Raw genomic sequence first — 71,826 nt, forward strand, 5'->3', positions numbered from 1 at the left:
CAGCTGGCTTTTGAGAATAGGACGATTGTGTGTACACATGGCAACAGAGGAAGACAAGAGAGTTAGAAAAGTCAACACTACAAACTAAAAGAGGGCAGATTTAGATTAGACATTAGGAAGAAATTCTTCACCATGAGGGTGGTGAGGCCCTGGCACAGGTTCCCAGAGAAGCTGTGGCTGCCCTCTCCCTGGCAGTGTTCAAGGCCAGGTTGGATGGAACTCTGAGCAACCTGCACTGGTGGAAGGTGTCTCTGCCCACGGCAGGCGGGTTGGAACCAGATGATCTTTAAGGTCCCTTGCAAATCAAACCATTCTATGATTCCATGATTCTAAATACATTTGGTGAGTTGGGTTTTTTCATCTCCAGTTTGGGGTGAGGTTCCTGTGTTTTGGCCCCCTTGAATACAGTTGGTTCCTTTCTTCTGGTGCTAACAACACCGTGAAAACAGTCCTCTTTTTTTTTTTTTTTTGAAATCCTAATGCTATACATTGTTCTGTGTTTAGATGGCTTGTGGGAATATGGATCTCCAGAGGACAGGGTAAACTAAACAAGCTTTTATATAAGGATAAATACGGATTTTCAAGCACATATTAGTCTCTGAAGAGCTCATGTTAGCATTTACAAAAGAAAGCAGGGGGAGAATAAGAAAAGGAGAATAGTGGGAATGAGACTTTAGGAAAAAGTCTTCCAAGAGATGCATTCCTCAAATCCCTGAGAGGGACACTTAACTAATACTGCGTTAATGAACTCCAGTTGTGCACAGCGGTTGTGTCAACCTCGTGACAGGTCCTTTCAGTAACCCTGCTGGGGGTGCTGGCCACGCACTCGGAGCCCTTGAGGGGGGCAAGCGGTGCCACTCCCTCCACAGACAGAGGGCCAGGGGTCTGCCTCGCCTTTCTCAGAAAGCTGAGTGATGAGGGCAGAATCTGTCATCACGTGGCTTTGATCTGGCCTTCAGTGCGACACGCCTACCCGTGCCACGCAGCCCAGAGCACACGCATCATCCAAGCCCATCTACTTGACCCTGACTTCTGCACCCATTTTTGCCAGTTGCTGCTCCCACTGGGTCCCCGTTGCCCTGGGACAGACGCAGCTGCACCCACTGGCCACCTACTCCCCATGAAGCTTCTGTCAGCCTCTGCAGGACTGTCAAGTCTCTGGTCTTGTTAGAAACCCTCACTTTGGTGTACTGTTGCAACAGCAGATTCCCAGAAATGCTCCGCTGAAAAATGAAGATGTTTAGCTAATTAGTTTTTCCCTGGAATGCAAGGTCTGTGGTGGCATGAAGAATAATTGCCCGTCTGTGCATGAGGCATCACCTTGAATTGAAAGTTCCCTGCCTAGAGTGGTTCAGTTTCAGACTTCTTTGAAGTTACTGAGCTCTCTGGGTATTTTTCTCTCCAGGCAGGCAGAATTACTGTTTTATAAGGTTTGGAAAATACATCATATTCTGTGGGAAAGCAGCAGGTTTGTAAAACACAGATGCTGTCATGAACTTCATCAGAATGAAGGATAGCTTTGGCTGGAGGGCGAGCATTTCGTGAGGAGACCTGTTTATCTCGCCGACATTTCTTTTGTGCAGAGCCATTTGACAGCTGAGCAGAAGAGCTGCCATCCTGCATCAGCGCCAGCGTCTGTCCAGGCTGGTATCCTCTCCCTGGCAGGGGCCAGCTCTAAACGCTTCAGAGAAAAATGCATTTCCATCATGATGGGAAATAACTTCCCCACGCAACGAGTTTAATGCCAATCCCAGATGCTTGCTGGTTGATTTGGGGCAGAAGGACAAGACTAATTGTTTCCTTGCATTTTTTTTTTTAATCTCAGGCAATTTAATGGTAAATATTCTGAGCAAAATTCAGCTCTGGACATATCTTGAATTGTTAATGAACTCTTTATCGTGGAACTGCATGGTGGCAGCAGATTTCTTGGGTTGTTAAACAGTCGTAGCCCTCATAGCTTTTTGCAGGCTAATTAGTTAGTCTTGATAAAGGAAAATATAATCAAAGGCAAATGAGTGTCTGGTACAAAGTCTGAGCTGTAGTTTTAAACTGTTTTGTACTATGGGCCATTAACATTTCTATTTTCTTTCTCTTTTCAGGGATCTTGCCTGGTTACTCCTCATTACACTAGATTTGACTGTTGTGTATTTACTCAGTATTTATCTTTTCAAGAAATGCTGCTATCTACAGATTATTATTTTCCATTTGGTTCTTCATGCACTTAATAAATGGATTGGTGGTAAACTCTGACCGTAGACACTACAGCTTTGAGAGCGTGACCAGCACTTGCAAACCGTGACTGCTAACGCTGAACATCAGAGACTGCACTGCAGTGTAGGATGTGCTCATACTCACTAGATACAGCACTTCTGCCATACGCAGGTCTCTTTTGTTAGATAAAATTAACTGGCATGTGTTTCTGGCACCGTGCTGCTGCTGTTTCCAAAGTGACAGCCTCTTCTTTCGCATCCCCAGGAGAACACCTGAGAAATGGTACATCTTTTTCTAAACGCTGCATGCTCGTCTTCCTCAGCCCGCGGAGGGCTCTTGCTGTGTCCGGTGCTGCCGTGCACCCCCTGAAATGACAAACTCCCAATCCCAGGGGTGGGAAGTAAAGAGTTCTTCCTCTCCAGAGCCCACCTGCTCATTACCAAGAGGCAGGACACCAGCCTCTCTCTTGCTGGGTGGGAGAGACCTGCCGGTGCTCACAGAGCTGGGAAAAGCCATGTCCTTCTGAGCATCTCCCTGCATCACCCCGGATCCAGTCACCAAAGCCTCTTTTCTCTAATGATACAATGACGTGTGGACATCACACAGTCATAACCCTGCCTTTGAACCTCACACGGTTATAACCATGCCTTCATATCTCTTGATCAGTCCTTAATGGTGTAACTGCAGACAAACTGCTTTCTCTTCTCCAGCATGATTGTTATTTTCTGTAAAAGTGCCACGAATTTTCAAAATACCTTAGTACTTTTTCTGGCCAATTCTGCCTCCAAAAGGCAGAGTGGGGTGAGTGTGGCAGGAACCTCTTCCTGCAGACTTCTGTCCAGGAGAATAGGAAAACTCCGGAGTGCTGTTTTCAACATACATTTTGTAAGTTGCAATCAGAAGATTCACGAAAGCACATCAGTGTTTTTCAGATACTTCAGTTATTACTGGGATACTCAGAGGGCCCACCAGACCCTGCAGATGGTTTGGTATCACAGATGTGCCCACCGGACCCTGCAGATGGTTTGGTATCCCAGATTTTAATAATATATTTTCAAGACTGCTTTACACAAACTGCATTAGAAAGTCATCAGCACAGAGTTTGTAATTTACATAATCCTTGGGACTACTCAAGCGGATTTGCAGAACACTGCTAGTAGACAGTGAAAAAGATTTATAATGAAAAATACCCTAAAAGAGTTCTAATTTCCATTGATATTTTTCTCAAGTCAGTTGTTCATATCTGTATTTCTGTATCATTGGTCACATTTTAGAGGAAATTCTGCTAAATACTTGTTAAATAAGGCTAAATATTCTGCTAATGATAGATTAAATACCGCTAACAAGTACAACCAGTGTATTTGACGAAGGTCTAAATATAGTCACGCTGTACACCTTAGCTCCCTTTCAACTTCTCTTCCTGTCCTGGAGTATAATTAGGCTGGAGCCCTGGGGACATGCTCATCACTAACCAACAGCTCGATGATCTTGCTGGAGCCAAAGTGTATGTCAAGCCACAACCGAGTCTGAGGCACTGACTCTAAGAATAGCTTCAAATTTCCACTGTTAGGTGCAGTAGTAATGCGAATTTAGACTACCAAGAAAATATAATACATCTTAAAGGAAAAGTAGCCCTTGAAAGTAATTTCAAAAAATAATCATGACGCTAACAGGAGACAAGGATGACAACTGAGAAATACTCAGAAAATATAGTAATTTTCTATCTCTGCATGCTGTGTTAGAGCCTGTGAAAAATGTGGTTAGCGACTACTGCAGCTTTTCTGGTTTATAGCCCTTATAAACCAGGTATTTTGAAGGGTTAGTGTGTTTATGCACTGGAAGACACCAGGCCCAAACGCATGGCATTGTGGTTCAGCTCCCTGCTCTGGCACTGGCGGCTGTGCTAAAGCTCCGGCTTCCAAGGCCTTGGGTGCGCAGCCGCCCCTGCAGAAAGCAACGGCCGCATTCTGCACGGGGACGGGCAGGTGCGTACTCGTGCCCACCTCCTCACCCGAAAAGCGATTCCACCCCACCTCGAAGCTGCGCTGCCTGAAACCACACCTCCGCGTCGTTCTTCCTTCTGTCAGGGCTTGCCAGGAAACGGAGTCAGTTGTGGGTGGAGGTGTCCCGAGGCACACGAAAGCCAACAGATAATCAGCTGTATGAATGCACTGCTGTTTATAAATGAAGTGCCAGTATGCTGCCTCACAGCTTGCTCTGCAGGTAAAAAGGAGATTTGGCAGCTACTTCCGACCTCGCAGAAGTCAGGCTGGCAAAAGCCCAACATCCAGCGCAGAGGGGTGTTCAAAAGAAGACGCAAGATAGCTTAGCCCTGCCCAGGCAGCCCAGCCGTAGGCTCCACGGGCAAGGAAAGCAATCAAAGAGTCTGCTAATTAGCTCAGCACAGAGGCGTTTCAGCTGTCTGTAACAAACATCGTCTACAGTTCAGTACGGCACACTGTGACCAGTCGAAGTTTAGTGCAGGACCAAAAGCTTTCCCCTGGGCGCAGATCTCTCACAGACCTTTTCCTGCGAAGGGAGGCTGCTTGAGGAGTGCCATCTCCCTTAAAGCTGCGAATAGCATTTATTTCCCCATGCTGGAGTTGAAGTTAGCAGTAGATTTACTTATTTTTTAAAACTAGGAACTTTTTAAAATCTCCAGATTTTTCTTTATAGAACAAGCCAGGGATGAATAAAGTGCTCAGAAAGTGGTAATATTCTATTCACATTTTACAATTATAATGATTGTAATTCTAATACTGTAGACTATTAAAATTTAAGATATCTGACATCGTACAGAGTTATTAATATGGAAGTAAAACAATTCCTCTGAGTGGGACTTTGAATATGACTTCTTACTGAAATTACACAGTCTTTAAGTAACTGGATAAAAAATATTTACGTATATTTTGGGCTAAGCTGCTTATGCGTGAATGACATTCAAATGCATAGAGTATGTCAATTTATTTCAGATCTATAAAATACAAATCTAAAAATATAATTCTACAGACAATACTCACCATTTGGTTTTATATTTTAGTATGGTCTCAAGCCTATCTTGCACAGAAAAATAATGTAACAGAACAACAAAATATTTTAACTTTTTAGATTTCCTTAAGTCTACCGTATACAGCAAAAATACTGTTGTGCACAGTAACCAATTAAACATCTACATTTCAAAGTAGGTTGGCTACATCTCAAAACTGAGACACCAATTACAGTACATTTATTAAAAATCCTTCAAGAATACACTCAGTAGTAACAGTGGTAGCAGTAGTTAAAATCTTAGCAGTTCTGTGAAATGATCAAAGCAAATGATAACAGAATGAAAAAATTCAGTTAATCATTTACACGTCATGTAAAACCCATGTAACACTACATTGAAAGAAGAAATTACACAGGCACAAGTGCAAAAAAGCAGTATCGTAAGCCATCTTCTCTCTTTGGTAAAAATCAATTAGCAGGAAGTATACCATAATAATTCAAGTCAAAGACTAATTCATGCTATGTATTTTCTTCCTTTCCTATCACAGGCAGACTTGATGATTTGCAGGCGTCCTACAGTACAGAAGTTAAAATACTACTTAACACTGCCCATTTTCTCCTCTTTTAAGTTTAAATATTGAAATTAAAGATAAGGATTTTTTTCTTTCATAAATAGCTTCTCAGTAGTATAGTCTCTTAAGGAATTTAAAAATAAATAGAAAATATACACAATTTCAAAGATTACATTTAATTCCTTCTAGGTATATCCTGAAAATATATCACCAAAGAATAAATAGCTTTGGGTTTCTCAAATATTTGGTAAAATGTTAATTACTCTTACATAAGGAGTTCTCTCTGAGGAATAAGGAAGTACCATTGCTTTTTCTACAAAGCTTTTACTGTACAGGTGGAATTTTAGTAACTTTACAGTAAGAATATAATCTGTAATATAATATGGACGTTCCCCATTAAAAAGCACAGTAAAAAACCTTTCAAAATTAAACCTTCAGAGTTTCAGGTTCAGACCTGAGGAACTCCAGGTAACTCTGAAGTTCTGCAGGCGGGACAGTCGAGCCCAGCTGTGTATGTCAGGAGGCTGCAATAACCATAAGGTAATTTCCTCTAGTGACAGAGTCAAAGCTGTTTTCTACTGATAATATCCTAAAAATCCAAAAATGACAAAGTGTTAAGAAAGGGACAAAAGAGAAGGACGTGGGTGAAGAACACTTGAGAGTAAGCCGTCCTGAGAAAGACATGAATTGCCTACTGGGATTTCAGTAGAACCATAGATCTGAAATAGATCCTTCTGCTTTTGAAGGCCTTGACCCTCATGAACAATGAAGGTAATGTCATAGAGGATTTCTATTTGAATTTGCAGGTTATCATCTTACTCAAGCTCCTCCTTCATATTTATCTGAAATTATTACTAAAGAAAAAAAGAAAACTGCAGGCCACATCAGCAAAGCAACTAGTTAAAAGAATCCAGCAACCTGAAGTGTCATTAGATATTACAAAAAAAAAAAAAATCTTAACTGCAGGAAGATCTTCTGGAAGGGCAGAGCCAAAGTCCTTGCCTTTTTTGAAGATCCATTTAAGCCGCTAGCAGAGTAAAGGCAATTTTGACTGCTTATTTATTCGGAATGCATAAATCACATGTAGATTCACTAACCTCCTATTCACACCCACAGTTAATTTACATAAAACATTAAGCAGAATGCTTTTCTACTCCTTGTTTGATTCCAAGCACAAGATGTAAAAACCAATTAAATTGCACAGTCCAGCCCTTATCTCTGCAAACCTCGATCTGATCAAGAAAATGCTTTTTGGCATCTTCTTCGCTCTTCCCTACTGTCAGTGCATCCCGGATATATTCAATATCCTCTTTGCTGGTTAATTGGGGCATTCCAGTCATTAGCATCATGGAGAACAGGATGATCAGCAGGTTTGTGTGGTGTCGAAGAGCTAAATAAGCCTTCACACATACATCCTACAAGAGAAAAGATTCTTTTGTTAATTGATGAGGTGAACTGAGAGGAACGGTGTTGGACTCTCACAGGACTCCCATTAACCAACGCTATTCAATCAGGTGAGTACGCCAGAGAGAGGAGACCCAGCGGAGCCGTTCACCTGAGCAGAAACGTGAAGCAAACTTCTGCATCCGTCGCTTGGTATTCCTTCATTCATCAGCACACCTTGGGGCAACAAGTACTGTTTTGGTGTACAAACTAAAGGCTCTTTTTAATAATATTATATTAATTATATTAATTACTCAAGCATACAACCTTAGCTTCACCAAAATTTCAAATTAATTTCCCTGTCGTATAATGTCTTTCTGTGGCTGTTAAAAGAGACAACAATAATTCATTGTCTTCCTTTCCAATTGGCATGTTCCCATTTAAAGACCATGGCTGGCAGGGGACACTGAATAAAGCAGCGCCTCCAGGGTACTGTTCTTCATTTTATATATATATCTATTAACTTTTCAGAGGTGATGTCTTATTTAATGGAGAAGATTTTTCAGGCTTGGTGTTCTGAGAAATTTTTCCAGCTGACAGCTTCAGTTTTCAGGCACAGTGCCTTGCTATAGGACTTCTATGTTTCTGTATTGTCATACTGGATTCCATAGATATTTTTTTTTATAGCTTTTTCACTTCTATATATAAGTAATTTGTGCTTAACAACATAACCTTCAGAAGAATGAAATTTCTGCAGCTTGGAAAAACACGCAATGCTTTTTAAAAGAATATTTAATGCTAAGTGACTAATACATAAACTGAAATGATTATTTCGTATATTAAATTTATTACTCATTTACTTTTAGAAATAACATCTTAAGGAAGACAATGCAATGAAGAAATCAATCATACATTAGAAAGCTAAATTTGGCCTGCAATGCAGTAATGTAAAAAGATGAAAAATATTTCGAAGGTTGTTGCTACTAAAACAAAAGCTGAAGCAATGCAAATTTTTATCCAACTAAATATTCAAACCAACCTTTCCACAAATGTATATGAATTTATTAAAGAATTCTTAAGAAATCCAAATATTTTCATATAAAGTTCCACCAAATATCATCAGCCCTCTAGAACACTGTTTATTTTTTATAAGGTGTATGGGTTTTTTCTTCCTTACAAACAGTAAGAGGTGCACAAAGAATCTTAACATCTATCTCTGGTCACATCAGCAACACCAGGACAACCAGACAGGTTCGGGAGATACTCAGGAAGCAAGATGTTATGTTGAAGATCTGTCTGTAGGGTTGTTTTTTTCCTATTGCCCGGGCCCTTACATCTTGCCCTCTGTTTCCAAACAAATTCTGTCCTGAAATAAGGTCATATGAACTGTGATGTTAGTTTAGCTCTAGCAAACCAGAAGATAAATTGCAATGGTCAAAGCACAGGAAACACCATCATCTTACCACTTTTGAATTCCTGGAAGGGCTGCCTTGGAGATGCAGTGATGCCAGGTTCTTGACTGCATAATACAACTTCAAACAGGGAAATCTTGTCACAAGAGTTAGTGTGCGTTTTGTTCCCCTTGAAAGAGATGAAAGCTCTTCATAGTTATGTCAAAGCAGGTTTTACATGTCTCTGTGGATGATGATCTCTCTACTGCTGGTGTCTGAGACAGAGAAACAATTATGCAGTCAAGAACCTGGCATCACTGCATCTCCAAGGCAGCCCTTCCAGGAATTCAAAAGATTTAAAAAATCTGTATCTGCCTGTTACAGTTATTTATTCAGACAGGAACTGAATGGAGTTTTGAATTAACATCTCCCAAGAAAACTAACTTTTACACTTCTGAGAGAGGCAGAGAGAACCAAAAATAACACATACGTATGTGTGAAGGATATGTAGGTGTTTACCACGGGATTAAGACGAAAGCTGCTAACTAATCTAAAGCCACAGGCAAAATAAGAGGAGCTGAGAAGAAACCAAAATCCTGTTGTGCAACAGACAATGAAGAGTAATTATTTTGAGAGCTTGAAACTGTCCTAAGCATTAGTATCCTAAAGGTCAGGCACTTTTATAAAATGAAGTGTCCAAGTTCTGTTACACAGACCACCCCTTCCCTGTATAGTATACTATAAATAAGTATTTTTCAGTGATGAATTGTACACCCTTCTGCTTTCTGTCACCTTTATTTGACAATCAAATACATCACATTTTGTACACAAATGGTACGGAATCACAGAACCATAGACTGGTTTGGGTTGGAAGGGACCTTAGAGATCACCTAGTTCCAACCCCCCTGCCATGAGCAGGGACACCTTCCACTAGAGCAGGTTCCTCAAAGCCCCATCCAGCCTGGCCTTGAACACTGCCAGGGAGGGGGCAGCCACAGCTTCTCTGGGCAACCTGTGCCAGGGCCTCACCGCCCTCATGGTGAAGAAGAATTTGACTAGTACTGAAAACAAAGATCTCTGTATTATCAACTCAGCAGAGTAATGGAAAAATAATGAATTAAATAAATTAAGTATAAGGAATAAAAATACATTCAAACTTTAACGCAAAAACTAGCAAAGACAATTTTAGGCAAACTAACAATAGGTAGGTGGACAAAGTTCAAAAGATGACAAAGAACTTAGATGAGGCTCTCTCAAGGGTTTCTACAAGTAAGAAGGGAACAAGCTGTGTGTACATAGGAGTAAGAGAGTGGCATGGGTTTCAGCCAAAGGCTGGAAAGGAAATGCCACCACATATGACACTTAGAGCAAGAGAAATCTGAACAGTACTAAGGCAGCTGAAAAATTCATAGATGGAACAGAAAAATACTTGTCTTCTTGGATTAAGTCATGCTTAAATACATTCTTGTGATTAGGACAAAAGACCATCAAATACTGCTTCCTACTAAGCATTTCTGTGATGTCACTAAGAATCTCTGGCACCTAATTTTCATTAAACCATCATAAGGAAAGCAAACGAAAAGCGAAACAAAATTTAGATTAAGCCATAATAGGAATGAGCTTTATTGCCAGTTTCAGAAAAGTTGCGAGGCCACTGACAGCTTTATAAGTTCACTAACAACTATACTCCATTGCAGTGAACTTCAGTTAAAATTATTTATCTAAATAACCTCCCCTGACACCTGCAGTATGAGCTATGGCTAACATATCTGTATGGACTGTATGGACAGAGAAATAAAAAAGAAGTAGATATTTTAAAATATTAAAAACACCAAAGCCTGTAAAAAACAAAGGATTCCTCTGAAGTAAAATCCATTTTAATGTATTGAAGTACAAATTAATGAGAGATGCTCTTAAAAATTAATGAAGGATAAATGCTGAGACTTTTCGATTAATACATGAATGAGTCAGCAGGCACACTGAATGAATCCCTCAATACCAGCAAACATGGTGAAACGAGCCAGCTGAAAAGTAAAGCTACAATTTGGTTTATTTTTGCCCTCTGACCATGTAATTAAAACATGTATTTTTTACAGCAAAGTATGTGATGCAGAACTTGCTCTGTGTTACTATTTTACTTGTACGGAAGTAATTAAACTTTCTTTTAATTGGTCTTTGAGACAGAAAAGTCTTTAATGTACTACTGGAATAGCAGTTTATAGACAGTATCTAGTACAGCAGAACTGTATAGGAACGTAGGATTTTTTCGTCAATATTATTGTTGTCTGTCCTAAATCATCCCACTTAAAATGACCAGGTCACATACCACAGTCACAGTTCACAGAGGCAAAGCATGTTAATCACCTTTCAGCTGGTTAATGACACTAGTGGAAATGGCACTGGCACTATCACGGCATTCCTAAATCGTCTACATTAGCAGGACAGCAGCAGTATTTAGAAATTTGTACCAGAGTAACAAAACGTGCATTCAGTCAAACCCGGGGCACACAGCAATAGGACAAGGGGTAACGGCTTTAAACTAATAGAGGGTAGGTTTGCATTAGACATAAGGAAGAAATTCTTCACTGTGAGGGTGCTGAGGCCCTGGCACAGGTTGCCCAGAGAAGCTGTGGCTGCCCTCTCCCTGGCAGTGTTCACGGCCAGGTTGGATGGGGCTTTGAGGAACCTGACCTGGTGGAAGGTGTCCCTGCCCATGGCAGGGGGGTTGGAACTAGGTGATCTGTAAGGTCCCCTCGACCCAAATCATTCTATAAGTCTATGATTCTATGATGAAGGCACAGCTTATTGAAGACCAAAATCACCTCCTATTGCTTTTGGTATTTGGGCTGCTGAAGTAAAGGTCAGATGTTCTCTAAAAAGCTAGATGATCCATACACACGAACACAACATTACCTCACAGACTGCTAGTCTTCCGTTTCCTTATTAGCATGTTTTCACATCTTCAACTGTTTTCTGCTTCCAGAACAGAGGTATTCTATGAAATGACATACCCTAGAGTGGTGTTTCAGCCCATTTGCACAGGGCTTACAGCTGCGGCAACAGCATCTTTCCCATACACAGCACAGCTCCCAGGCTGCTCTAAGAGCATGGGCTCAGCATTCCCCTCCCATGCCAAAACCCACCCTGCTCTTAAATCTTTTGAGCTACAAACCCCCTTCAAAACACCTGTACTGTGACAAAGCTAGTCCCTGTGCAAAACAAAGACCCCAAAACCGCACCGGGTTCTCTAGTTATTTTCAGAAGGCTGGGCTCAAGGATGACAACTGCCTTGTTATTTACTGCACAAACACATGTATGTTCAAAGGGACATATACGCTATTCAACAATAAAACCTTAATTAGGTACTCAGGTTAGAAAACCAGACTCCTCACCAGGACAGAGAGACAGGTTCATCCACAAGGAATCCAGAATATCTAACTTAAGCTTATGCTTTGATTCACACTCTGTAGGAGATGGTTTTGATATTATAGGGAATCTGCTTTCTAAATCAGGCACTTCTTTAAAATCCCTCAAGATGAGCACAAGAATAACACCCCAGACATCCATTTGCTTCTGCTCAGCCATGCTCTCAGCCATTTCATCAAACATACTAAACAGCATTTGGCTTTGCTCCCTTCTCGCTCAGGTCCTACACAACCTTGAAAAATCACAAGTGTTTCGGAGGAGCTCAATTTCAAATAGAAGCTGCAATAGAACAGATTTTTAACACCATTCTTGTCTTTCAGAGTGTTAAGTCCATCCACTTCACAAAACCAGAATCTGACACAGCTTAGGGTCACTGCAGATTTCTAATCAGATGCAGTAGCCCGAGGCCCAGAACACAAGGGCAGCATCAGGCGGGAATCGCTGTGCCGTGGCCAGCTGAGGAATGCCTCGCACCTGCTCGTACTACACAGAAGGCTCCGCTTAGTACTACGAGTCTCCTCTAACTGCACAAACACTGATGCTCTCTACAAAGTATTTTCCATCAAGACAAGAAACAAAGTCTGTTGATAATGGAGGCTTTTCCATGTGGCTTTGTGGATGTTTGAGTTCTACTTCCCATAACCCTACAGATAATTTTTGCTCTTAGCTGGGCCTAAAATATCCCAAAATTGTATTACAATTCAGTAAATTTTATTAACATAATACCCAGGAGCCTGGACCTTTGAAAACTAAGGCACTAATGTTCATTTCAGAGGGTAAAAAACATTGCTTAATTGATTTGCAGCTAGATATTCACTCTTTACCTGAAATTTATGGAAATGGAGACTTGTCTTCTTTCCGGAAGTCCCCATGACAAACAGAAAATCTGGAGTCAGCACAAAAGGAACTCTTTCCTTATTGATTCCAAGGAAGCTTTTATAATTCCCAAGAATGTGGCCAAAATCAATATGGAAAAGGTTACCTTCACAAAGAGAAGAAGTCGCAGTTAGGCTTAAATACAATAAATTACCGAAAACACTCACTGGTATTCACAGTAATTCCAAAATCTCTTTTTTTTGGGGTATATATGATCACTCTTTAGTACAGCAGAAAATACTATTTTATCTCTTTTTTTTTGGAATATATAATTCTGTCCTCTTGGCAAAATCACTTTTTATTTATCTTTGGCAGTTGTGAAAAACCTGGAAGAACTGGTGTATTTTCTAAACATACACTCACAGCTTTTCAAAAATCATCCAAGGAAAGCTTGTGCCTCAGATCCATAACAATCAGCTCCCAGCACATCACTACATGGAAAAGGCTTGTGGAGTATGTTTCAAATACCCATGGGATTCTGGCACTATCCAGCTCCTTGGCTAACGTCATTCACTAGAATACGCTTCTTCCTCACAGACCTACACTACCAATTTCTAAACCACCCCGTACTGTGCAGAAGAAGTTTGCCTTGTCACCCTTTGGATAACTGACACTGTAGTAGGGTATCAGGTCCCAGGAAAGCAATGAAGAACTCCCCTGTTAAGGATCGCTATACCTACAGGAGTGGAGTGCACTGCTGCTCTTCAGATTACCACTTTCACTGGCAGACAAGATGTAAGGACAAGAGTATGGTAACTTAAAAACATAGATTTGTAATAGTGGTACACATATAGAGAAAGATAAAACATCCAGTGACATCAAGATGATACTTAACAGCGATCCTTAGGTGGAACATTATTAGCTGTTTCAGTGTTTCAGCCAGTTTCTGAGTCCTCCCAACCTACCAAATCTGACACTCCCTGCAGACCTCACAGACTGACACCCTTCTGGCTCCTGGGGCTCCAGACAGCTCCCGTTAAATACCCTAAGGCCAAACTGCTCTGGACCACAACAGAATAACCTTCCTTTCTGTCTCCCTTTCTACTGACCTGTCCCTTATTTTCTGCCAGTGAGCACTAACATTGCATTATATTATATATAATGTTGAAATTCAAGCATTTCTTTGTCTTCTTTTCCTCAAAGACTTCTGCTGAACTTCTTTACTGTAGTCTTCAATGAGCTCATTTCTGCCTTCAGGGTACTTCTTCTCTCTAGCCTTCAACTGGTAAAACTTTAACTATAATATGATTAATATTAAATATACAGCTCTCTAACTAAGCCCAAAAGTATTTTCTACCTCTTAGCATTATGTAAAGACTAACTATGAAGCAAGAGGATCATGGAACTGGAAGTGAAATTCTTAGACCAAATAAATCTCCTCCATATGTACTGCTCATTCTGGTGTCCTTTCTGGGGCTTCCATAAGTAAATAAAATTAGGGATGAACCAATATGCAGCTACAGAAATAATTCCCGAAGTCTGTAATACAAAAGAACTGCAGTTATTTCAGGAGGATTGCAACCATCCCACAGACTTCAGTACCAAAACCAATACACTCCATGTACACTTACTTTTTAGGATTTTCTACAAAGGCATGTACAGCAATTATGTTCCACAGAAGTGAAAATACTCCAGGAACATCTGAATTCTGACACAGATATAGTTCCGCTGAACACTGTCAGAACCACATCCACGATCCAGATAGGTGAACAGCTATCTGATTTTTAAAGTTTTTTTGGCTTTTAGATCTTAGATCTAGACAAGAAAAAATATTAGTTTTACATTCCTCATGACTCAGTTTGTAACAAACTTGTCCTTGAAAAAGAATGGCATTATTAATGATAAATATCTAGAGCCTATATGAAGGCCAAACAGGGTGACAATACATTTCAATGCCACGGGACAACCTGAACTTGTAAGCAGTGCTGACAGAACTGGATTGTGTCTCTTCATTCATTCTTAAGTGTATTATTTGTTAAAATAAAAGATGAAGCTAGTGAAGTATAGACAGTCCCCACTTCCACGAAATTCTAAAAAAATAACTTACCTGTTTCTGTAATCATAATGTTGTCATTGTGCCTGTCTCCTATTCCAAGGACAAAGGTTGCCACACAGTATCCAGCACAAGAATAAACAAATCTTTCCACAGCTGCCTGAAACTAAAAATAAATCTTAGAGATGTTAAATGCTTCAATGCTAGAAACTAAATTCAGTCATTCTTGAAGTCATATGCCCTTCTGTCGACAAGTATCTATCAATAGTCAGAGAAACTGTCTTATAAAATACACCGTTGCACAGCAGAGACTAAGACCACAGCCCTGCACTGCACTCGCTGTGCTTTGCAAGCAGGCTCTACCCCTTAGCACAAATAAAATAAGCATATAGTTGCCCACGCTTTCTGAGAAAAAAAGCTGGCAGAAAGCTCTAGGTCAGTGGACCTACCTAAGCAAAGGAGTTGTGAGTACCCAAACCTGTATTTAAAACCTATAAAACCACACCGCCTTTCAGTGTTCTTAGATGTCCTTCCAACCTGCTCCTCATGTGTGATTTCTAAATACCACTGACAAAGCAGTCACTTCTAAAGCATCTTGTTTCTCGGGAGCTTGGCTGGCAGCTGGATGCTAAAGGCTCTCTCACAGAGACCCGTGGCTGAGTACAGGGAAAACGAATGGATATTTCAAACTTGCCTAAGTAACAAACACAACCATATGGGCTCTGTGCTCCTAAATTAGTAGGGTGCATTTGAAAATCCTACTTCATAATTCAAAGAACTCACCTTCTCTTCAATCATGCATCTTTCCTTGAGCCACTGGTTTAGTATTTCATCCTTAAATGCACCAGTGTTGCCAACTGTACTCTGCTGAATTTTGGCAATTGTTGTAGCATCTTTCACAATTTCGATCATTCCTACAGAAAGCAAGGAAAAAGTTATACGAAGTTATTAAATGCATATCAAAGCATATTAAAAATATGTAAAGTTAAATTTAAAACTGGGTTTTTTAAATCAACTGCATAACTTCCTAATTTACGAGCAAACATTTATTTTACAAACAACAGTGGTTCTTGTTCATTCCCAGCTGAAACCAGCCAAAGCTTGTAACCAGCCTGGCATCCTGAATTCCTCAATGAGAATGTAAAACGTTTTAGAATGGAAAGAATCACACCATGAGTGGGGAACCTCTACATAAGGCTTTTCCCGAGGAGAGGAACTACCTCCTGTCCTGATCCTACACAAGCCCAGGTACCATTCACATTCCCACCAGCTTCTCTCCAGCTTCACAAATTTGAGGAGCTGAAGAGAAGCTGCAGCGCTGCGGCAGCCTGGGGATGCAAGTGTGGCAGAGGAACAGAGCTGCCCTTCCTGCAGCAAGTCCAATTTAAACTTATGTATGCATATGCCTAGAAAGGTTCAGAAATACCAGTACACAGTGAGATATAGTGGTGGGCTTGCTGGTGGAAAACTCTGGCTCTTGGGGCCCAGAGGTTGGTCCTTAAACTGAGTAAATCCTTGCAAAGGCAAATCAGCACATCACAGCAATACAATGCAGAAACGAGGACTTGCACTGTTCATATTAACATGGCAGACGATGCAGGGGAAGCTAGAGAGAAAATCAGGAACAGAAGCTGCAATGCAACTCTGCACTGTAGCCAAGACTGACAGGCAAGTTGCCTTTACTGAAACTTGGTAGGACGAATCCCATGACTGGAGTGCAGCTATGGAGGGCTACAGGCTGTTCAGAAGGGACAGGTGAGGAAGGAGGGGAGGAGGCATTGCCCCCTACATCAAGAAATGTATGGAGTGTGAAGAGCTGTCCCTGAAGAATAGCCACGAGCAGGTCAAAAGCTTATGGGTAAGAATCAGAGACTGAGAGAACAAAGGGAACCTTGTTGTTGGTGTCTACTACAGGCTGCCCGATCAAGGGGAGCCTACTGACAAAGCCTTCTTTCTCCAGCTCCAGGAGGCTTTGCGCCCGCAGTCTCTCGTCCTACTGGGGGACTTCAACCACCCTGACATCTGCTGGAAAAGCAGCACGGTGAGTTGTAGGCAATCCAGGAGACTGGCGGAGTGCATTGAGGATAACTTCTTAAGCCAGGTAATAGTTAGCCCTGCCCGAGGGGATGCAATACTGGACCTGATGGTCACCAAGGCAAGTGAACTCATCGGTGATGTCAAGATTGGAGGCAGCCTGGGCTGCAGTGATCACGCATTGGTCGAGTTCACAGTCCTGAGGGATATGGGTCAGGCAAAGAGTAAAGTCAGGACATGGAGTTTTAGGAAAGAAAACTTCCAGCTGTTCAAGGAGTTAGTCAGCAGGACCCCCTGGGAAACTGCCCTCAGGGACAAGGGAGCAGAACAGAGCTGGCAGATCTTTAAGGACATTTTCCATAGAACACAAGAGCTCTCAATCCCCAAGTGCAAGAAATCAGGCAAGCAAGGGAAGAGACTGGAATGGCTGAGTTGAGACTTGATGGTCAGACTAAGGGGCAAGAAGGAATTGCACAGGGAGTGGAAGCAGGGACAGGTAACCTGGGAAGAGTATAGGGACGCCGCCCGATTATGTAGGGATGGGGTCAGGAAGACCAAGGCACAGATGGAGCTGAACTTGGCAAGGGATGCAGTGAATAACAAGAAGGGCTTCTACAGACATGTCAGCCAGAAACGCAAGGTCAAAGAAAGTGTACCCCCCCGATGAGCAAGACTGGCAAACCGATAACAATGGACAAGGACAAGGCTGAGGTACTCAGCAACTTTTTTTTGCCTCAGTCTTCACTGGCAGCCTCTCTTCCCACACCGCTTGAGCTGATGGACCTCAAGATGGGGACTGGGGGAGCAAAGTCCCTCCCACCGTAAGAGAAGATCAGGTTTGTGACCACCTGAGGAACCTGAACATACATAAGTCTATGGGACCTCACGACATGCATCCCAGAGTCCTGAGGAAATTGGCTGATGTAGTTTCCAGGCCACTCTTCATGATATTTGCAAAGCCTTGGCAGTCAGGTGAAGTCCTTGGTGACTAGAAATAGGGAAACATTGCAGCCATTTTTAAAAAGGGTAGAAAGGAGGACCCCGGGAACTACTGATCTGTCAGCCTCACCTCTGTGCCTGGGAAGACCATGGAACAGATCCTCCTCGAAGCTATGCTAAGGCACATGAAGGACAAGGAGGTGACTGGAGACAACCAGCATGGCTTCACCAAGGGCAAGTCTGACAAACCTAATGGCCTTCTACGACGGAGTGACTAGATCAGTGGACAAGGGAAGAGCTACAGATGTCATCTATCTGGAGTTCTGTAAGGCCTTTGACATGGTCCCCCACAACATCCTTCTCTCTAAATGGGAGAGATATGGATTTGATTGGTGAACTGTTCAGTGGATGAGGAATTGGTTGGATGGTAGCATCCAGAGGGTAGTGGTCAACGGCTCAATGTCCAGATGGAGACTGGTGACAAATGCTGTCCCTCAGGGGTCCCTACTGGGACCAGTACTGTTTAATATCTTCACCAATGACCTAGACAGAGGGATCAAGTGCACCCTCAGCAAGTTTGCAGATGACACCAAACTGAGCGGTGTGGTCAATGTGCCTGAGGGATGGCATGCCATCCAGAGGGACCATGAAAGGCTTGAGAGGTGGGCCCATGTAAACCTCATGAGGTTCAACAAGAACAAGAGTGGCGTCCTGCAGCTGGGTCGGGGCCATCCTTGGAATCCGTATGACTGGCGGATGAAGGGATTGAGAGCAGACCTGCTGAGAAGGACTCTGGGGTGTTGGTTGATGAAAAAGCTGGACATGAGCCACCAACGTGTGCTCGCAGCCCAGAAGGCCAATCATACCCTGGACTGCATGCCCAGCAGCATGGGCAGCAGGGCAAGGGAGGGGATTCTGCCCCTCTGCTCCGCTCTGGTGAGACCTCACCGGGAGCCCTGCGGCCAGCTCTGGAGCCCTCAGCACAGGAAAGACATGGACCTGTTGGAGCAGGGCCAGAGAAGGCACAAAATTGATCAGAGGGCTGGAGCACCTCTGCTAGGAGGACAGGCTGAGAGAGCTGGGGCTATTCAGCCTGGAGAAGAGAAGGCTGCAGGGAGACCTTACTGCGGCCTTCCAGTACTTACAGGGGGCCTATAGGAAAGATATGGACAGTCTTTTTAGCAGGGTCTGTTGTAATAGCACAAGGAGTAACAGTTTTGAACTAAAAGAGGGTGGATTCAGTCTAGATATAAGGAAGAAATCTTTTATGCTGAGGGTGGTGAAACACTGGAACAAGTTGCCCAAAGAGGTGGCAGATCCCTGGAAACATTCACAGCCAAGTTGGACGGCACTCTGAGCAACCTGATCTAGTTGAAGATGTCCCTGTTCATTGCAGGGGTGCTGGGCTAGATGACCTTCAAAGGTCTCTTCCAACCCAAACCATACTATGATTCTGTGATTCTATGTACTGCAGTCTGCCATCATACTGGGCATGTCTGTATGTGGGAAGGTCAGATTTTAGTTGAACTTATTTGGTAACTGGAAATATTATATTTTCTTCCTCTGGTTCAAGTTCAACAGTGTCTTCTATGCAAAAGCCTCGCTGCAGCTCCAGCCCAAAGATAAGCACGCAAACAGAAATATCCCTTTCTCCTAGAAGCGATTCAAAGCAGTTTCTGATTCAGTTTCAGTCTGGCTCCCTCTCTGATATCTGTGGTTTCTCTGAAGCTGTTGTTTTCCTCCTGGGAGTGAGCTCTAGTTTGCATTCCAGCTGTTGAGAAGGCTTCCCCTGCCTGTGCTCACAAATCTCCCTCTACCGGCCAACAGCTTCTTGATTCCAGTGGAGTGGAGCGGTTGCAGAAGGCATCTTTTGCTCTCTCTTGCATTTAGAACTTCTCCCAGCACAGCTATGTTGATGAGCACTGCAACTGACTGCACTGTCAAAGGAGTGGTGTAAAACTTACACAGAATGTTGTGCAGCTTATTCTGCCCAAGTAAATATTTTAAAGGTATTGTGGTAAAAAAAAAGTTATCTGCTGGAATAGTACAGCTCTACTGGCAAATCCTTCGAAATGCAGACATGCCTCTCAGTAGGTATGGTCAGTCCTAGAGAAGGCTTCAGTAACTGCGACAGAGGATCTCAGCTGGGCTGTATTCAACTGGGAGGAAGTGCAGCAGTAAATGCACTATGCTATGTGCTTCTGGGGATCTGCGGTACAAAAGCAGGTGACCTTTATACTAAGTGCCAGCTTGAACTTCTCAAATTTGGCAGTGATGCAGCATAGTAAGTAGTGATAACTGCCTTGCAGAGCCAGGAACATATGGCCATGCCAAAGGGAGAAAGAATAGGGTATGATCTTTTACCAGTGATAATAGAAGAGAAAGTTGTTCCTACGGCGGTCTGTTTGGCAGCAGCAGTGGAGAGGACAGAGGTACCCAAAACTGCAAACTCCTTTGAATGCAGATGTCTTCAACAGACTGAGAAAGCTCTACACTGGAGGGGATGTTAACATCAGGTGTAAGCCACCGGTGCCGAGAGTAGAATGGGGTATTGTGCTTGTGTCAATACACAGAAACTGCCCAAGTTCCAGGAAATATTAAGAGGGAGGGAAAAAGAAGCTTGGAAGAAGACCACAAATGAGTACTGTGAAAGAACATTTGCGTGCCACTACTCTTTGGTTTTGTTCCAAACGAGCATAAGCTCCACATCAAAGTGTCCCACATTGGGTATTACTAATTTAGGCTGCAGGTATTCTCAGCAAACTGAACAGGAGTCTTTGTGTGATTAACCGTGCCCCTACCGTGGTGCTGAAAGGATGCTAAATTCTTACATCTTCCCCATGCGTATAGCTAAATAAACAATTATTTCCTTGGGATAGAAGGATGGTGAGTCAATTAAGAATACACAAAAGAATAATGACGTCTGTAACTTGAATATACGAATGCTAGGATCATGGGCAGAATTCTTCCACCTTCCTCCATTACTTCAACATATTACCTTGTCTTATGATGATTTTAAAGAAAACTAAATTCAATCCTAAGAATCTCTCTAAAAAATTGGGTTTGTTATAACATACCTAAAGGAGAGGAAAAAAACCGAGCTTCCTTGTATTTACAGTTAGTTAGTATTTTGATATATAATGTTCTATTTCCTTTATTATTAGAATTTTATCAATACAATTTATTTAAATTTAAAACACCTATATTAGAAGAAAAGAAACTCTTCTGTGTCACACTACCAAATATTTTATCAGTGAGTTTGGGTTTTCTACATTGCTGTGGTATCTTGAAGCCAAAAGAAAAGGATAATTAGAAACTTACGTGGCAATGTATTTGAGACAGGAAGTACATTACAGATATATATTAAAAAGAGTTCTTAATTTTACTGGGACTCAGTTTATTATTCTTCTATCCATAAAGGAAAATATATTGCTAAAAAAGAAAAGAACTAAAAGGCTGGAGGTCATGGGAGACACATAGCAATATTTATGCTACTGTTATTTTATCCATCTATGCATTTACTATCATACTGCCAGCTACACCAATGACAGGAATTAACAAATTTGCTAATTTTCACACATGTTCAAGCTTTAAGTAAATGGCAGAGCTGTATTTGCTAATCTGTCTCACTGACACACTGTTTATACCAGCCAAAGCCTTTTTTTCAGCACAATAGCTTCATTTGGGCATGGTCAATTTTCCTACACTGAGAAGGCTTTCCTCCAGCCAATTGTTCAAGAACTGCTCAGCAAAATTGGCTCTACAGTCAGTTCTGTATTATCTGGATACTAGGAAACTGTGCAATGTGGATGTGTCAGGGGTACATAATATATGCAAATCCAACCACAAAGAGTTTGGAGCCATCAGGATGCATAAATTATACATCAGTTTGGCATTTCTGGATGTAACTGGACTCCTCCGGAGCTGATCAGGTTGCTCCACACACCATCGCACAGTTCTCCACAAACTTTGTAAGCAACTGCTTGATTTCTCCCACCATGAATTCTGGAAAACAGATAACCTGTGCTGCAGGAACTAATGCCCCCTGAGAAATATTGCCCGCGCATCCTGTTGAGTAATGCTGTTGCTTCTATGTAGTATAGGGCATGAAGCTTTAGGTCAGGAAAAAAAACATAAATGTTTTGCAGTTTTAACTCTTTTCTCTGCTTTATTCCTATCAACACATCAAAACACATCTTGAATAAGTCACTCACTTTCACTGCTTTTTCATACCAAATATTGTTATTACAGAGAAACTTGCAGCAGGACCCAAACAGTTGGACTTGCAGAGGAATCACAGTCAGTTAAGCTAGTGCAGCAGCTGAAGGATACCCATCAGAAAGGCAGAAACCACAGCTAAGACACAACTGCAGGAGGCTCAGAGCAAGTTTAACAACTGCTGATTATGTCAGGACCACAGTACACACTTGAATAGTTCTATACACAACTCCTGTAACTATGGTATTTTGAGTTTCTAATGACAGTAACTGTGATCACATACCTATTTTGTTCCCTGTAGAAATACAACCATACGGTAATAAGCAGAGGTCCAAGGATTCTGCTTCCCAAATGGATTCCATAATTCGAAGAATCTAATAAAAACAACCACATATACTAAGTTATTTCAAATTGTTTGAACATTACTTATTACTCATGCAAATAACACTACCCAGACTTCTGAGACAAGGCTAAAGTTACTGGTCTATTTTACAGATTAAGAAATAAATACAGAAAGTGTGCAGCCATTCAAGATTATCAGTTAGAGAACCAGGGTTTGTATTTCCTCACCTGTCCTATGCCAAAGCAATCTCTACTGTTTTGTACAGTATTAATAAACATATTGTATGATTTCTACGTGAGCTGAGATTGAACACATTAGCAAGTATATCCAATTTTTTCCCATAATATTCCCCAAAGTGCTACCAAACCAGCTATTGCTGAACAGTGTTTACAGTAGAGTGCCAAGGCTGCCTCTGCTTCTCACTCTGCCCCACTGTGAACAGATCGGGAGTGCACAAGAGGTTGGGAGAGGACATAACCAGGCAGATGACCTGAACCAACCAAAGAAATATTCCATGCTGAATAGCTTCATGCTCAGAAATAAAACAGAGAGGAAGGAGGTTAGGTAGGTTAACCATCTTTTGCGCAGGAACTGGCTGGGCATTGGTCTACCCATGGGATGTGGTGAGTGACTGCCTTTGCATCACTTGTTTTTCTCCCTTCTTACACTTCTCCTTTGCTTATTAAACATTTTTTATCTCATCCCACAAGTTTTCATTTACTCTTCCTTTCTCCTTTCCTCATCCCATCGGGGTTAACCCACAACACACTAACATAAAAAAATGTAGTACAAGAAAGAAGATCCAGTTTTGATGTCAGCCTTCCTATACACCGTTTGAAAAACAAAAGACAACCTCATATTTCATCTGGACAGTAAAGATAAGGTATACACACTTCTCAAAGTCAAACAATTTAAAATATTTTAAAATATTCACACTGTTGATTTTATACATTTTAGCTATCATACCTGTAAAATAAGCATGTCCTGACGGAGGTCATCTCCATGTTTGAAGATTATGCCTATGGTTTCATTTGATAGAGCTGTTGGGTCTGCACATTTAAACTCAAGCCAGAGGGGTTTCTTCTTAGATGCCATTACTTTACATTTTTCTATCTGGGAAAGACACATTTATTGCTTGCTAGCCATTGTACTCCAACACAACTTTTTTACACACCAGCTACAGAGTAGTTTGCCAGCTTCCAATCAGTTATACGACAAGAAACACACTGAAAGCACATGTAAGGAATGGTATTCAACTGCCACATAAAGCCTCAGTGATCCTGCACAACTTTTAGCACTGTCCGTGACAAAGGAAAAAGCATGCCTTGACTCTTGGAAACTGGATTTAGCGTGTAAATCTGCTTCAGACAGAAAAAAACCCCAAACTTTTAAACGAGGAATAAGAGACTCTGACAAAAATGGCAAATATGGACTCTTCCAACAGCACTCAGACAGGTGCTTTGCAAAACTGGAACACAGTCACTGTCCAATGCAATTTATCACATCATCCACCCTTGTGACTTCTAGCAACTTCAGTTATTCCAGATTGCTTGATTCAATTCCCCTAGCAAATTGTTCAAATTCATGGGGACAATGGCATTTGTGAAACTAATTTAACATAATCATTCATAAAATAAGAAAATAAATTCCCTATTTCATTTTATTACATTTTTAATCCTGCATGATTTTTAATCTTGAGAAATTCAGCACTGATGTTACTGAAATTGCATTATTTCAAATGTTTTCTCAACTAATTACGTCTAATTCTAACCTCACATTGCATAGCAGCTGCATGAGCCAATTCCCTTTCACCACACATCTGCTGATTTATTAATATTGTTTTTAACTCTGAGTCGACATAAACCACTGCAATCTCACCACAAAAGTGGAGAAAGCAACACAAACAACCTGAGGTGTTTCTTAATGTACTTCTAACAAAATCTTACTGTGTTTTCTAATAAAAGCAACAAAAGCAACATAGAGATATTGAAAAATTAGAAATAGCTAAGGTAGACATTTTTGTTAGTAAGATGAAGATCTGGACCTAAACCTTAATGACAGATATGAATCAGGGTAAGACAGAGAAAGTAAGTGGAGGAACAGAAACTGAACATCCCAAAGCCCCTGCAGTCAGACAAAATGTTTTATACAGGTATTTAACGTAAAAAAAAAAAAAAGTCAGTTACCTAGTTAGTGGATTAAACTAATGGAAAAATCATAATTGCCATTTAATGATTAGGATTTTACGGGTTGTTGCATTTTTTAGTTCTGTTTTTAGGTGGCATGTCATTACACTTAGAAAAACGCAAATAGCTTTGGGAACAAAAACTTTCTGAGTCCATGAAACGTCATCGTACTCACAGTGAAATAAGATCTTGAGCCATATTAGCAAAAATTTTATACCATATAACACAAACTTGCAAATAGGAGATTTTTTTCAAAAAGGATTTGCAGAAACTCAGAATATACTTACCACTAGGGCTCCTGCTCTTAGCCCAGGATCATATGGAACTCTGAAACTTTCTGGAAGTTTGCTGTTCTGTAGTTTTTCAAGCTTTTGTCTCAGCTGTGCAATAACTGCAATTATAAGTAAGAAAACACAATGAAATCAAAAGTTGGAAGGCAAAAATATTATAGGTAATCAAACTTGTTAAGCATCATAATTTAGCTAAAAACCTTCTCTGTCTAGCTACTTTTTAAATTGCTTTCCTCAAGTAGTCTTGATTTGAGGAATGAAGGAAGACTATTTAACTTGCACGATTAATGGTCAGCACTGTTTCAGATACCTAAAGATGAAGTCTTCAATCACCTCAGAAGTCATATGCCCTCTACAGCGCTAGAAGCACTGCGCAGTCCTTGCTGTTCTTCTGAAAACTCAGGAGATTACACTAAAATCTTACTTTTCATTTAAAAAACAAAACAAAACACAGTACAACACACCATAATATATTTTGCCCTTGTAACTGCCAAGGAAATGTTGACCTATCCACCCCAAAGGCAGAAGGCATTTAAAAGCACCTGGCATTTTCCAGTATTATTTTGACCTGTCTCTCGCAAACAGACTCGTGGGCTTTTGAGTTCTTGGAATCAATTAGACTGTAATCATGAGGACTTCAACTACAGAGATACTGAATTTCCTGTCCTCCTAAAAGCTGGTTTCATAGTGCAGCCCTGTTAATCTCACATTCCAATGGGAAGAAAATTTGCTGTAAATTTATACAAACAAGAATTTTAATGTTCATATACAAACTGAATCTTTTTCATTCATAAAACATCAAGCTTCTGAATCTTCAGCTTTGAACAGTATGCATTATACTGTATATGATGCAGTTTGCTCACCTCAGCTAGCAGGCGTTAGCAGTATAAGCAATACACTGGTTATTACCCTGCATTAGGACAAAGACCTGAACACTGTTCTAAAAGCAACTGTAGCTACACAGCAGAGGCTACATATACATGTCCAAATAATTTTGGACATAAAAACTAAAGAGCAACAAAAATCGTAATGAGAAAGCTAGACATGGACCTGGATACTTAATATACAAAATTATAAAATCATAGAATCATAGAATGCTTTAGGTTGGAAGGGACCTTTAGAGGTCACCTAGCCCAACCCCCCTGCAGTGAGCAGGGACATCTTCAACTAGACCAGGATGCTCAGAGCCCCATCCAACCTGGCCGTGAATGTTTCCAGGGATGGGGCATCGACCACCTCTCTGAGCAACCTGGGCCAGTGTTTCACTGCCCTCAGCGTAAAATATTTCTTCCTTACATCCAACCTAAATTTACGCTCCTTTAGTTTAAAACTGTTACCCCTTGTCCTGTCGCTACAGGCCCTGCTAAAAAGTCTGTCCACTTCTTTCCTAGAGGCCCTCTTTAAGTACTGGAAGGCTGCTATGAGGTCTCCCTGCAGCCTTCTCTGCTCCAGGCTGAACAGCCCCAGCTCTCTCAGCCTTTCCTCCTAGCAAAGGTGCTCCAGCCCTCTGATCATTTTTGTGGCCTTCTCTGGCCCTGCTCCAACAGGTCCATGTCTGCCCTGTGCTGAGGGCTCCAGAGCTGGACGCAGGACTCCCGGGGCGGTCTCACCAGAGCGGAGCAGAGGGGCAGAATCCGCTCCCTCACCCTCCTGGCCACGCTGCTGGGGATGTAGCCAGGGCACAGTTGGCCTTCTGGGCTGCAAGAGCACACTGCTGGGTCATGCCCAGCAGATGAAGACATTTCAAAAGCTGCTATCAAATTAAGAAAGTCAAGCCAGGAGAATTACCTGAGAACTCACAGAACACAAATGTTACATCTATCCTACAGGCTTTAAAAAAAAAAATGCTTAGCAGTGCCAGGTGACCAATGTGGTATGTTTTCTGGTAAAAAACAGATAAATCTGACAGCAATATACAGGACCTAATAAATGAACTTCATAATTAGACACCTTTCCAAAAAAACCCAAAACCCAAACCAAAACACCCCTAGTAACTTTGGTCACAAAAGAGCTTTCTAAAATGTGACTATTGATTTCCTAGACAAATCTAGCTTGATCTCAGTAAGTGTCCTCACTGTAATGTAATGCAATTTGAACATTGTATGCCAACCAATTGAAGCTAGTAAAGACTAGGAATTAGCTGATTTTAAAACGCAAGTGAAGGTGCTTGCTAAAAAATTTCCAGTTGATGTGGCTTAAGAACAAAGTGCTGTGCATTTTAAGAGAAGAAACAGATGCACAGACACATTCTTGGGAGACAAATCATCTGACAGAGTAGTGATGAAAGGATATAGTCCTATGCAAATTGTAATGTTATGATCTTAAGAATTTATTTATTTATTATTACTCACTCTGTTCAAACAGAAGCAAAAAGATTACATGAGAAATGAAAGAAACAGTTTGACAGCACGACTGCTACCGGACTAGTGCAGACCTAACAGGAAGGAATTTATTCTTTAAAAAAATCCACAAATACTGGAGGAAGAAAAATATATACAAGAATTAGATAAGGCTGCATGACATAATGAAATGAAACAGTCCAAACCATTCAGACTGAAAATATAAACAGCTATGAACTTTATAACTGATAGGGCAAAAAAGAAGCAATAAACTGAAGAAGAAATTTTAGAATATATGTTTTTAAAAATGTAAGTAGTAGAGGGTGCCTGTAGGAAAAATCAGAACCTTAATAATCAGAGAATAAACTAAATTAGATATAGCATTAGTAGGACACTCCACAGTTTCAAGAAGCCTTATTCATTGAAAATGTCAATTATATAAGTCATCTTTCAATGTTCTGCTGTACATTACATACAAAGATTCTTTAATTTCAAAACCTGGTGGGTGTTAATGTGATTGCTTTCTCTTGAAACTTTTCTTCTTTGCCCACATATCCTTCAAAGATAATGTATTATGGAAACCACTGCTGTTGCAGACATGTACATCTGCAAGGCTGTAAAGTTTCTTTCCAAAACATTAGATTCTGACCAAATACATTTCTATTACAAAGCATTTAAAGATATATTTTAGAAAGTTGTTTAGAAAGAATATTTTATATGAGGGTTCAGTAAGTCCCCTAATTCACACTATGTGGTAACGTAAATGATACTACTTTATATATCGAAGAATAAATGCATATTTCCTTCAAATTTCTTTTGAAACACTACCACAGCCACTTCTGCATAACGAGAGTGGAAAGGCTTTCCATACCAAGGTCTTCCTCGCCTGGAACATACCAGACTGAATATGCAGGAAGAGCTGGTCTCTCTACAGCTTTCAGAATTTGAATATTGTCACATGTCTTGTCACACTTACTCCCAACACCAAGCAACTGACAGGAATGATGACACACAAGCTTTTAAGGAAGCTGGGGAGAAAAAAAAGGCAGGCAAACCCCAGAAGTAAACAGGCATTGCATAACCCTACTGTGGCTTCCAGAGCAGTGCTTGCAGGAACTAGAAATAACAACGCCACGTCTGTGTCTCACAAGACTCCCATTCCGCACCTCGCAAAGCCCCAAAGATGTGCTCTGTATATTCACTGCTGATCCACCAGCCACTTCTGTGGCATAGCAGAGGCTGTCCTGGACTCCTCCCTGATCTTCTTGCCAAGAGTCTTTTAATGACTGCTTAGGGTAAGGCTGTGTTTCTTGGCAAGTGTCACTTCTTTCTCTTTATTTCCAGTTAATATTTGTGTCCTGGGTTTTTTGTTTCTTCAGTGCTGGCACTCAGCTAAAGGTTATGTACAAGAACTTAGATGTTTCCCAGCTGCATGGCATGAGCTTCAAGAAGATAAGCCAAAGCATGGGAAAATACTGTGTGTCTACAACACTGATATTCTTCCCCTTTTGGGGTGGAATGACAAAAAAAATGTGTCATTTGTTCAATCACTATTAACTTACACTGGCATTTTAACAGAAGTAACAATGATGCCCTTTGACAGTAATTTATCCATGAATTTTCTAAAGAAACAGTACTATTTGCTGCCGAGATTTTCACATCCAAAGAGAAAAAACAATATTATTACAAAAGAAGAAATGCCTGTTAGCAAATACCTTGAGAAGTGACATCATACTTTTCTGCAGAAACTGATTTTATCTCCATTGTGACTTTATGCAGCAATTCAATTACTTGAACCTGCTTCATGAAATCGTGTAGCATTGCTTTTCCACAGCCCCTAAGATAGGCTTCCAGGATGACCGCAAACCTCTGTTGATAATGCATGGACTGGGCAATCTCACTTCTTAAGAACCAAAACAAGAAGTGACCAATTCTTTTGTTCTAGAAGTAAAGAAAAATACTACAATCAGTGCACATTTCTTGACAAAGGGTTTTAATAATACTAGTAACTTTAACGTAAGTTGGCTGTATTTTGAAGTACTTACTCTCAAACCACGTTTTAGCAGAAATCTGGCTAATGCGCTGTCATGATACGGCTCAAATTTCACAGCCTGAGTAACACAAACACAGAAGATGTTATTATCATATTTAAGATCCCACTGCCCTTACACTTTACTGATGACATCTAGAGAACACACTGCTGCACGAGTAGAAAACGTGTAACAAAGCAGGTCTTTCAAGGAAACAAAGCTGACAAAAACAAAGCAAGGCTACTCTGTATTTGATTCAAGAAGCACTTCTTTGCAACAGGTTCTTTTCAGGTATATTATTAATGCGACAAATAAAGCAGCGCAGGCAGTAGCTAACCAGCGAGACCAATCTGAGCACATGAAGACATGTGAACAAAGCAACATCATTCTCGGGCTGCAGCAAACATCAGCAAGATCAGAAAACAGTCTGCAGTTGGACTGGCACTGAGAAGGCTTGAAAAGATTACTGCCAAATGAAATTAGGTACTTATAACAATTCTTAAATAAAAAATTTCAATAATAAAAATTTTCAGTAATAAAGCACTGGTTTTTGACACTATCTGCCACTTTGGGACTGGGGCACCAGGGTTCACTGCTGGGTTCCCCAGCAAGCACGGGATACAGGAGCAGCTTTCTGGAGCGCCTAATCTGGCCTTTAGCCCCTAAACGAACAACAAAATAGAATAAAGGCTCTGACACACATCCTATATTACTGGAGTACAATTAAGATGAAGACTTCACCAAAGTTTTTTTTTTAATGACTCTGTGAGCACAGATGTATTTTTTCGCTTCCAACAGCCGCTCCCCTCCACCCAAGCCCACAGATATTTCCAAGCTACTGCCAAAAAAGGGTGGAAACAAAAAGTCAACAACTTGTCTGAAGTGTCAGGATTGGAATTTTTTTGCTGTTATTCTCTCCCCCATCCCAATAACCAAGTGAATTGGTCCACCAGAAAACTATCATGCTTCCAGGTACTGGGCTGTGCCAGGGAACTTGTCCACTTCAAGTGGTTTTTCCAGCAGCTTCTTTCCCGTTGCTTGAGGGACTCAAGTTTATAGGAGGTTTCTATTAAGATTAATGGTGGAAAAAAGGTACACATGTGTCTCTCATGGCAAGAAAAGAGAAATAAGAAGCATACAAACCCTGGAACAGAGTCACAAAATCCCTGTTGTGGACTGAGGGGTTGGTGAACAGCTTCAGGTTCTAGAAACAGAGCGCCAGGAAGTGGCACGTAGCGAGATTAAGGGAAACCAAAGGGATGTGCAGAGCGCCGGGTGCATATAGCATGCTCAGCTTTCAGAAGCAACAAAGTATGCAAACCCCTAGAGACAGTCATTCAACAGAATATAATAGCTCTTTCAAGATCACCATGGTCTGCAGCTTGCAAAGAAGCAACCAAGCCATCAGCAGAGGTCTACTACATTCATCAAACAAACCACAGGGTTTTATAAACTCTTAAAAGCACTGCAGCACATAGTTGTATTTTTTTATTATTAAAATATCTTCCCTATTTCTGAAATGTTAATTGTTCTGTGGGTTTACTCATCAGAAAAAAAGAGCTTTTTCAGTCAATCTTCTAGAATGAACCAACTTACCAAAACGCTACACAGACTTCTTCTTTCCAGCTGCTCGCTGAGAGACAGACCAGAAAGCCAAGCACCAGACTTGCTCTTCTACAGTATCAGAATTCTGCAAGAACTGCCTTGACTGCCTCTGCAACACTGTTTTATTTCCCCAAGCAACACCATCTTATTTAGGAAAGATAATGAGAACTCCCAAACATAAACTGATTTAAAAATATATAGATCCTTTTACTTTGTGTGTGACATTATGAGGTATGAGGGGTTTTAAATAAAAATTCATTTTCACTGCAATAACCCACCCAAAAGCAATAATTATCAGATAAATTCAAATGGATTTGCTTACAGTTCCACAAATGCCTATTTAAAACCTCATTCCAGTATATACTGTGCCAAATGTTCTCAGTGCATATCCCTGAAAAACAATTTAAGAATTAAATACAGCCAAACAACCGGGCCATTGCTTCAAAACAAAACCTCCTTATATTAAGGTTGCAAATATATTTTAACATAAAAGAATACTAGAAAAAGTCATGCTGCCATTCAGCGTGACCTGGATAGGCTGGAAAGCTGGGCAGAGAGGAACCTGATGGGGTTCAACAAAGGCAAATGCAGGGTCCTGCACCTGGGGAGGAATAACCCCATGCACCAGTACAGGCTTGGGGTGGACCTGCTGGAGAGCAGCTCTGCGGAGAGGGACCTGGGTGTCCTGGTGGACGACAGGTTAACCATGAGCCAGCAGTGTGCCCTGGCTGCCAAGAAAGCCAATGGGATCCTGGGGTGCATCAAGAAGAGTGTGGCCAGCAGGACGAGGGAGGTTCTCCTTCCCCTCTACACTGCCCTGGTGAGGCCTCGTCTGGAGTACTCTGTCCAGTTCTGGGCTCCCCATTTCAAGAAAGATGAAGAGCTACTGGAGAGAGTCCAGCGGAGGGCTACGAGGATGATGAGGGGACTGGAACATCTCCCCTATGAGGAGAGGTTGAGGGAACTGGGCTTGTTCAGCCTGAAGAAGAGAAGGCTGCGAGGGGACCTTATAAATGCCTACAAATATCTGAAGGGCGGGTGTCAGGAGGATGGGGCCAAGCTCTTTTCAGTAGTGCCCAGTGACAGGACAAGGGGCAATGGGCACAAACTGAAGCACAGGAAGTTCCGTCTGAACATGAGGAAGAACTTCTTCCCTCTGAGGGTGACGGAGCACTGGAACAGGCTGCCCAGGGAGGTTGTGGAGTCTCCTTCTCTGGAGATATTCAAGACCCGCCTGGACAAGGTCCTGTGCAGCTTGCTGTAGGTGACCCTGCTTCGGCAGGAGGGTTGGACTAGATGACCCACAGAGGTCCCTTCCAACCCCTACTATTCTGTGATTCTGTGATTCTGTGAAAAATGTATTATGAGCATCTCATTATGCTTACGTTTTAGAAATAACTATTTTTAAAAGTCAATCCCATTTTTCTTTTTTCTTCACAAAGTCAAATAACAATATCTGAAGAGCAACAATTAAAGCCAGCAACTAAAAAACATCTGCTGGCACCTCACCAGGTCCCTGCACGTCCCTTTGCCTTGTGAATTCACCAGAGGAGCGTTACTCCCTGCCATATACAAGCAGTACAGCCATTGATGTTTGCTTCACAGTGGATTTTGTTGTATTTTAACTATCCTATCCATGTTTTATCAACTGCACACAGAGAACAACAGACCTTTATAGGAAGCTCAGTGGGTTTTACGGCGTGGCTGCCTCTATTTGGGATAAACCTGGGGGGAAATAAAATGTTTGTTTGATTTCTAACTCTACTGGGAGGTAAAATGGGAATATCCTGTGCAGAGTGAAAAAAGCCATAAAGCTTTCATGAAGGCATGCATGTGAAAACTGACGACCATTTGCAGCAGAAACATCTCAGATGTGTCCATTAGAGCAGAGGAATGGGTGACATCCATTCTCTGAAAAATGTAGACTTTCAAATACGCGGTGGGACCAATACTCTGCTCCAGGAAGCAGCAGAGAGGTAAAAGTTGGGATCCAGTGGTTTTTTCCTTTTGAGGGATGGCAATCTTTTAATTTCTTACTACATTTCTTACTAAAGATGACACAGTGAAATTAAGGTACTACGAGTTCAATTTAATTTACTGCTAGAGAGATCTATTTTCTCTTAAAACTCTCGAGATTTTTTACTTCCTGAAAACAAGTAATTTCAAAAACAAATGGAAAAAACCCCAGTATTTCCCTTGTTCTCTCAGGCACTTTGGCATCAGCCAATCACCATCCCAAATCCCTAATTTGGCTACAAAAGCGAATAAAATTGCTGAGCCACATGTAGACAGTAAAAGCTCACAAGCCAAGCATATATATAGAAGCAGCTATGTGGGAGGCCCAATGAGGTAACCGTAGCGGCTTCTTTGGTTAATGCAGAAGTGCATAAATTCTGCCTGGGGAGCCTAATCTTCAGACAAGCACAGACAAGGCTAAAAAGGCCTTGTTTAAGGCACTACTGATGTGCAGCAAAATCTGAAATGCTAACTTCCCTTTGCTGGGAACCTGGGCAGTCTCTGAACCTGCAGAAATTAAAAGCCCCATCCTGCAGCTTCCCAGGCTGCAGCAGTTGCTTTTTTCTTTTTAATTTTGAATGCCAGTCCTGCCCTCTGCTTCTTTGCATTTCCTGCTCTGCGGGGCGACAGCCTTTCCACACGAACCAGAGCCCTGGTCGGTGTGGGAAGCCCGGGGAATTGCCTTGCTTCAGGGGACACGTTTCCCGGTACGCCTTTCATCAGCCATCAGATGTGACTTTGCCACTGACAGGCAGCCCAGCTCCAGCACCACATTGCAAAAAAGCAAACAAACCGATTTTCTTTTATAACTGATATAAACCTTCCCAACGTTTCATCTGGCAGATCTGCACACAAAGCGCTTCAATTCGATACAGCGGTGATTCACTGCCATTAAAAACACAATTTTTCACCCAACTTCCCAGAATCAATTAATCTTGTTATGGAGTCCTAGCAACTCTTCACTTACTTTTAAAAATGTTTTGGAAGCTTCTAGAGAAATTTGGTCCCCTTAAGAGTACAAGGCTGAAGTCATTGCAACATACTATGTAATTACACTGTTATTCTTGATCTCAAACCCAATCTCAGATTTTTCTTCAGGCCTTGCCCGTGTCAGCATCTGCCTTTACTTTCTTTCTGTCTACACTCTTTCCAAGTTATTGGTAAAGCCAGTCAACAGTTCTTCAGTGCTGCGTGATTCAGACCTTGTATGAACAGGATTAAAGACAGCACAGTTAGGGTTTGCTCCTGTCATAGCTGTGCTAGTGTTGACAATTTCCAGAAGAACAAATTACAAGGCACAAGGCAACAGCAACACAAAAATAACATCATCAGCAAAAGGGAAATGCAGAAAGTGTGTTTTGGGTTAATTTGGTTACTACCGCTGCTTTGACTAAACACTGAAGACTTCAAAACCAGGGATTACTAACTAGACCTACTAAGATGGAAATGATGATTGATAGGGTAATGCAAATATTCCCAGAAGAGAGAGTTCAAGAATGCAAATCCACCTTACCTGCACAAGCTGTAAAAGATAATGAAGAACATCATCATCTTCTAAACTTTCCAGTTTTTGAACTGCCATTGCTCGGACATTTTCATCTGAAAAGTTACAGTCCAGAAGTTGCATTGTGAGTCCGACATCTAAAGTGCTTTGATCCCAAACCTCCTTTTTAGCTAGCAACTGGTATGTTTTGGCCACTATTTCTTGTTGTCCCCATTTCACAGAGCTAAGCAGCTTAGGATACGCCTTGGGGTGCTTTACGCTTTCATATCTAAAGTGCCACAACAGTTCTTTGTCCTCAGGAGAAAGTGGATTAAGTGGGTCAGTTGCTATGATCTCCTCAAGTTGCTTGCGAAGCTGGTTGGGCATTTCAGCTCGTGTCCTATCCCCTTGGGGCTCGGATGTTATCCTGTGCTTGGGCAAGGCAATTGGGTGACAATATTTGTCCAGTACAATAGAGATAGCCATTGAGTTTTCTTTATCCGGGTTAGTTGCTGATGTGAGCTTGTCTGCATTGATGCTTCCTTGTTCTTCCCCCTTGCCTGGAATTTTCCACATGTGGAGGACATACTCCCCACTTCGTAGCAAGAAACGGTGATCTATCAACAAAAGATTTACATAATAGAGAAGTTGAGTTTTGCATTTTGAATCAGAGTTGGGGGATTCATGTGACTGAAGGTTTGTCTTTGTGGACACTCCCTGTGCTTTGCCACAGTATATCTGAAGATTCAGGAGTGCTCCTTTAGGCAAATCCTTAATTTTGATATCAAATTCCAACCAAATATTCCACAGAACCTCCTCAGTAAAAGGCTTCGATGGAGTCCTCCTCTGTGACAGGAGCTGCTGCCCGTGTTGAATGTTAGCCTCCACAAACACAGTAAGATCAGTATTTCTAGGTAAAACTGGGATATCAATGCCAATTATTTTCACCCTAAATTTCCTATTACAATCCCACAAAGAGATAGTGAAGACTCTCTCATGATCTTTTCCATCTATCGTCAATTGTTCATGATACCCTGTAACTCCTGTACAGTCATCCACCAAGGGCCACTCCTCCTTCTGAACCTCATCCTCACTCGGGTCAGGAGGATTGTCTAAGACAAGGTGAATTTCTTCCCCATTCTTAAGGCACTGTCTTATCCAGTGAAAATCTTTGATTGGTGTCTCTCCAGTAATGTACTCATCTCTGCCACAAATCCTGAGAACAAAATCCAGTTCACTATGATCTTCAGGAATGTCCATCAAAGACTTCTTTTTTGCAATTTTTGTGAAAAAGCTGTGGAGAATTATATCTGGAGTGTCATCAATTGACACTTTAATTTTTTGGCTAGTTGTTCCTCTATGTATGATTATGAAAATGTTATTATTAGTGATTTTCTTAAATAAATATTCTGGGAGTGGCTTAGATGTAGTCCATGGGTGCATTGCATACAATTTTGGATCTCTACAGGCTACTTCTATCATTCGTGGCGTGACTAATCTGCGACGGGTAAATTCTAGTTCATCATCATGCACGTTGCTTACATCAGTAACATCGTAACCAATTAAATCGTTAAGCTGCCGCTGAAATTCCTGAACTTCTTCTGATGGTTTTTGTTTCTGGACAACATAGATCTTGCCTACCTTCTTCTGTAACACTTTCCAGTACAGTATGCAGTCCAACGTCTGTAATACTTGATGTTTGTCATAAATTTCATACCACTGCCCCTTCTTCTGATACTGCAGAATAAATTGATCTGGGGTGAATGTGTGGTAGAAGTCTGTGGTCTGACTCATCTCTATTGCACGCATCCAAATCTGTGCTTTCATTTGCTCAACCGTACAGTTGCCAGCTATTTCGAGTAACATCATTTCTGGTACTTTGGTATGTTTATTGCTTGTAGGTAAAATAAACTCAATGGATATCAGTTCCATTGATGACAAATTGCTTGACGTACAGTGCGGTTTCATTCTTCTTCTCCTTCGTTTGTTTTCCTCTCTCATAACAACGGGCTGTTCATAATCTCCCAACTCCATGCCAGAAGAAATCTACAAAACATACAAACATTTGATTACTTTCTTATTTACATTTTTCTTTACTCTTATTTTTTAACTTTTCTTAATTAAAATCACAAGCCAGTCAAAATCCTGATAAGTATACACTTTTTGTGTTTCCCCTTCCCCTTAATCTCTGATCATAAATACTTGATTTATATAAACCACCTCACATGTAATCTATTCAATTCAAAACCAAATATAGAAAAAAAGACAACCCAATGATTAAATAATTAAAATAGAGCTTTTAAGCAGCCTTCCTAGATTTCACTGAGGATAAGCAGTCTGACTACACTGATTTGTTCATGCTTCTATTTGATCAAGCACTGATTCTTCTGCTGCCTCATCTGTTTTGATGCTGTTGATGTTAACTTAAGTGGATTTTCATATAAATCAAATGACACGTTACCGTGTATGAGCAGAATGCGATCCTACTGAGCTCCCAGAATGACAGAAAGTAACAAAACAAGCAATTTATCTGCAGACTGGACAGAGATGAGCCTATTCCCATTTTCCTCTGCCTCTCTTTTTAGTGATGAGGAATAAGCAATTGCATCAAAAAAAGCCCTTAGGATTCAAAAGTCAGGGACTACTTCTGAAGACAGATACTTCATGTGCATCTGAATTCAAGTCTAGTATCCTTAGATGTTCTTCTTTTAAATAAATCAATTCACCAGACTGAAAACATCCATTTTAAAAGTAAACACTTCCAGTATAAACTATTATTTTGTTACAGAAGAAAAAAACTCCTAAACTGATGCTGATTTATTACCCTATACATCAAATCACACCTAAGACACCTGTAAAACAACTTTGAACACGAGTAGCCTTATCAGCTTTCAGTAAACAAAATATATTGTTGCTTGCAGTTAATCTCCACTGAACAATATTAAAGTGGAAATTATTCACCGAGAGCTTGGAAGAGGAAGGCAGCGCTGATGGGGCACGCTCACACGAGCCAAGTTACAGCAGCATACCGAATCTTTTTCAGACAACGCTTTTTACACATAAAATCCTTCTCTAACTACTAGAATAACTAAAACCAATGTAACAATGCCTTAGCAAATAACAAAACAAGAAGATAAAAATATAAAAGGTTAAACTGAAACAATATAGCATGCTAACTAAAATGCTTTTTTTCAAGTTCTGGAAAGCAACGATTGTGGACACACCACCGCTATAACTGACAAAGCACAAAGAATTATTACCTGCTAATAAAATGAAGGCCGAATTGCTGAAGACGATTCATTTGGTTAATTTCTGAAGTTCCTATTTTTTTAAAGGAAGATCATTCACACAAAAAAATTCTTTGTTTAAGCTGTTCTGCTTTTCTTGCTCGCCCTCATATCCAGATGCAAAGGAAGTGCTGCACTTACCAGGAAGGAAGTTTTAACCAAGTTGATTATACATATGATCACTCATTTAAAAAAAGTCAGAATGCTTTTCCTGTTACAACAGTAAAAATACACTAACAGTACACCAATTTAATTTTAACACACATGCACAGAAGACATGCTTAAAGCCTTTTAAAAATAGCTCAGAATAACCCAGGCAATAAATCTAATTAATCCAAATAAAACATTTTAAAAACAATGTATTTTGGAGGGTAACTACTTTATAAAAGAGTTAAATAAAAATACTAGTAAAAGACAAGTAAATCTGCAATGTTTCCTTATTTTGCGTTTCATGGTGATAGCCCTTTGAGGACTCCCAACTTAAATTTTTTCTAAGCCAGTCTCCACCCAGGCGTCACATGGAGATGGTGTCTGCCAAGGATCTTGGAGGGTAACCTCAGTGATAGAACTGCTGGGCAGTCTTGCTCCTAGAATTTTTAACTCATCCATTTATGACTACAAAGACACAGTGATATCCACTAGAAATGATGACTTAACATTCAGGACGAATTTAAACCATGGACTTTCAACCCTAATTCTTGTGGTTAACTACAACCTGAAGAGCTGTTCCTTTACTAAAAAAAACCCCCACAGGAAAAGATTTGGGAAAACATGTACAAATCAGAAAGAAAAGACAGAAAAAACTCTAATCTTACCCTTTTCCTTTATTACTTTTCCAGTGAAACACCAACCATTTTGAAGAGCAATAAGCAGCACAGATCTTACAGCAGTAGTAGGAACAACAAGCAGCAACAGTGAAGTGGTGGTATCTTTTGTTTTTAACATAAGCACACTTCCTATCTAGTAAGACACCTTCCTTATTAAAAAAAGGGGGGGGAGGAGCTCCGTCTCTATTTGAAAAAAAATCTGGTAGTCTCTCACCTGCCTCCAATGTGCCACTCACAATGTCTGAAATTAACACTTTGCCAAGGCTAAAAAAAACATCCTCCACTGTAGACACAGCTCGTCTTTCTCAGAGTATCATTTTGCTTGGCAGCTAAGGCTGAATTCTTTTTAGGGGTTATTTTTCTCAGGAAGTGAGTTTGGAGAAAACACACTCTGTCCCAGCTCCCTCTACCTTTCAGAGCCACTATTTGAACTTTCTCAAGGAAGTGAAGTTCCCTGAACATTTTGTCGCTGCCATGAAATCTACCCATCCTAGCCAAGACATCTCCAACACGCATCCTTGGGGCATGTGCAGCCTGTCAGCACTCGTCAGCCACGGCCTCTGCGAGACCTCAGCACTACGCACTGCTTTACTTTCCGGCCCTCGTCTTGGCTGAAAAAAGCACTTGGGCGCTGGAAAACCTGAGCACCTGTAACCTCAACAGCAGTGCCCAGGGTGATGGAGGAGAAGGAAGCAGCTGGTTTCACACAGAAAGGAAAAGGAGTTGGAGGTGCAGGGAAAGGAGCAACGCCGAAGAGGAAAACATGTTTTGCACAACCCATACTCTGAAATTCCCTGACTTTGGAGAGCTTGACTTTGCAACGCTTGTTCAGAGTCTGTATTTCAAAGTACGGTTTCTAAAACATGTAATACAGTCGTGTATTTTTCTTCATTTAAACATAAGCAAATAGCAGTGAGGGGTTCTTTTCACGCCAACAGGCTATGTATGTTTTTCACAAATATCCCTAGCTCTAAAAGTCGTTGTGCTCACCCTATTCAGTAAACCTGGACTCACCAGTTTCACTGCGTTTTGCCAAACCTATGAAAGCATGCCAGTTTAAAATGTCACAGAATCATTAAGTTTGGAAAAGACCTCTAAAATCATCAAGTCCAACCATCAACCCAGCACCACCATGCCTGCTAAACCATATCCTGAAGTGCCACATCTACACGTTTTTTGAACACCTCCAGGGATGGGGACTCAACCACCTCCCTGGGCAGCCTGTTCCAATGTCTGACCACTCTTTCAGTGAAGAAATTTTTCCTAATATCCAACCCAAACCTCCCCTGACGCAACTTGAGGCCATTGCCTCTTTGTCCTGTCGCTAGTTACTTGGGAGAAGAGACCAACACCTGCCTCACCACAACCTCCTTTCAGGTAGTTGTAGAGAGCAATAACGTCTCCTCCAGACTGAACAGCCCCAGTTCCCTCAGCTGCTCCTCACAAGACTTGTTCTCTAGACCCCTCATCAGCTTCGTTGCCCTTCTCTGGACATGCTCCAGCACCTCAATGTCCTTCTTGTAGTGAGGGGCCCAAAACTGAACACAGCACTCGACGTGCGGCCTCACCAGTGCCAAGTACAGGGGCACAATCACCTCTGTACTGCTGCTGGCCACACTGCTCCTGACACAAGTCAGGATGCCGATGGCCTTCTTGTACTCATCTTGCTGCCATGTGATATGCACTTACAGATTAATTTTTCAAACACTTATACACACATATATTTCATCTCCTGTTAAGCTATTCTAGTATGACTCCATTCATCAAGACTATCAAGTACCTCTACCTCATGCAGCAGAGAACTACCCTGTACACTGCTCTGCGAACGCAACTGTTTGACACTTCCATCCACTTAAAAAGACTGGTAGAGCAACATTGTGAAAGGTTCAGACATTCCCCCCAAAATTGCATCAGATACAATACAAAATGTGTGACACTTGTGTAACTGCGCATACAAGACTGTCTCTTCTCCCACATTCATTTGGGCTGTGACCCGTCACGTCTGGTCCAGTCCACTCTCCATCTCCAGGTCAGCTCTGACCCCTTTTCATCAGCTTCAGAAGCCAGTTCTTGGAGTGACGACTGTCTCTAATCTGTCTCTGCAATGGCAGATGCAGAAGTGTCCCTATTCTTAGGATGACGCCAAAGTGTATCTGTCTCCTGCTCATCCATGCTTAGGCATGGCAAAACCATATTTCCTCATGCATATGCATTAGAAAACTTGGATGTTATAACTGAAAATCATTTAAAACAACTTCCTAAAACATTTGTCATGCCTAAGCACTACTTACAGTATTGACATTTCTATACACCTACTGCAACACCGCAAAAAAATTGAGAAGTCCCTCTTTTTTATTATTAATTCTAATTTAATTTAATTCTAACTCCAAATTTCTCTGTATTAGGAGAATACACTACCCTACCATTAGTCCACGAATCTTGATGGGGTGCAATGGAGCAGGAGAAGGTGGGCCTGTAAAAGGTAACTACAAAAAGCAAACAGGCTCACCTTTGTCTCCAGTTGTGTTCCTATCTCATCACTCGGGTCAGCAAACTGATCATAACAACAACAACAAAATTTGGTTAATTTTCAGCTGGATCAGTTCCTTAACCTGAGTCATCACTTGCAGCAGTGGTTGGGAAGGGAAGAGAAGGGAAAGGAATGAAGCCAGCACAGTTTAGCATAACCGAGACTGAAACATAATTCACAGCAGGATTAGGAGATAAATTCATGGGTAAACTTGTTAAAGGATTTGAGAACACTGGTTGAAAGGTGCTTTAAAAAGACAATGTGGTATTATCATGAATTACTTCACATATTCTGCTTTAAAAAAATCAAGATATCCATCAAATGTCACTGCTTTGTTAGAGTTTTACCAGTTAGTCACTCTTCACCAGTTACGCTTATTCTGTACTAGTTTCTGCTTCTTTCACATGGTTTAGTCCACCACGTGAAAACCTTATTTTTAAATTATTCTTTTCACTTTAGTGTCAGATCCTTCCCAAAAAACATAACCTGCAAGAAACAGGCACTGCCTATCAGAGTAAGAATCACCTCGTGCACACATTATGCAAATATAATAACAATCTATTCACACTCACACTTTTAGATATATGAAAAAACCCAGCTATGACATGACCCAAAGTTTTCCTAGCAGCATACATCTACTTGCCAGCACTGTCCTCTAGCAGGAGACCAGCACTGCATTTGCCAGATAGGAGCACAATGTATCTTCCCTACACCTAGGATGATCCAGCTATGCAGGCAAGATACAGCACTAACGTGTCAAGCATGAACACAGCAACAAAAACTGCTTTGCTCGGCTCTTTTGTCAAATCCTCTAGCAACTACTAGCTCTCATGGGAACTAAATCGGTGCAGCTTCGCATTAGCAAGTGTCACAGATGGACATGTTCTTCATCAAAAAGTGTACTAATCAGCAGATGCAGCTGAACATCTCGGCCAGGAGGTTGCCCAGTGCATCTGACTGCTAGTATGGCCACCGTATTTTCACGACCCCCCTGCCTTCATCACAGACCCTTGCATATTTTGGTTTCTACACAAGGTATCTGTTTGGGGCTGCTTCCAGAATAAACCATAACTTCTAGCTGGTTCTGAAAATTTAGGTAATAATTTTGGCAAAGTTCTAGTTAACTGGAGTTATACAAGAGATGGGTGATCTACCTTCAAACCAACACTTCACGGAGTTTGAAAAGATGGGACACGGCAGCCCCGGCTCCCGCAGACACACACCGGCTGTTCGGACACAGGGACATGGCCTGTCCTTTCAACTCGTGCCTGGTTTTCAAACACGGATCTTCAGCAGCGTGATCCCAACCCACCGACACCCAACTCCCAAGTGCCCTCAGCCATTACTGCAGACGGCCCGTGGCGGGGGCAGGTTTTACGGTCTGCTCATACCTGACAGGCAGCAGAGGTTATTATTTGCTGGATGAGGAAACACAGTGATTCGTTGGTTAAAAGCTGTCTTGTAGCGGAGCTGACTCACAGATCTGAGACCAGAAGGAAGCGCTGCCCCTGCCTAGCGCGATCCTTCACTTCGCGCTGCCTTACTCCCCGCACTCGTAGTTTCCCCAGCAGGTTTCGCACCGAGCCTGCAGCTCCCGTCCGGGCTCGGACGCGAGTCGGGACCAAGGCGGCGAGGAGCGCAGGCCCGGCGCGGCGGGGGCAGCGGGCCGGGGCCGCCTCCCTCAGCCGGGCCCCGAGGCCGCGCCCGCCGCCCCGCGATGGCGGCCCGGGCCGCGCCGCCGCGCCGCGCCCGCGGGAGCAGCAGCCCGCCCGGCGCCGCGGGAGGGCGAACCCAGCCCCGCGCCCCCTGCAAACCCAGGCCTGGGGCGGGGTCCGCGGGACAGAGCTACTCACCGCAGCGGCGCGGCCGCGGCCCCGGACAGGTGTCTTCCTCAGGAGGAAGCGGCGCGGGCCGGGGGCCGGGGGGGAGGCTCCATGGCCGGCGGTAGGCAGCTCCGGAGCCGCCGCCAATCACACGCCGGGCAAAGAGGGAACCGGCTATGGGGCCTCCCCGCCCCGCTCGGCCCCGCCGCGGCCCGCGGGCCCCCGCCGCTCTGCCCGGTCCCCGCCGCGGCCCGCCGAGCCAAGCCGGGCGCCGGGGCCGGGCCGCTTCCCCCGGGGAAGGGGCCGGCGCTGGGCCGGGAGGCGCCGCGGGGCTGCGGAGCGCGGTGCCCGGCCTTACCGACTGCCGGCAGCGGACAGCCCTGCCGCGGGGCCGGGCCCGGTGCGGCCGCGTCGGCCGGCGTGGGGATAGACCCGCTGCGAGGGGAGAGCGCGGCCCTGGCGTGGTTTGACCGCCAGCATGGGGCGCGTAGGACCCGGCCCGGTGGCGGCACCGGCAGCTCTCTTGTTCAATGTCTGCTCCTGCCCTTTTAGCCTCTTACTTGTCCTAGTCCTCCGTTTTTTTGCAGCTCCTTTTTGTTCAAAGGTGCTGTGTTCTTATTTTCCTACTCTTTTCTCATCTCCTGACTGGGCGGTCCCGGCTCTCTGCTTTTAGGTCGTGGTCCTGAGACCTCCAGCAATTCCTGCGGCTCGCCTCCGGGCTCTTGCCAAACGGGCCACGTTGTTTCCGGAAGGCACTGCACAAAACTGGACGCAGTAGTACACCAGCTAAGGCCTTGCCAACGCTGCCTGCAGCGGGAGGATTAATTCGTCAGCCTGACGGTGCCAGGACTCGGAACACGGCTCAGGCATAACCATTCCCTTCCAACTCAAACAAACAAACAACTCCCCCTCACCACTGTTCCCCGTCCTGGCTGCCGGCTGTTTGGCTCTGAACGGAGCTGAGTGTTTGTGTCTCTGCAGCTCTCTTGGAATGAACTGCAAACTCTTTCCGTGATTGTGCTGAGACCTTTTCTGACCCTGCTCTTGCAATGAGATTCACAGGTGAACCCTGTGCGGCACGGAGCCTGCACACTGGCCCTGAAAGCCGTGCTGACATAAGGTCACATCTTCCGGGAGCGCTTTACAGGGCCGTAGGCTGCCACAAAGACTATAAACATGTATTTGATTTTTCTAGGTACATATTATTAACTTCCATAGAAAGAAAATATCAGAAGGAAATCACGAGTATGTTACGCATGCAGATGCTATTACAACAAGTTGGAGAATTGTCATTATAGCAGTAGGGTTCTTTCGACTTAAAAAAATCACTCTCATGACAACATTAAGAATCATAATACCTGCCTGCAACAGAAATTGACAAACTACTGTATAACATGGAGTTTCAAAATGAATATACGTTACACTGAGCTGTGGCTGTAAGAAATCATTACTCTGTACTGGCCTCAAGTTCCCCTTTTCACAAAGATGAAAGCAAAGTAAAAACCTTTAACAACCTTCACGTGATGTGTGCGCAGTGTAGGGGAAACCCGGTGAGGACTCACTCGCTTTGTGCTTGGTTTTGCCTGCTAGAGTGGGTAATACCAGTCGAAGATGTTCAGCTTTGCACAGCGCACGTATCACTAAATGCTTTAAAAGAGATTAAAAAAACCTTACCAAAACAGGAAGCCATTTTTTGTTGTTGTTGGCCGGATCCCCAGATGGATCACTCCAGCAACACAAGTGTATCCAGTTTGGCGACTAATCCTGTTAAAATCCGTGGATTTATCTGGGGATGCACAAACATACGGAGATTTGAGCAGCTGAGTAAAAAAAGGCTTTCTTTTGTCAAAAGACAAATGTAGAGGGAATAATTTACAGCCAGAGCAAATGACACGTTTCATGTTAACTTTACTCAGAATTGTATAATATATTTTAAAAATAGCTATAAGTCAGCGTAATGCTATTTGCAATGAAAGAATAAATTATTTTATGTATTATATTTGAGAAAAGGAGGTAAATTGTTTTGCAGAGTGTTACAGGAAAACTGAAAATGTTTGTGTTTTCAGAACTTAGTAAATTAATAAAATACTAAATTTTTGCAGTTAATCTTCAGCTTTTCTATATACAGCACAATTTTCTTAATTGCCCTTTGTGGCAAATTAAGTAATACAAACTCTCCTGTTGCCAAGGCTGCGCTCCTTATAGGTTGTGTATTCTTTGGAAATGCACATTTTAACATTATTTTATTCCTGTTGATTTGCTAATGTGACTAAACCCTTTCCCATAAATTATCTGTGGGTCTTTTTTTTTTTTCAGTCAAGAACAGCCTGTACAATAAACTGAAATGCACATTTTACCATATAAAAAAATGGAACTTCAAAAGATTCAGGAATACCATAGCTTAATGAAGGAAGGTGAAGAACACAATTTGGTATTCAAATGAAGCTGATTTAGTCAAAATTAGTCATGCAAAGAAGCAATTATTTTGCTAATATAATCTTGTGGGGTGCAGTCAAAATGCAATTATTTCCTTTATCTTTCAGCTGTAATAAAAATATGACAAGGAATTGCTGTCATGATCTTAAATGGGAGTTTTGGAGGTTGGAAAAATGTAAGATGGTATCTTTTGTGTCCTCTGCACAGTCAAACATCAGTTTTTATGTTGGTTTCATGGAGAACCGCGATAAAGAGTAACAGCCGCATTAAATGCTCAGCAACAACTTTATATACTGCCATATGTTGGAACTGGAAGTAAATGTTCTGTTGTCATTGACAGACTGGGTTCATTGCCATTTAGGAAATAGTATCTAATAGTTTGGGTTGGTTTTTTTATTTTCTATATTGCCAGCAGAGAAAAAAATTAAATGTAGAAGCTTTGTAGATCTTGTACCAACAAAGCTAGAGCCTGCTCACCTAATCCCAGCGATAGCTACATTCAGTTTTGTAATTGCTTCCTTATGTAAAGAAAATTGAAAAAAAACCATCGTGGGGTACATTGTGCTTCCTGGTGGAATGGTAAGTAGCTTTCTCCTTTCTTGAAGAATGTGTAAGATGGAATTCTGTATTTGGGTTGTAAGCACTTTATGATGTATTCAGTGCAGGATTTAAGATAAATTGACAGAATCCATTGATTTTACAGCTCTGCTCTAGAAACTGATCATGTAAATACGCGATCAGTTCTGTTAACATCACTGCAGTTGCTTTCTCCATCCGTGCAATCATATGGTAACTTTGGTATCAAAAATCAGTTTTTCTTCTTGCTATGACATGCCAACAAGCAGAGGAGGAATAAGCTGGATTTTAGTTTGGCTTTTGCGTCATGTTCCAGGTATGGTGGCGGCTCGTGTAATGGATATAACTGATAGCTACGCATTGCCTGCAGATCTGTCCTCGATTCACAGCTTGCTTTCATGGGAAAGGCAGCCCATCTCCTTTTATGCCAATTCTGGGTCATTGCTTGGGGAAGCAGTAGGAGGCCCTGAGGGAGCACGGGGGGATCCAGGAGATCAGATTAAAGTGGCCTTTTGCTGCACCTCTCCAAAGGGATGCCAGTGGGTGGTTCAGTCCTCTGTAAGATGTCTCCTAAGTGAGCTTAGCTTCCCAGAGAGAGGCATCCAGGGGAATCTTTTAAGATCTGCTGGGCATGAAAGTAGCCTTGTGGTCTGATCCAGAACGATCTCTGTGAACCTCTGTAGGCAGAGCAGAGTCAGGAAAGCTCAAACAAGGAAAAGAGGAGTCTTGCCTATCTCTGGTCCCTTCTCCTCCAAGAAATACCTGCTCTTTCCTTTTCTCCTGCTAGGTTGGGTGCTGGTGATGATCAAGATTCTGCACAAAATCCCTCCCTTCAAACATCTATAGCTTTCAAAACAGGAAACAGCAGGTATTCAGAAGCCTTCTGAGATACATCTGCTGAAGGCTTTGTGTCCCGTTTTACTGATTTAGACTCTTATACTTCAGAATAGGTATTTTAAGCACAGAGGTGGGAGTGCAAGCTGTTTCCTCCATACCACATACGTACACACATCAGCTGAGATGTAAAACTCACGTAATACCTCTTACTGGCTTGAAGACCTATTTTTGTCTGTTCATATGTGTATGAGTTTGTCAGAGAGAGATGTACTCCTCGTGGTAGCAGAGTGTGTGTAAGCAGATCTGTAAGACCACTCACTGGTTATTTATAAGGGTTGGGGAAGCTCGTGAGTTTTCGTGGCTGCTGTCAGAGATCTCAGTATTAGGTGGTGATGCAATGTTGCATCATCTTGTGGTGTTGGGACTTGACAGAGGAAACACAAGAGGTCAGAAATAGAAATGTAAAGAAAAGGAGTTCACACTTCCCTACAAGGCCTCTAGACTAATAGCATTATATTAAGTACTCCTAAATAAAAATATAGGATTCCCTCAGTCTCTGAAAGTTTTTGACACCAAAAATAACAAGTCTAATTTGCTGCCCAGAGACTACACTATGAGGTTTCTCTAGACAAACTCTCTGAACTGTATTGCTGTGTTGTCTTCCTGTCCTGATGTTACTCTTAATCTTTGAAAATTTGCTCAGCTATATGCTTATTTGTTGGTGCGTCCTCCTGTCTGTGAGGAGGTAAATATATTCATGTTGCACAGGAGTTATGTAAAGGTAGACTTTTATTAGAGGATTTCTGTATTTTTGTTGTTGTAAATGAGTAATGTAAAATGGTCTCCCTTTAAACTACCTCACTGCCACTCTTTGTATATTGAAGTAACATATCCTTGACATACAAAAGTGTTTCTTACCAGAGTTCCAGGCACCCTGTGGGCTAAATTGATCTGCTGTCGTAATACTTGTAGTACTGAAAAGCCATTCAAGTAGGAGTATGTTTGCTCCATCGAGTTTAGTTGAATACCAAATCAGCTACAAAGCAAGCTCTTTCCCAGCTTGATCTTTTCTGGAAACATACCCTTAACCTTCTCCAACAGCTGTAACAGGTGGCCTTAGCAGAGTGCCCAGAAGGTCACCACATTTGGGGTTTTTTTTGACTGAATAAGAGGATTATGTTCCAAAGTGGTGAATCCCTTGTATGGAGAGCCTGCAGTCAGGTCTCTCCCTTTCAGGAGGAGGCTAGGGATCCCATCTGAGCGCTGGGAATCCCCTTGGGGTCACATCTGTGACAGCACTTCATACGCAGCAGACAGCGGTAACTTTGCTAAATAAAAACCTGTCTTCACATTGGAATGTCGAGCTTCTGTCTTTACAGACAAACCAAAGCCTCGACAGCCAGCCAGCACAACCACAATGAGTAAAAAGCCAGATTCAGACCTGAAACTGTGTGCTTGCTTCCTAGAAATGAAAAGCTAGGAAAAGCTGGGAACAAGTAGGATGGGAAATGTCAACCCTTACACACAGAATGAGGGCAGCATTACGCTGTGGGTATTCGTGCTTCATCACGTGACAGTCTGGTCTGCATAGATGGTCTTCCATGGACTATGTCTGCTAGGGCTGGTTGAAGACAAACATGGGAGCATCACCCAGATAAAACAGCTGGTGTCGGCAGACATCCCGTGTAGTTTAGGATTCCTGGAGTTACCATCGGAAATATTACATTACCTATAAAATTCATGTCCCCATTCTTTACTGCCTGCAGTGGAAAGCCAGGGCTCTGCAGCAAACTTTTGTGAAGCCTGTTTAGTCTTTTCCTTTTTGCGGCACAAAGCCTGAGCTGTTCAGCAGGGGAGAACATGGGACCTGAGCCCAGCACTGCAACAGGCTGTCCAGGGAGGTGGTGGAGTCTCCTTCTCTGGAGATATTCAAGACCCGCCTGGACAAGGTCCTCTGCGGCCTGCTGTAGGTGACCCTGCTTCAGCGGGAGGGTTGGACTAGATGACCCACAGAGGTCCCTTCCAAACCCTACCATTCTGTGATTCTGTGATTCTGTGTTTGGGTGGGACTGTCCTGGTCCCTTGTGGAAGGCAGTAGCTGCCACAAAGTGCTGGTCAGAGCCTGCTCTTCACACACTCCTGTGCCCAGGAAAGTATTCCGTGCCCTATTCTACCTTGATCTGCAGTTCTGCACACCAAAGCCCAAAGGGAACATAGCGATGTGTGTCTCTGCACCATGACTCAGCCGCAGTCACGCCACCTCCGGTATCAGCTAGATAGGTGTGATAGAAATCAGCTAGATAGGTGTGATAGAAGTCTTATTTTTGGAGTTAAAATGTGGCAGATGGCCAGCTCATGCTTTCCAGAGCACATAGGACACAGTGTTCCCAAGTACATTGGTCAGATTGATGTACCTCCAGGCTTCGTTAGGCCAGCTTGCCTGCAGTGCGGCTACGTGGCTGAAAACAGGCAGGGCATGGAGTCTGAGCTCTTCATAGCTGTTCGCCTGGTTGCCTATGAGCTACTGAAGAGAGATAGCCCACAATATTCTTCTCTTGAACAAAGTTCAGAGCCTCACTGATGCATTTCAGAAGCTGTGGGAATTCACATAATGAGGCAGACATGCAGGAGCCTTGTGTTTCATCCCAGCAGGGACCAATTGTTCTTCCTTGAGAAGCTGATGTTCTTTCCCAGTATTTTTCCCATGTGCCTTCGCTAACAAAATGCTTTGGCTCAGCTGGTTTAATTTTCCTCCGTGAAGAGGGTGACCTAGTACTGGATAGAGCAGATGCTGCAGTCTTTCCAAAGTACATCAGTACCCCAGAAGTGTCTGGTAGGTAGACAAGAATAAGGATACAGACATGTGGAACACATGGGAGGATACCAGGAGGGTATTCTCTCTCTGGTCTCGGATGATCTAAAATACTCCAGATTGTCCCTGGACTCTTCCTGGATTCCGTGAAAAAGAAGAAAATAGATGTGTGGAAGGGGAATCCCTGCTATGCCTAGAGGAGGACTAGGAGGACACTTTCTGCTAGGGAAGGACATTTCATCAGCAATGCCCTGCCTCCATGGAGGAGCGATTGATATTAGGGATGTGTAACAAACCAAATGAATGAGTGACTTCGAAGGCAGCATTTTGAAAATCCCTGAAGAAGAGGTGATTCCCCTGAGGGGCCAGAGAAGGCCACTTAGCAGAGTTTTAGGCACAGAAGTTGCTGGTACTGGGATAGCAGTTTGTTGTGGTTTAACCTGGCAGCCAGCAACTAGGACCAGACAGCTGCTCGCTCAGTCCTCCCCCTGCCCAGTGGGATGGGGAGGAGAACGGACAAAAAGTAAAACTTGTGGGTTGAGATAAAGACATTTTAATAAGACAACAAAGGAAGGAATAATAACAATTGCAATAACAATAGCCATAGCAATAGAAATAATAAAGAATATGCAAAACAAGCGATACACAATGCATTTTGTCTCACTGCCCGGCGACCGATTGCACAGCCAATTCCCAAGTAGCAATTGTGGAACTCGTGGAACTCATGCAACTCACAGATTTTGTGGAACTCACAGATTTCACAGACCTTGTTAGAGTCATGGAACTCACCGAACTAATGGAAAAGTTCCTGCCCCCCAGCCAACCTCCATTTATATACTGAGCATAACATCTATGGTATGGAATATTTCTACTGGCCAGCTTGGGCTGGCTGCCTGGCTGTGCTCCCTCCCAGCTCCTGCACACCTGCTCTTTAGCTGCATATGGGAAACTGAAAAAAGTCCTTGATTTCTTAGCAACAACTAAAAACATCAGTGTATTATCAATATTCTTCTCATACTAAATCCAAAACACAGCCACTACTGGGAAGAAAATTAACTCTATCCCAGCTGAAACCAGGACACGGGTACTGCAGGGCCTGCCCCTGGGGAGTGGTTGCAGATGTGGTGGGAAGCAGATCCTTACGAAAGAGGATGGTGAGTCCTGGGATCTGTGCCGTGGAGCTGGCCCTCGGGAAGGGCGACCTGCTGGCACAAGGCTGCTTGGTCCTTTGGGCGTCAGTGCCTGTACGGAGGATGGAGCTCCTCAGACTCTCACCCCATCAAAAAGTGAACCTCAGAAGAGTGTGATGACTCCTGAATCTGGACAGACTGGGCCCTGGAGGTGGCAACCACACTCTGGTTCATCCTCTTCCTTATTTTTGCCTCTGTTTCAAGTAATTGGCATCACAATAGTTGTAGATGAAAGGGACCTTTGAAAAGGTGTTCTTGGGAGGTTAGGAGTTGAGGGTTTGGATCCAGGAGGGTGCTAATGAAGGGAGGCAACCCAGAAGACCATAACCTGAGTGTGACATGCTCAATACATGAGGTGCTTGTGTTAGTAGCTCAGGAAAGAACAGTGTTGGCTGAGTTTGTTTAACTCTCTGAATATCAGTAGATAAACAGCCAGACACTCACAGCAGTGTTCATCTGCTAAGAGTGAAGGCATGTCAAAAGCTAATAGACCTGAAATCCCAGATTTAGCTTGCAATATGTTACCACCATGCCACTACTGGTGAGGTGAGTACCATGAACTAACTTGACTGAAACTTGCAGCAGACAAAATGTATGGATGCCGGTGGACTATACAACACCTCCTTAATTAACAAAAACATTAAGTAATGCATGGTCAATGCCCAGGAAAAAAAAAATACATTTTAGGGTTCTATTTAATCAAGGGATGAAAAAAGCAGAGCCAAGAATACTGGAGGTCCAGAGAAGATGTGATTTTGTGCGCACAGGGTGCCTGTGCAATGGTGGCAGTGTTTGTGCTGGCAGTCAGTTCAAAGGGACTTGGCATTACCCCGTTATCCAGCGTGAATTCCATGAAAGGAGTACAAAAAGCAAGGATTCTCTTCGCCAGTGATAGGGGGAATCTGAGTTAGCCTGATAATCCCGTTTAAGCAAGTTATGTATGTTGAAACACGGTGGATTTCTGAGATAAGCAAATCCATCACAGGTCCTGCAGCCAGGAAGAAGGGAAGGTCTCGTGCTCGATGCGCTTGGGGAGACACGCGTGCGATTTCTGGCGCTGTAACTTGCCAGGAAATTGAACACCAGTGGGGATTCAGCCACGGAGGAGGACTGAAATCAGCCTCTGGAGGCGTGTGTCTGTGATGACTACGTTGGCTGGCATGAGCCTGGGCCTTTCAGCTGTGCTGCTGACCACGAACACCCCCTGTGACTTCACCGTGCGTGAGGCTTGGTACCGAACCTCTCCGGCCTGCCGTCCCGCCCGCAGACATGCCCCCGCCCCCGGTTTCTGCCGGGGCAGGTTAGCGGGCGACCTCTCCTGGGCCCGCGCCTTGTCTTCACCCACAGCAGCAGGGCCCGACCCTTCCCCAGGCGTCCGTGCCCCGCCATGACGCCGTAAATGACGGCGACAGCGGCCCAGCCACAGGTCGCGGGACCAAGTCGCTCCCACAGACTTGTGCGCAATCCCGCAAAGCCTACGTCACCGCCCGGGCGCGTGACGTCACCACCCGCGCGGCCCGCGCCGGCGTGGCGTCACGTCGCTGGGACAGAGGCCACCCTGGTGCTGCGGTGACACCTGCTGGGCCGGCAGCAGCACCACGGCGGCCGCGTCCCGCTGCCGGGCCCTGACAACGGGGAGGGGAAACGCAGCCCCGCCGAGACCAGGGGAACCCGAGCTGCGGCGGTGGGAGCGGGCTGAGGGCAGCCGTGCCCGCTGTCCGCGCCCTCTTCCCTCCCCGGAAGGGGAGGACGAAGGCTTGCCGTGAGGAGACTCGGGAGCCGGGGGAGCTGGGTCTGGGTCACCCTGCGGTGTGGGCGCAGGGACGGCCTCTGGCTTTCTGCCTCCGCCCGTCTCCTTCATCCGCGGGACGTGGAGGATGATGTTACTCAGCCGAGTGACCCACCGGGCTCCTGCTGCTTTCGCTCGTCAATGTCTGAAGTAACGTAAGATCCTCAGGGTACGGAAACGCAAAGTGCTTGTGTGTTTAGGGAAGGGAGTTGGTGACATGATTTTAGCCTGTCTGCTACAGCTCCATGTGCCGTCCAAAACGAGCGTTAGCAGAGCTTTCGCAGCCCACCACGCCACCACGTGAACTACGTCACGCAAGCACCCAAAGCCAGTTCTGGACGTGACTTTGCGGAGAGGAGCAGGGCGGGAAGGAGGGCGACTTCTCCGGCTGAGGACAGGCCGTGTGCAGGACCTCGCTCGGTCAGAGGTGCCTGCGCCGGAGCTGCCCCTCAGCTGCCCACCGCTGTGTGAGCCAAGGCCTCCCCAGAGCTGAGCAGAAAGCTCCAGTGAAGGAGCTCAGACATGGGCCTGGGGTCTCCAACAAGTTTCCACCTTGCCTCTGCCAGGGGTTACAGCTGGGGGTGGCCGGCAAAACGCGCTCACCCAGGGGTGCCGCACAGACCGGTGGGGCCGCTGGCGGCTGAAGGCTGCTAACGTATAGGTCTGCGTTGCATACAAGGTCGATCTGAAATGGGCACTGAAGAACATGCGTTGCTTGACAGGGTGGCTGCTGGTGCTGGGGCTGTTTCCGGCCTTCTGGCTGCTGCAATCTCCAGCAACGTGAATCTTCCTGACTCCATTTTAATTTCCATTTTTTTTTCTCTTCCTGACTCCATTTTCTACAAAATGTTTCCTTACCCGTGTACCCAGGAGCACGGGCACCGCCTTTGCTTTTGTTGAATCTTTCCATCAGCTCTGTGCTCTCCCTTCTCTCAGCTGTACATTGGCTACGTTTGAGGAACTTACATACTTTATTTCTTCTGTCTGAATCAGATAACCACCCCAAGCATGAAGGGCTGTGTGAGTGACATCAGAAATAGTGAGCCTGCCATGCGTGATGCTGGACATCAATGCGAAGGTGTTAAAATCCTCCCCCGTGCCCAGCCTAGCCCTTTTCCTCAAACCCTTGGCTCTGATGCAGCCATCTTCTCTCCTGAGCTTCTTTGGTAAAAATCTTGGAAAACTTAAATGAAAGCTACTGTCACTCCAGTTATCAGGCACAATGGGATATCTATGACAGAGTGTTATCTGCCAGAATATCACCACAGAGGATGGTAAATCTCTGCACCCTCACAGCACCAGCAGATCTCATGGGGAGCTGATGAGCCGGCTTCATCCAAGCTCATAAGGTAATAGTTATCCCTAACACAGGAAAGCAGAGTACAGGACAAAGTTATTAAATTCAGATGTAAAGATCCTAGTCAAGATATTAGCAAAAGGGATACAGCAAATGGAACAGGCTGCCCAGGGAGGTTGTGGAGTCTCCCTCTCTGGAGATATTCAAGACCCGCCTGGACGTGGTCCTGTGCAGCCTGCTGTAGGTGACCCTGCTTTGGCAGGGGGGTTGGACTAGATGACCCACAGAGGTCCCTTCCAACCCCTACCATTCTGTGATTCTGTAATATTATCAAGTTCTGTAAAAGGAGCCAAATGATTATGAAACATAAATACTTTTCCAGTAACATGAGATGGGGATCAAGTTATATTGGATTCAAAAAAGGAGAAAGAAAAGCATACCAGTAGAACTGCATGCTGACTTTTGAGAAATCATCTTTAAAAGAAGAGAGGTTGCAGTTTCTGGAAAACAATATGAAGTTGGTGGGCTTAAGCTGAAGAAAAGCCTGCTGTTAAGTTTGTTTTCTCCCAGAGAAAAGAAAGAGGGAGAGGAAAGCAGAGAAGCTGGTCGTTTCACTCTGGAAAGACAAAATACCTGCCATTTGGCGTGGTTTTGTTGGAGTGGGTGTAGCTTGCGGACATGCTCAGCCAAGGACTTTCCACGTGGGCATGCTCCTGCCTTCAGCCCGTTCTGGCCAGATGCGGGGGCAGGTGAGCTGTCCTGCATGGGGGAGCAGCTTGTACTGTGCTCAGCCGCCTTGCAGTGACGGGAGAGCCGGCATCTGGGCCAACGGCAGGGTGGTTCCACCTACACCACCAGTGAAGCCAGTGCCATCTGTGTTGCTGCCGCATGCAGCGACCTCTAAGGTACCTATCAGGAGAAGGAAGACATTTATGCACGGAGGTGAGCTGAAGGCATCAGTGATGTACGGCAGGCAGCTAGGAGGTAAATGACTCATGTGGGCTGGGCAGGGATGGTAACACAAACAGGGAATGTCTTGTGCTCACAGTCACACCATGGCAAGTGGTAAGAATTCAGATGAGGACATTTTAGACTGCAGTGGAGGAATATAGCACTGTGCAACAAGGAGGCCATATTCCCATTCCTTTTCAGCCAGTTGTCTGGCTGTCTGATGTTTGTTTCAGGGTACTTTAAGATAGGCTGCTATTTTCTGGTTTGGATTCAATGCCTTGCATTTTTTGCAAGTGCTTATGCAGCCATGTGTCACATAACCAAATCCATGCATTAAGAAATTCAGTGTTAATAAAATAATCTTGGTATTATTGGGATCTTTGCAGGCAGACAGCTAGCCAGCTGCAAACAGCTAGCTACAAATAGGTACACTGAACTCCACACTGGACTGCAGCTCTTCGGCATTAACTGAAGCACAATACCCTAAGGGTGGCCTTGGTTTGAGAGCAACGCTCGGTGTAGGGAGGTTTGCAGTGCACAGGTGGATGGCCCAGGACACATCTGCCTGTCCTGGCATGCAGGATGCCTGACTCCAGGATTTTCCAGTGTTTCCCACAGGTAACCAGAGCAAATGTCTGTACAGCACCTGGCCCTGGCTGGCCCTCGTTCTGCCAAAAAATCTTTAGGGAAGGAACAGGCATCTGTTCAGGGTGGTATCTCTCTTCTTCTCCCTTTGCTTTGTGTTGATCCTGATGTCCAGTTATCTTGGGTGAAGTGTGATGACTGTCTCACTACTGGCCTTTAGTGTTTTTCCTGCTTGTAGTGGGTCCAGAAGAATTCTGTTGTGTCATCTCAGTACAGCTAATGTTTAGAAAATGGAAGAGTGCACTGTACATCAGCGCCTGGAAAAACACAAGAATTCCATCCTGGGGCACGCACACTACCTACTTTAGTCTATTTTAAACACAAATTCAGAGCATCTGAAACTAGAAGGCCACAGTTTTTTTCTTTAATTGAAGAGTTCTGCATTTTCCATGGACATTTCAGCATCTAACTTAGATGCCTAAAATAAGTACGTGATTACTTCCTTCACCTGCTGCATTAGGACAAGACAAGTTGGATATTTTTTATCAGCTTTCTAGGTTTCTATTTCCTCTTGTTAAACTACTTTGTTCAGCAGGTACCACCTTGTATTTACATATTCCCAGTTAAAACTAGTTATGGTAAGAATCTCCTTTTATTCTTTTTTCTCCCTCCTAATTATAGTCTTTGAGGCCTGCTCAGGGGTTACAGCAATCATGACAGATGCCTTTTACAAATATTTACTCCTTTTTAAATTAATAAGTGCAAAGTTTGTAAACAAAAATCACAAGTTTCCTTATAGGGTTTAGTTTTCACATGCTAGAGGGGAACTCTGGGCCTGCGGGAACTGCCGTCCTTCCCACTCTCAAATTAGGTCAACCCTGTTGCAGTATCCTTCAGAACTATAATTTTATCTAGCTCTGCAATGTTAATTGTTATTTTCATCATCATCAGTACAGAAACTGCCACTTATGTACCTGGAGGAGGATCAGCATCTCCAGGCTATCCTCTGGGCTATCTCCTGGGGAGACGACCAGGCTACTCACTAGCACATCCAGACCAAGGGCTGATTCTGTGGTATGATTTCACTTGATAGTGCTTGGTAGATTATTTTCAGCCATGAATTTGTCTAATTGTTCTTTGAATCATGTAAGCTTTTGAAAGCCACGGCATCTTGCAGTTAGTTCCACAGCTTAATTATGCACTTGATAGAAAAGTGTCTCTTTTGTTTGCCACCTGAGAATTTTATTTTATGCCCTCCATGTCTTGTATTACAAGAGACAGCACATAACCATTCCCCATTTGTATTTCCCATGCTCTCCTGATTTTCTCTCTCTGCCATAAACCTTTTTTTCACAGGCCAGAAGTCCAAGCACTCATTTCTTGTATGGAAACCACACCATTGCTTCTTCACCCTGTTAAATCTCACCCTCATAACTTTTCTAGGTCTGCTATACCAAAGGTATTGATAAGACCTGTACATTGTATTCAAAGCGGTGTACCATGGATTTATAGCCGTGTACTGATGTTTTCTATTTTGGTCTCCTGTCTTTTACTAATAATGCCTTTTCACTTAAACGATGTATCACCTGGACCCATTTGTGCCTTGGAGAGAGGAGAATGTTTGATCTGCAGCTTGCTAAGTCTTATGCTACCCAAACATTTAGGAAGAGTTGTGACAATAGATGCTAGAGAAGAGCTACCCCCATCATGAAACGGACAAAAGGGGGAACTTGTGGGTTGACACAAAGACAGTTTAATAAGGCAACAAAGGAAATACTACTACTACTACAACCACCAATAATAATAATGATAATAATGAATGTGCAAAACAAACTACATACAAGACAATTTTTCTCACCACCCAATGACCGATTCGCAGCCAGTCCCCAGGCAGCGATTGCAGAACCCCAAAATCACTTATTTTGCTAAATTCCAAAAAAAGCTTGAACTTCTGGACACGAGAAGATTTGAACTCCCAGACAAGAGACGAGCAGAAAGCTTCCTGCCCTCCGACCAAACCCCATTCATAAACTGAGCATGATCTCTACAGTATGGAATATTTCCACTGGCCAGCTTGGGCTGGCTGCCTGGCTGTGCTCCCTCCCAGCTCCTGCACACCTGCTCATTAGCTGGATATGAGAAACTGTGAAAAGTCCTTGATTTCTTAGCAGCCACTGAAAACATCCACGTTATCAACATTCTTCTCATACTAAATCCAAAACACAGCAGCTAGTGGGAGGAAAATTAACTCTGTCCCAGCTGAAACCAGGATGATGCTAAAAATTCATACAGGTTAGGGGAAGCCTGAGCACAGTCCTGGAGAACTCTGTGGCCTCTCAGTTGCTCCAGAGCAGCAGCACTCCACCTAATGAGGATGCTAGCCCAGCTGCTGGCCACCACTTGCCACCACCTGTGACTAGAGGATCTTCTCTCCCTCAGCATCCAGCTCAGAGGGAAATGGAGGCATGTACAAGTAGACTGGAGCTTTTTTCTTGCACCCTCACAACTGTTGCACAGGGAAAGAAAAGAGGGGCACCACCACAGCATTCCACAATTTCCACCTTGCAGATGAATTTGCAGCACTTCTGTAACAACTGCTGGCTGAACCTCCACCAACACCACCACCTAACCACGTCAAGCAGCAGGAGCCAAGAGGTGCACTCTGATACAATGCAACTCACTCTTTGCCTGTATCAAATGAAGAGGAATGACAAGGTTTGGTGACAGGTGCGAGAAAAATAAAAAAAGGGACAAAGAAAAAAATGAACATAGATTGAGTGCAGAAGGAACTACATGCAAAAGAAACATTATAGAGAGAGAACATGAAAGGTGAATGGGTTTTGTTTGTGCTAAAAAAGGAGGCAATAGGTGGAGGGACAGGAGAAGCAGTAGCTGAGAAGGGTAGTGATATGCATAACAAAATAAGGCTGGCTCCAGTAGCCCTTGGGGGCACGGAGGAAAATTTGGGAATGGTGGGAGCTGTTTCTTCAGGTGATTATTTGTGGGTTTTGCTATACTAAGGTGTTGGGTCCAGCAGCAGTCACAGAGTCCTTGGCTCTTCCCAAACATAATGGGAGATGAAACTTGAGAAGATAGTGGTGGCAATTCTCACACTGTTGAATGCTGGTGATGGTGGCATTGAGGGCTGCAGCCATAGCCGTGCTGGTTCTTGTCCTCCTTGTTTCTACCTCTCTTTACTTGGGTGTTAGGGGAGAAGAAAATACAGAGAAAGACAGCTAGGAGCAGAGCTTCTCGTTCAGCAAGAGTGCCTGGCCCACACAGCAAAATGAAGTGGATGAAGCCAGTTCTCTTCTACAGCTGGCCACCTCAGTCTTCCAACACGCCACTGTCAGAGCCCTCAGTGCCTCCCCCAGCTCCAAGGAGTTTGGCTGACTGAGTCCAGCTCAGCATCTTCACTGGTAGGAGCAGTTGTGAAGGAAAAGAAGAGAGAGGGCCTGCCCCTCCTTCCCTTGGGAGATGCTTTCAAGTTAATGCTCTTTTGCCTGGCGCTGCTTGCGCTGCCTCACAGCTATGTAGCAGCTATGTCTGTACCTCCTCTCGGACCTTCTCATTCTGACATCCACCTTGACTCCCTGGCTGGGCTTGTCTCCCTGGCTTGGTCTCAGACCTGCTTCATCATGACAGAGCCCCCGGCTTGATCGGTGGCCTGAGCCTGGCTCTGATCACTGGCTCCAGACCTGCTCCTGATCCGGACTCAACGACTCAACTTCCCGACACCTCATCGGCACGGCAGTCCTCCTGTCTGCATGGCTGTCACCCTCAGCTCCTGGCCTCCACGCCTTCCCTGGCGGAGCAGCCTGCCCGCGCTCCCTGACACTGTTGCTGTCATCTCGCAGAGCTCTGCATTCCAAATGCAGAACCTGCAGGCATGGTGAAGTATAATTTTCATGTCAGCTGAGCTTGGGCAGGAAAGAGGTTTTTTATCCTGAAGATATTTTCAAAAATATTTTATCTTGTCACAGACCTCAGGATTTTCAGAATAGTTATTATTGATGATAAATCAAATGCAGGTAACAGCTCAGGGCTTAAAACACTTCTGGGAGACCATGGATCCTGTTTTTCTTCCAGTGGATACTTAGGCATCTCTACAAACTGCATTAGTGCCAACGACCTGTACTAAAGGAATCCTACACTATGTTAGCCATAGTTTGAGAGAACTGGGTTGAAAAGTGCTAATGGAAGAGCTAGAAGTCAATCATGGATGTGCCAGACAACCAGTAGCTCTAGTCTGTACTAGAAGCTGTATATCCAAATGGTTTCCCAGTCAAAACTCTTTTACCTAGTTTTTCTAGGTTCATTCATCTTTAATATCAGCACATGACACGCTGCTGAAAATAATGTTTTTTTTAACGCCCATAACTTAATGGTGCGTCTCTGGATCAGACCTGGAGATGTTTTTCAAAGTGGTAGTAACTAAGGCTTTGAACACAAATATGAAGTGGTGAGGGACTTCTAGAAAACTAACATACTGGAAGATAGTGCATGAGGAGGGACTGGAGCAGGCTGCGTAGGAGCTGAACTGATTTAGCAATGACCAATTTATTTTTGCTACAGATCTCTCCAGTTCTGCCCTAGGTATCACAGAACCGATGCAGGTTAATTTAAGGAAGAGACTGGCTAAAGGAAACGATCAGTTTTGACTGAAAATGTATTTACACCTGTGATAGAACTAATTTCAGTTTAATCAGGACTCCCCATCTAAGCTAGTCATAAATTTTTTCCAAAATCAGTGGAGATAAATGGATGAAACGCCCATATCCACCATGGGCAGCTAGCCTACATCACGTTAGCTGTTTGAAATATGTCTGATTTAGTTTGCCATTGGGTGAGCCATTTGCTTGCAGCCTACTTGTCTTTCTCTGCTCATTTTCTGATCCTTCCACTTTTCTGTAATTGGCTAGCTCTACCTCTTCACGTGTTTCAGCCTCTCCCGGCACAAGAGCTTTCTGCTAGGAAACACCTGCCACTGGGGAAAGCCATTCTATAGTCTCTGCCTTGGTGAGATAGACTGTAGATTTATTTTTCCCCACAAATTTCATTCAAATACATACTGTATCTGGCAAGCATTTTAATTTTCTTCATTATCGACAATTTTGACAGCAGTCCTGTAGCCTCAGCTTTTCAGTTTTCTCTATTGTTTGTTTCCTGATTTGTTTTTGCTTTGCTGTTGCTATATACGACATGCACATATCAAGACCTGCATATTGTCATATTCACTTTGTAACTGAATTGTTTAATTCTATAACCATTGTGGGACAAACCGTGACACGCAGCAAGCAAAGCAAACTTGTATTGTAACATATTAGTCACTGGGAGGAGGGGTGCTTTTGGAAATACCGGCTCATTTTGGCAGGAAGCAAATGAGAAGGAATTTCAGTGAATCAGCTTTTGGGGAGGGACGATCAGGAAGAATTTGGATCAGGAAGAAGCTTGAAAAGGAATGGAGAGTATGAGGAATATGAAAGGAAAAATAGTTCTAGTACATGTGATATGTAATGCTGAGAATAATTGTGGTATTTCTCTGTTATGATATGTCCAATCCATTGCTACAGTCCAGAGATTAAAGACACCAGTCTTTGTTTGGGACAGGACTTGAGGTTAGCGTCTGGCATCTTCATTTACACTTCTAAATAATGACCACCTTTTCCAAAGTGATGGGACATTTGCAGTTCTCATTGCCTGTAAGGGCATAACGCATGGCTCATGCTATGAATTGCAAATGCTTAGCACTGAGCAGCTCCCGCCAGACGATGCATTGGGACTTTGACTTTGGGCTTCTCATGTCAAAAACCTAAGACTCAAAATGCAGATGTAAGAGAATGCTAATAGGAAGTGAAAATTCTGGCTTAATTGGACGGCTTTATTAAACCCGTGCAAACCCTTATACGGGTACTCTTAAATGGGAGCAACAATGGCTCATTAAGCTTAAGCTGAATAGGAGCCAGTATAAAATAAACTGAAATACGCCACTGGAACAAGTGACCACACTAGGGCTTAGCATGGGTTTAATTAAATTAGCAAAAGATTAAACTGCTACCGTTTCTTATTTGGAGGAGCCTTCCAAAGGTACCTGAGGGGAATGAGGATCGAATGTGGATGATTTGTTAACTTTGACGACTTTTTCACTTTATAATGAAAATTTGGGGCATTTGTATATTTTAGAAAATATTTAATGCAATTGCTGGTTGGCAGCATCCATAATATGCATATGCCTCTATAAGAATAAACACATTAAGTAATTCACTGCATTCCTAAAAGATAATTTTAAAATACTACCAAATGAGCTACTCATCCCCCTGGAGCCATTGCAGGTTCACCGAGGATGAACTTGGCTTGAATATTACTGTCTTCTGAGGAGAGACTTTATCATAATGCAGATCACGTATAGAGTCAAAACCTCAGCTAGTATCAGTCACTGTGTCTGTATTAAAATGAAGAGTATCTACAGCTACAGAGAATCTTTTCTTTCATTTTAAAATGTGAAATCAAAAAGCCTACTTCTCAAGGTATTATCAATCTATTTTTAATCTTTCTTTATAACAATATTCTCGAAAATGGTCAAAAAAAATGAATGCGTTCAAATTATCCAGCTAGGTATTTGTTATGTGCTGACGTGAATTCACAATAATTTAAAAGGGATTATAAGGAATACCATAAACTGAGCATTACCGAACTATAAATTATTAGAATGTTTTGGGGCAATTGATATAAATCGCAATTCAGGCATTTTGAACTAGAATTGCATTGAATAACATTTGAAATACATTCAAGGAAGGATACAACTAAAAGTAATATGCGCAGACTTCTCGCAGATTTGAAGTCGGGACAGCATCTCAGCTGAGTAGAGAAATTCAGCTCTTCTTAAGTGAGCCAGCCCCTCCACTGCTGCCTAAGCTCGGGCTCTTGAGTCGGCTCACAAGGCTGGACCCTGGGGCCACGCAAATCCCACCGCCCCTCTGGAGACAGGGGCCACCCACACCCCACGGCCCCTCCGGACCCCAGGGCCACCCAGACCCCACCACCCCTCTGGAGCCAGAGGCCACCCAAACCACATCACCCCACCGGACCCCGGGGCCACCCAGACCCCATGGCCCCCCCGGACCCAGAGACCACTTAAACCCCGCGGCCCCTCCGGACCCCAGGGCCACCCAGACCCCATGGCCGCTCCAGACCCCGGGGCCACCCACACCCCACGGTCCTTCCAGACCCAGGGGCCACCCAGATCCCAAGGCCCCTCCACAGCGGGGGCAGCGGTTTCGAACAGGAGGAACCGAGAAGCACAGAGACAAGCCTGATAGGCTTTTCAAGCCTATGTCTAACTCGGAGAACAAAAGAGAGATTCAAAAGGAGGTGTTAGTGCTAACAGCCAACATCTACATCATTACTGAGTGCTTACAACTTCCACTGAGACACACAGATCAAGACTCTTTTCCACCTAGCGTCTGAAGCCCCCACTCCTCTGCCCTGTGAAAGAGCCAGAGGCGACCTGAAAAAGGACCAGTTTCTATTACTTTCCATTAAAACAAACATAACAGGCAGCAAGGTTTGTAACATTCACATGGAGAAAGCGAACAGCAAGAGCGAGCCTGGCTAAGACACTGTCCAGGGCCATAGCAAAGCTGCTGCAAGTATCCATTTAACAACGCCACGTCCGTATGACGTGCAGGGCTGAACTAATGTCAACTCCCTTGCTCTAGTTCGTTCAACGCATTTTGAACGGTAACTCTCTCTCCATAGACTTCATGCTGGATCACATATCATGTCCTCCCTAAAACATAAATCCAACATAAACATTGCATTGTGTCCTGTGGCAAGCTGAGAAAAAAAAGAAATCAATTGTGTGCTCCCACTGTTCTGGAGTGAATTGGTACTGTCAGCTCATCTGGTAATGCACAAATCTGGAAGGAAGGAAAATGGAAGCGCAGGCTGGAGCATATCATGAAAATAATTCTTGAACTGACATGCTTGGTAACGGTTGGTATCAAGAAATAAGGTTTAATTAGTCAGGTTATTAAATATTTGTTAGTAGGCTTTAAAATTGTCTGGTTTGAGATAAATGAAATTCACATTTGTTTTAACCATCTTTGCACTTAAAATAGAGTGCCTCAGGAAACAGTGTGATCAATATTACAAGATGACATGGTCTGTGATGTATAAGAACCATGTTCTCCACCAATGTATTTCCTATGCTGGAATTAGATTCAGAAAGTAGCACTAGAATGATCCATTATTTGATAATTTTACACCTTTGATAATATATAGTTTCGACTGAAACCATAACAGTTGGCCCTGTATTGGAAAGTAGTGCAGATCATCTTTTGTTTTATAAATGAGGATTATTATTTGAAGGATGTACAGTAGGAACCATATTTTAGATGGAAAGTGACTGAAGAAACAGAAGAAGGAGAATATTCCAGCATAAATTATACCATCAGAAAAGAGAAGGAAAAAAGAGAGAAAGGGGAAGAAAAAAACAAACGGTTTACTTAGTCGCTGGAATCGTAGAACCACAAAATTGTAGAGGCTGGCAGGAACCTCTGGAGATCATCTAATCCAACCCCACTGTTCAAAGCAGGGTCAGCTACCACAGGCTGCTCAGGACCGTGCCCAGTAAGGTTCTGAACATCTCCAAGGATGGAGACTCCACAACCTCTCTGGGCAACCTGGTCGAATGTACAATCACCCTTACAGTAAAAACGTTTTTCTTATGTTGCTGCACAGTCTGGTGACATCTTCTCACAGCTCCTTTACCTGGTGATGCAGATTCTCAACAATGGCACATCTCCTGCAGGTTATTATTATTAGAAATCGGAACAGGTACTTTGAAACAAACTAATTTGTGGAAACATTTATTCTAGAATAAGAATGTTGGGTTTTTTCCCCTTCTGGACTAACATATTCAATCTCCAAACCCAGCACGCTCTGTCTACACTACTTCCCCCCATTTGATTTCTCACCTTACCAGCTTAACTGGTGAAGACAATACAGTGGGGGTTACCACCATGCCTCTCGCTTTGGCACTGGCTTTCCAAAGAAGGCGCAGTGGTTGAAGTACTGCTACTTTGTCTAGAGTGAAGTTCACATCAGTTGAAGTACTTCAGAGGTCGAAAAGACAGAAGGTTTGGGAGTATAATATAGCCAAAGCCAACATGGTTGGTTAAGCAGATGGCTTAGGTGGACTGAAGGGAGTAAGAGAAAAAACAAGAAGAAAGAAAAACAGGATTAGCAAGAAAAGTTTTCACTTTGGATATATAAACCAAGGACTTCTTCACATTTTAGACTAAGAGACCGTTATCAACCCTCAAGACTGTAGTGACCACCAGTACAGCTATTATCAGCATTTATGAATGTCAGGGAAATGCTCAGTGTGCATGGTTATGTGCATCACATACAGATTAATTCCCACAATGTGGAAACAAATGTTACACAGTTTCTGCTGAAATAGCTTCTAGGAGTGCTTGCTGTATCACAAAGCATGCTTCTTCGTGTATTTTTATTTCTACTATCGCTTCAGGGGTTTTTTGAATGTATCAAAGTCTTCTGCTAAAATATGTTTGAGATTTTTTCCTCTTCCAAACACTATTGTCAGCAAATGCTATTAAAATAAAAGGCTTATTTAAAAAAAATATCCCTTCTTCCCCTCTGCACCTAGTCAGTCACCACATGGAAAGAGGCTATGAACAAAGTGAAAAATGAGCATGCAATAATCAGAGCCAGTGGAATATACATTACCTCAGGCTCCATCCTTGCTGGGCTTCTGCCTGAGTGTGGCTCCTGGCTGCTGGTGGACTCTCTAACCTCCGCGTTTTTTTCTCTGCAAATGCTTCATTGCTTTTTAGTTCTAGAATATGTTCTTCCAGCTGTTGCAAGCTGTTGCAATCTTAAAGCTCTGGGAAAGAAACAGTACATTTTATTGTTGTGGTTGCCCTCTTCTGCCTTCTGACAGTCTGCAGAGTAGCAGGAGCCATGACTGCCAGCTCCCTTGGACCACCGAGTCCAGCGCCTCGTCTGTCAGAGGTCAGGAGAGGAGGGTTAGGGAAAGAGCACGAGAACAGTGCAGACATGGCGGGTTACCTCGCCTGATGTGTTCTTCCTTCCTTTGCTAGCCCTTTGCTTACAGGCTTTCTGAGCCCAAGGTGCTAGGCTTGGTTTTCATGCACAACAGCCCTTGGTGGATTTTTCTCTTTCACTCACATCTAACTACTTCAAATGGTGTGCTCTGTAATGTCTGCAGCCCCTTCTCAATGAGCTCACCTTTATGCTCAGTGTTAGGGTACAGTTTTGCATTTTGGCACCCACAACTTTGCTGGAAAATGATCTCCACAGAGTAGTTATGAATCATCTGAAAAAAACCCACTTCTCTTTGGTCTTTTAAATTTTTTTGTTCTATAGCTTCATTTGCTTCCCTGTTATTCTTGGATTATGAAAACTAAGACATAATCATTTCTTATCTGCCTTCTTTGTACTATCACAGCTTTATAAACCTTTAATATATTATTCTTCAGCCATCTGTTTTTCAAGCTGAAGAGTCTTAACCTATTTAATCTCTTTTCATACAGAAGCTGTTCCATATTTCTGCTCATCCTAGTTGCCCTTCTTTGTATCATTACTACATCCTTTTAGAGATGGCAAGAGTCACAGTTTCAAGATTTGTGGAGGCACAACGGACTTGTGTTCAGCAGAATGCTGTCTTCTGTTTTGCCTTCTATGCCTTCCATATCGATTCATAACATCTTATTTCCCTTTTTGGCTGCCACTGTGATTTCTACATGCAGCGATTCCACACTTGTTTTTTTCCTAATAACTGATTGAGAGACTATTCTTGTAAATTATTTGCCTTTGTCTCTCTTGGAAAGTATTTCCAGGAATTTTGCCAGTGCTTGTCTGGGCACTTCTCAGACTCAGGAACCTGGTGACTGTTGGGTAACATCTGAAGTTTTGTTGTGAATGGATGTGGAGTCACGCTTGTGCTGTCACGCAAACTTTCCTGAAACTATGCTAAAGACATTTAGGAAGCAAACTAACCGAAGCAGGCTGCCAGTTCATACAACCTCTCAAAAGCAGAGGTGAAGATATTAGAAAAGAGTGGTTATCTTTAAAGGCGTTGGACAGTCAGACTGCCCCTGCAGATCTGGGTGGAAGAGCATGAGTCTGCTGGAGGAAAAGCCCCAGCAGCAGAAGTGGTGTGACTTAATATCCAGGATTTTAGGTTTTATCAGCAGGACTCAAAATTCAATGTGATCATATGTACAGATAACATTTTCAGAAGTTAAAATAATTAGCAGTTACCAGTGGGTTTTTTGGTACTAGGCAACAATTATTTGAGAAAATAAAGTGTCCCTGCAGTATTTTGTCAATTGTTACTTTGCCTCCCTTCTCAAGAATTCTGTAAAAAAGAAATTCTAAATAATTGGGAACAAAGATTACAGATTTTTTTTCTCTTATCTGTTCCATTGTAGACATTTGTTGTATTTTTAGAATAATGATTGTTAGAAATTAAGATCTACAGAAAATTAAGTCATTCAGTCTATGCATCTGAGTCAAGCCATTCTAATCCACTTCTTCATTTTATTAATCTGTTAAAAAAAGGCAATATTTACTTACATAACTCAGGAGTGCCATGAGTGATAATTAATGCTTATAAGCAGTAGTACTATTAAAATGAAGAGCTATGCATTTCCAAAGGATTATTAATTTTATTGTCATCGTTATTACTGTACTGAGCTATTGTAAATTACTGAAAGATAGCCAATTACCGTGAATTTTCTTGAGATGACTTTGTAAGGTATTAGAAGCAGAGTGTTACACTGCAGAAAACTCATAATGAAGTTGTAAAACTGAGATTACATCCTATGCCTTAAAATGGCATTGTCCACACTGGAAGCAAAAAACTCAAAATAATTAATAAATGCTGATTAACACACAAATGTACTAATCTGTCTTTTCACTTGTAGCTACAGTGACTCATTTACCGCCTGCTGAAAATTCCCCATCTCTGTCTCAATGATTTTCGAGTCATACGCCAGAAATGTCTGTAATTTCAGGGAAAAGGTTCTGGCCAATGATGATGAGCAACTGGGTTTCTGCAGGTCAGCGAGGGCCCACGTGTCAGCTGAGCCGCTGCATCCGCAGCGTGGGAGCTCCCGCCACCGGGACAGCGCACACAGGTCAGCTCCTGTGGGCTGGCGGGTGAGGAGCCTCTTGCCAGGTCGCGGTCACCCCATGGCTGCGACCGGGCGCTCCTACGCCGCAGCGGGATGCCCTGCGGCATGGCTGGATCAAGAGATGCCTGGCCCTTACGCCTCCAGCTCCGGGCTCTTATCCTCTACAGGATACCTCCCTCAGTCAAATCAATCTGCCTGCGTGGCGGTGCTCCAAAGTATGCTGGGAAATGAATCCGAGTAAAAACAGCACCAACGCTATCGTTTTGGGAAAGATTTTCTTTTTTTTTTTTTGAAAGATGGACCATTTATAAAGCTGGTTTAGAATATGGCTGCACCTCGAGAATATGCCCGTGAAAATTTAAAATAGTTTTGTTAATGTCCACTTTAAATGGTTATTTGGATTAATATTCCTGAGTTTCCCATGAACACAAGCCAAATTATACTGTGAAGAAAATTCATTTATTCACCGGCAGTAAGGAATAATTTCTTATGCACAGTTTCTGCCTCTTATTTGACTGGCTTTCTAGACATTCCAATTTAGGTTCTTGATGAGTTGAGAATAAAAAATTTCCCTATTCTAAACTGAAAGATTAATTACAGAACAAAGACTGTCTATGAAGAAAAATGTTATTCCTCGCCCTTTACTGATGCTGAGAGAAAGTAATTAGTTAGGAACCTCATCAAACCCCGAGCAGGATTTGTAGGGAAGGTTAAACCATCTCTGCCCTTGCTGACACCTTGCTCTTCTGGGTGCTGGAAAGAGCTCTGGTTTAACTGAAACTGTCCAGGAACCTGACAAGACATTCTCTCTGTGACAGCAGTCTCTGAAGGATCAGAAAGCACGGTCTGGAGGGACATGAGATCTCACAACAGCTGACAAAATCGTGCCACAAAGCTGCAGGCGTAGCAGTGCCATGCAGGAAGAAAAGGCGCTGCGGACTCAGCAAGCTGGTGACTCTCACAAAGGGCTCAACCAACACAAAGACTGAGTTTTTCCAGCTTCATTCGGGACATGCTCTGCTGGGATATGAACCCAATCCCAACGATGCTGAGTATTTCAGTGTTGACAGGCTGGAGAAATGGGCTGACAGGAACCTCATGAAGTTCAACAAGTGCAAAGTCCTGCAGCTGGGGAGGAACAACCCCATGCATGGATACATGCTGGGGACCACCCAGCTGGAAAGAAGCTTGGCAGAAAAGGACCTGAGGGTCTTGGTGGACACCAGGTTGAACATAAGCCAGCGATGTGCTGTTGCCATAAAGAAGACAAATAGCATCCTGGGCTGTACAGGCAAAGTATTGCCGGCAGCTTGAGGCAGGTGATCCTTCCACTTTATTCACCATTGGTAAGGCCACAGCTGGAGTGCTGGGTCCAGTTCTGGGCTCTCCAGTACAAAAGAGACATGGACACACTGGGGAGAGTCCAGCGAAGGGCCACATAGATTATGAAGGGACTGGAGCATCTCTCCTGTGAGGAAAGTCTGAGAGAGCTGAGACTGTTCAGCCTGGAGAAGAGAAGGCTCAGAGGGATCTCATTGATGTACATGAACACCTGAAGGGACGGTGCAGAGAGGATGGAGCCAGGCTCTTCTCAGTGGTGCCCAGGGACAGGACCAGAGGCAGCGGGCACAGACTGAAACACAGGGGGTTCCGTCTGAACATCAGGAAACACCTTTCTGCTGTGAGGGTGACCAAGCACTGGCACAGGTTACCCAGGGAGGTTGAGTCATCATAGAATCTCTTGATTTGGAAGGGAACCATAAGGATCACCAAGTCCAACTCCACTACCTAAAACTAAACCAGAAGACAAAGAGTGTCATTGAGATGCTCCTTGAAATCTGACAGGCTTTGTGCCGTGATCACTTCCCTGGGGAGCCCATTCCAGCGACTGACCATCCTCTCAGTGCAGAACTTTTTCCTAATGTCCAATCTGAGCTTCCCCTCATGCAGCTTCATACCATTTCCTCATGTTCTATCACTGGTCACCAGAGAGAAAGGTCTCCATCCTTGACATATTCAAAAGCCGTCCAGACATGGTCCTGGGCAACCTGGTCTAGGTGGCCCTGCTTGAGCAGGGAGGTGGGACAGGACGACCTCCAGAGCTCCCTTCCAACCTCAACCCTTCTGTGACTCTGTGACTTATGATGTTGTTGAATGACTGGCCAACAGGTTCACGTTAAAAAACCCCTCTGCAACAGGAGGGATGTATTTAATATCGTACCGTGGACTGCACTGTGTCGTGTCTGTTCACCCAATTTTGTCGTTTCACTCAGCCTTTGCTCCTCCTCTGGGGGACCTGCTCATTGAAGCACCCAACCAAATCCTGACTTCAACACGTTTCACAGAAGAAACCACCGTGCTGTGAAGAACCTTGTCCTTGCTGCAAGGCACGATGCGGGCACAGGGCACAGCAGTCCTGCCGGCACCCCGCCATGGGGGAGCCTCGTGCCGTTCCCCGAGGTAAGGGGCCGCTGCGGTGGGCCAACGCTGGCTGGATGCCGGGTGCCCACCGAGCCGCTGTCACTCCACTCCCCTCGTCCGGCTGCTCTTGCGCAGCAGCGTTTTCCCCATCTCAACTGCGTTACCCCAGAGGCGCTACCACCGTCGCTGACGGGCTCGGCCTTGGCCAGCGGCGGGTCCGTCCTGGAGCCGGCTGGTGTTGGCTCCATTGGACATGTGGGAAGCTTCTGGCAGCTTCTCACAGGAGCCAGCCCTGCAGCCCCCCGCTGCCAGAACCTCGCCCCGCACCTTCCACCCCTCGCCCTTGTGAGTCGCCCTGTGGGACGTCGCCGGCCCGCCACGGCTCCCTGTCGGTGCCCCCGCCGAGCCGGGCCCGTCCCGCCGCCCCGGGGCTAGGGGCTCCCGGCAGCCCCCTCACCGCCCCCACCGCGGCCTCCCGCGGAGGCGCCCGCCGCCCGCCCAATGGCCGCCTCCTCCGCGCGGGGGGCGGGGCTCGTCCCGCCCGACGCGTTTCAAACGGGCCAACGGCGAGGCGCGGAGGGAGGGCGGGCCGGCGCGCAGTCCCCGCCTGGGAGTTTAAAGCGCCATTTTGTGCCGGGCGGCAGGATATCGATCGTCGCTGCCCGGCTGGCGCGCAGGCGGCGGGGCGCGGTGAGGCGGCGGCGGTGGCCGAGCTGCGGACGGCGCCGCTCTCCTCGGCTCTCCCTTGCCGACGTCTTTCCGTCCCCGTCTCTCTGCTTCCATGACCCGCAGTAGGAAGTAGGCGGCGCTGGAGAGAGGAGCCGGGAAGATGAACCAAGAGGCGGGGAGCGCCGCGGCGGCGGGGGCAGCCGATGGCGGAGCGGCGCCCGCCGCCTGGGGGCTGGAAGGGGAAGCGGAGAAAGTTGTGTACTCGCGGTCGCAGGTCTCCTTCGCCGGCACCAAGGCGCTGGGCGACGCCCTCAAGCTCTTCATGCCCAAGTCCACGGAGTTCATGAGCTCCGACTCGGAGCTGTGGAACTTCCTCTGCAGCCTCAAGCACGAGTTCTCCCCGGTCATCCTCCGCAGCAAGGACGTCTACGGATACGCCTCCTGCCGCGCCGTCGTCCCCGACCCGCCGCCGCCCTCGGCGGAGCGGCCCCGCCGCCGCGCCGGCAAGCGGCGCCTCCCGGCCGCCGCCGCCAAGCGCCGGGCCGGGGCGGCGGGCGGCAGCGCCAAGCGGCGCAGGCGGCGGCGGCGCCGCAGGAGGGGACGGGAGCGGCAGCGGGCGGCGGCCGACGGCCCGCGCGGCGGGGGGGAGGCGGCCGCGGCGGCGGCGGCGGACAGCGATGGGGGCAGCCGGGCGGAGGGGCCCGCCTGGGAGCCCTTCGGCGGCAGGTCGCTGGAGGAGATCTGGAAGGCGGCCACCCCGCGCCTCACCACCTTCCCCAGCGTCCGGGTGCGGGGCAGCATCTGGAGCCGGCGGAGCCTGGAGGCGGCGCGGCGCCGGGCGCAGCGGATCCTCGGCGTGGACCTGTCCCCCGTGGTGCGGGTGCGCCGCCTGCCCGTGGCGCCGTCCTGAGGCGGCGGGCGGGCGCGGGGCGGGAGGCTGGCGCCTCACCTCGGCCGCGGTGCGGACACAGAGACCGGTATCAGTCACCTGTTTACATTGCTTTCGTCTGGATCGTGTTCTGCTGCTGCTGCACTTTATGGCTCGCTCGGGCGGGGGCCGGGCCCCCCAGCCGCACGGGGGGCGGCCTGCCGGGCCCCGGCCTCCCCCTCGGCCCGGTCCGGGGCCCGCCTGGCAGGCATCGCGCGTGGGGACCAAGTTCCACTTCTTCCCTCTCCCGTTGGGCTACCTCACTGGTCCAGAAGTCCACCCAAGAAGTTACTTTCCAAAGGAACTTACTTTCATGCTTGTATAATAAAGCGCCATCTGATCCTTGTTTTTTTTTGTTTTTTT

At 44.1% G+C, this 71,826-nt stretch overlaps 2 protein-coding genes across 7 annotated transcripts; one reads left to right on the plus strand and one right to left on the minus strand.

Moving 5' to 3' along the window:
• Positions 1–5,415: 5,415 nt before the first annotated feature.
• On the minus strand, positions 5,416–43,541 carry PIK3CG (phosphatidylinositol-4,5-bisphosphate 3-kinase catalytic subunit gamma). Of its 6 annotated transcripts, XR_012764736.1 has the most exons (12): positions 42,818–43,008; positions 34,351–36,366; positions 29,232–29,297; positions 28,902–29,127; positions 24,845–24,948; positions 23,338–23,484; positions 22,312–22,402; positions 15,621–15,751; positions 14,892–15,003; positions 12,793–12,950; positions 8,615–8,817; positions 7,100–7,183 (listed from the first exon to the last, which is right to left on the minus strand). XR_012764736.1 is itself a non-coding variant. In XM_075428226.1 (11 exons), the coding sequence occupies exons 2-11, from the start codon at positions 36,352–36,354 to the stop codon at positions 6,902–6,904; spliced, it is 3,321 nt and encodes a 1,106-aa protein (XP_075284341.1). In that variant the 5' UTR covers positions 36,355–36,366; positions 43,348–43,541; the 3' UTR covers positions 5,416–6,901. The 6 variants fall into 6 exon arrangements, 5 of the variants coding, with proteins under 5 accessions (XP_075284341.1, XP_075284343.1, XP_075284338.1 ...); XM_075428226.1 differs by lacking the exons at positions 8,615–8,817; positions 42,818–43,008 and adding an exon at positions 43,348–43,541 and having other exon boundaries at positions 5,416–7,183; XM_075428228.1 differs by lacking the exons at positions 8,615–8,817; positions 42,818–43,008 and adding an exon at positions 43,146–43,165 and having other exon boundaries at positions 5,416–7,183.
• Positions 43,542–70,498: 26,957 nt separating this feature from the next.
• On the plus strand, positions 70,499–71,811 carry CCDC71L (coiled-coil domain containing 71 like). The gene has a single exon (XM_075428329.1). It carries the CDS (start codon positions 70,696–70,698, stop codon positions 71,443–71,445), a length of 750 nt encoding a protein of 249 aa, XP_075284444.1. The 5' UTR covers positions 70,499–70,695; the 3' UTR covers positions 71,446–71,811.
• Positions 71,812–71,826: the final 15 nt, after the last annotated feature.

This window comes from Opisthocomus hoazin, chromosome 8 (assembly GCF_030867145.1).
Source record: "Opisthocomus hoazin isolate bOpiHoa1 chromosome 8, bOpiHoa1.hap1, whole genome shotgun sequence".
Classification (NCBI taxonomy): domain Eukaryota; kingdom Metazoa; phylum Chordata; class Aves; order Opisthocomiformes; family Opisthocomidae; genus Opisthocomus; species Opisthocomus hoazin.

Excerpts from the sequence above, each read along its gene's own strand:
- CCDC71L (XM_075428329.1), top strand. The coding sequence starts at position 70,696 with ATGAACCAAGAGGCGGGGAGCGCCGCGGCGGCGGGGGCAGCCGATGGC.
- PIK3CG (XM_075428226.1), bottom strand. The coding sequence starts at position 36,354 with ATGGAGTTGGGAGATTATGAACAGCCCGTTGTTATGAGAGAGGAAAAC. Across the intron at positions 29,128-29,231 it reads TGCTAAAACGTGGTTTGAGA|AACAAAAGAATTGGTCACTT; the intron begins GTAAGTACTTCA and ends CTTTACTTCTAG. Across the intron at positions 7,184-12,792 it reads TCCATTTCCATAAATTTCAG|GATGTATGTGTGAAGGCTTA; the intron begins GTAAAGAGTGAA and ends TTTCTCTTGTAG.